This window comes from Strongylocentrotus purpuratus, unplaced genomic scaffold (assembly GCF_000002235.5).
Source record: "Strongylocentrotus purpuratus isolate Spur 01 unplaced genomic scaffold, Spur_5.0 spur5_contig_832, whole genome shotgun sequence".
NCBI lineage: Eukaryota > Metazoa > Echinodermata > Echinoidea > Camarodonta > Strongylocentrotidae > Strongylocentrotus > Strongylocentrotus purpuratus.
The window spans coordinates 262,235-321,633 of NW_022145538.1; the positions used below are offsets into that span (position 1 = coordinate 262,235).

General features: G+C 37.1%; 2 protein-coding genes across 3 annotated transcripts; both read right to left on the bottom strand.

Moving 5' to 3' along the window:
- Nucleotides 1–18,040: 18,040 nt before the first annotated feature.
- Nucleotides 18,041–19,682, bottom strand: LOC581064 (carbohydrate sulfotransferase 11). The gene is made up of 3 exons (XM_011670678.2): nucleotides 19,654–19,682; nucleotides 19,458–19,569; nucleotides 18,041–19,174 (listed from the first exon to the last, which is right to left on the bottom strand). Exons 1-3 carry the CDS (start codon nucleotides 19,680–19,682, stop codon nucleotides 18,275–18,277), a joined length of 1,041 nt encoding a protein of 346 aa, XP_011668980.2. The 3' UTR covers nucleotides 18,041–18,274.
- A 4,757-nt stretch (nucleotides 19,683–24,439) lies between these two features.
- LOC587683 (glutamyl aminopeptidase) lies at nucleotides 24,440–57,429 on the bottom strand. Of its 2 annotated transcripts, none has more exons than XM_030983945.1 (22): nucleotides 56,824–57,429; nucleotides 50,956–51,130; nucleotides 50,294–50,390; nucleotides 43,792–43,933; nucleotides 43,122–43,253; nucleotides 42,595–42,715; nucleotides 40,307–40,461; nucleotides 39,092–39,205; nucleotides 38,236–38,370; nucleotides 37,554–37,619; nucleotides 37,188–37,253; nucleotides 36,093–36,286; nucleotides 34,581–34,669; nucleotides 33,399–33,526; nucleotides 32,876–32,931; nucleotides 32,311–32,458; nucleotides 31,807–31,880; nucleotides 31,149–31,250; nucleotides 30,238–30,408; nucleotides 29,123–29,266; nucleotides 26,672–26,753; nucleotides 24,440–26,152 (listed from the first exon to the last, which is right to left on the bottom strand). In XM_030983945.1, exons 1-22 carry the CDS (start codon nucleotides 57,169–57,171, stop codon nucleotides 26,000–26,002), a joined length of 2,892 nt encoding a protein of 963 aa, XP_030839805.1. In that variant the 5' UTR covers nucleotides 57,172–57,429; the 3' UTR covers nucleotides 24,440–25,999. The 2 variants fall into 2 exon arrangements, with proteins under 2 accessions (XP_030839805.1, XP_030839799.1); XM_030983939.1 differs by lacking the exon at nucleotides 40,307–40,461 and adding an exon at nucleotides 41,697–41,851 and having other exon boundaries at nucleotides 56,824–57,428.
- Between the last annotated feature and the right edge of the window lie 1,970 nt (nucleotides 57,430–59,399).

The window sequence follows — 59,399 nt, forward strand, 5'->3', positions numbered from 1 at the left end:
CCACTTTTAATTTCCGTATTTAATGATTTACAGAACATTTTTTCATATTATTGATTACTATGATTCAAGATTATTCATTTTCGTATTACTCAAAGAAATATTAATATTTTTTTTAAAATTATTATGCTTCGTTAATTCTGCGTGGAATATGAACAAAAGCAATTAATCAATCAATCAATTTGTATGTTAGATTAATAGATTTTTAGTGATGTCCTTTAGAAGCGCTTATGTAAGTCCTTTTCGCTATATGTCAATGGTATTAGTGGCAGCTTTTCCCTTCAAACACTGTTTAAAAAATATATATATATATATCGGGGTAATATTCAACTAAAGTCTGAGTTTCATAATGTTGCACCACATGATGTTCCAAATGTGCTGTTACTAATTGAAATTCATAATCAGCTTACATTTGTACATAATTTTCAAAGCACTTTCGAAGCATAAATTATACAGGACATGATGTCATAATATGATGATGTGCGGTAGAGACACAGGATTGTTTCGAATCAATCATTTTGTTTAGGTTTTACGACATATGCTCCAGCCATGTAACTAACACTAACCCTAAATATGAGACAAACCATCATGTTTAACTGACTTGGAACTCTAATCCTGGCCCATACCCTGACGAAATAAAGCCCAGAGCAATAATGTCACCGGGGTAAAAAGGTGCATGGATCAAGATTATTACCCATAATCTACAGGTAGAGGTTTTAATCAGATCAAAGCTTCTTACCTTTGTGCTTCCTTGTCTTGGTCAGGTTAAGCAATGTCCGAGATTCGGGCAGGTGATAATCTTGATTTCTTTTCCCCGCCGAATAACCACGGATCACAGTCAAACCAGGGGAGTTGGTTCTGAAAGAATTCTCCAACCACTCACGCGCTGGCATTTATCTGTAGACTTTTACAGCTCCGAGACACGCGACCCCCTCGCATCGATTCCAACTCAATCTAAAACACAATTTGTGTCAACGGCTCGCTCCTCCATCCATCTATTCGTGATAAAGTACCTTTATTAGATTAGACTGCTCACGATTGGCGGAGAAATCGAACCTGAAATTGACGATCTTCTCGAATTTGCTGCGGAGATCAACTCGATTCTTGTTTTCGAAGTTCAAGCAGAATCTAGATTATTTATAAAAACACGCTTTTATGGTTTCCCACTTCTGACACTAACAAAATCAAACTGATTTATTATAAGCATGATATTTGTTGGCACAAGGCAGTCAGATATTCAGCTTCACCTTCTAAAAATAAAGCTTTAGCTTGACGTGAATGTAGAGCCAAAGAAGCAGGAGGGATGTTTTAGCCACAGTAAACCACCCTGGCTTTGAAGCTCAACACTCGAGATGCTTAATTCGCTTTCTCTGCGTGTCTCAGGAGGAGGAAGTGATGTTGATCTAGGGAAGCTCAAGAGAGAAGTGAGAGTGTTCGACATTGCATCTTCAATTAAAAGCTCTCCAAACCAACCCGCACTTTTGATACTCTCGCGGTTTGTCCATCCTCAGAATAGTGATGCCTCTATCTACAATGAGCCTTCCTTGAAAGCAAAAATCAGTATTATGTCGGTTAGTATTTTTATTAGTTTGTTGAACTCTTTCCCACAGTACCCTGATGCTCATAGTGCAGGGGGATAAGGGCTAGGACAATGAAGGAACAATTTTACTTCTTGCTACCATACCGGGATACCAGATCTAACAGAAAACGAGTCTTTTCATTCTTTATTGGACATTTCATTTCTTTTCATTTTATTTTATTTCAACACGGATCACTTGCTTCATCCAATGGATGTTCTTCAGCAAGTCCGTGCATACATAATAAAAATCACTTACAATATATAAACAATTCAAAGTTTTAGACGCAATACAAATTAAACAATTAAACAGTAAAAGAAGAGCGGATTTAAAATCAATTGAATAAAATATAAAGAAAATAATTGTAACGAGCGTGATGAACAACATAATATAATAATTAATAAATACATACATTGATGGATGGGTGTAAATATCAAAATTCAGAATGGGTGAATTTGTAAACAACCCGAAACAAGCTCAGTTTACGTCATCCTTTCACTCGAACAGCACTTTCATACCTATAATAATACGGCAATGATTTCAATTACGCAAAGAGTTAGAATACTGGTAATAATCCATTTCTGTATATGCTTTAACACATTAAGGCAATAAAATGGGTTTTAAACTGTAAAAGTACCCCTGGACTTTAACAAAGGAGCTGGTTAAGTCAAGTTATGTGATCTGGTTAGGTGAAAACACCCCCATGCAACTCCCCCCCCCCCCCTTCTACTGAAAATATCAACGTTACAATCGATACAAATAGAAAGGCCTTATAATAAATTCATCAATAAAACATTGCTGAGAGCTGATTCCCTGATACCATATAAAAACATGTTTCATTGTATAATCAATGCATCAAATAATATCAGTTAAAGAAAAAGTTAAGAACAATCGTCAGATAATTCAGTAAAAACGATCTTTAAGATTAATAGCCCAAAGAAAAATCATTTATTATCGACATCCATTATCGGGGAGAAGTCTATCCCTGCCCAGATCGCAGACCAAGAAAGCACTGTGGTCCTTACTTTACTAATTCATACCCTGGGTCTAATATCACTTTTAGCCTGTTTCCAAAACAAAACTTAGACCTTGGATTTATTTTATATTGTCATATTTATTAAAACCCGATTTTAAAAAAGGGCTTTAAATTGAAGTAGAAAACGAGTGTTTTGATTTAGGGTTCTGTTTGTCGTGAACATGATTACCCCCCCCCCCCCCGCCCACTTCCCTCCTTACATCGCTTTGATTGCCATGTGATCAATAAATAACTTTAATCATGCAGTGCTAATTGGTACTTGAAAATACAAAATAGTCTACAATTTTTAAAAGCATAATGTGACAGAAATACTTCCCCGGCCCACGTCATAATGACCATATAAGAACACCCATGCGCATGTTGATTATTAACATTCGCAGCCTTAGAAGCTTAGGCAAACGTATATGATATTTGGTACGACTAGTTTTGAAAGAGAAAAAAGTAGTTCCGGCTTGGTGCTGGTAATTTTACCAAGACTGTGCCAAATTTCTTATCATTTTCATGATTCCAGAACCTTGCAGTACACACCAATACTTATATGCTAGATGACCAACCTTTTCTGATCGATTCCACGACGTTTGTTTCACAATGCAATCGCATGACTAGAACTGGTCTATACCTTTAACTTTCGCATTTCTTTATTTTTTTGTAACTACCTGTCCAAATATAAATAATGGCTTTCAAAAAAATATTTCATAAGATGTTCATGCTGAATTTTGATGAGCCTACCTGTATTACATATCGGGCATCAAACCTAACCTCGTTACCTGCTCGTGCAAGATTATTTACCGGTTTACTCCTACAAAATCTAAAGATAGACAGAAAACCTTGATTTTTATGATGTCTGTTCAACAACAAAATGATTAATGATTAATTACGAGTATACTGAAGGTTGGCAATACATTTTATCTTCTCTTTATGATAATGCTAATCCCAAGCATTTACGGAGTATTTGATATTTGAGAAAATGACCAGGGAAAATGACCTCGTTTAGAGAATCAGGAGAGCTGAGGTATTTGTTTCCCGTTCACTGTGACTGTGTCATGGACCAGTGACGGCCTGGTGGTAGAGTCGCTGCCCGGCAAGCAGTAGATGGCAGGTTCAAATCCCGCTGGTTCCAAGGTTTCAGACTTGTTTTGAATTACAAGATCGAGCCCACGTTCTTTTTCTTTACAACACTGACAATTTCTCCCAGGAATCATTTTGCTAATAACATAATTAAAAATCTTAGTGGCAAATACGGGACGTGACTGTTTTGTTATCAAGGATATCCTTGATTTCTTTAATTACATGGCTTACTCTATCGATACATTAAATGCATCACTAGAGCACGATGGTACTATCATTGCCTGCCAAAATTTCAAGATTGATTGAAGCCTAAATTACATGTTACGAGTATGTAATTTGGCATGGCTTCATCCATGCATATGATACCTCATAAACACATCGACTGGTATCAATCAAGTATGAAGATACGTTAACTATAATATACATTACACGAAAATATAAGCTAGAATGATGTCAGTGATAAAAAATTCAGGACGAATTACCAGAGGTTAAAAAGGTAAATGAGAATAAAGGTGAATCTTAAATTAAAAGGTTATAGCCTTAAATAAAAGAAGACGATCGCCAAATTTCAACCACTTCAGCCTAGTGACTCTTCAAGTGGCTTACAAAATGGACTCGCAACGACCCCCCCCCCCCACCCTCCCTCCAAAAAGACACATTTAACTGTACTACGCACCTAAGATCATTCATTACAAACGGAGCCCGTTGCAATAAGGCTCATGAATGCTAACACAATTCGAAGATAATTGTTAAGTAGCATGAGAGATACCTATAACTCTTTAAAACTCTTTGTATATAGTGGTTGTGTTTTTCGAAGTACAAATTACTTTATCAACATGAACCAGAATTTCGGCGAATCTCACAACCAAATTTATTTTTCTCCTATCCCGTATAACGGTTTGTCGTTAACTTACTTCCACGATGGAAAGTACAACATGCGGTTGTGGCATTGCTTAGAAATAAATGGCCCACTTTTAATACCAACGTCCTCTAGGCCAAAAAAAAGTCATTTGGTTGTCCTCGCTTGCTTTTCTGGAGTAGGGGCGGGCGGGCAGAAAATATTCTTGGCTTTAAAATACAGCACCTTTTAAAATGAGTTTAAGAATTCTCAGAAGCTGATTTGAATGAACCTCATTTTGACATAGAACAATAAAAATGGCAAGTTAATAAATAAAGAATTGCGTACTGAAAAGACCAAACTGGCAACGGGACGCATTTTGATCCTTGCAAAATGCATAAAGTATTATGTCGATGAACTTTTAGTAAATGTCTGGCCCCTCATGTGGTTTAAACGGCTCTTTTTAATTGTTAACAGGCTTAGTCGTTCGTAACTTTTGTATACCTTTCGAGTTTCGAGCATTGTGCAGTTATAACTATTAGTTTGTAATGTAATGGTGCAGGTTATGGTTTAATACTAAAATTCAGTTTGACCAAAACTGTACTCCCTATACCAAAGCTCAACAATCCCTTTAAGTTTAAGTAGACAATACTTGATGGTAATTATAACAACATAATTCACTAGTGGACCATTACTATACATCGACTATTAAATAATGGAACAGTACCAAGCCCTAAATCAATTGTACATGTTACGTATAAATGGGAGCCATCGTAACAACCATTCTTCGCTCTTTAAAGGGATCCGGTAACATTGTCTCAGATCCTTTAAAATCATCCTTGATTTAGGTCATGCTGCAATCATAATTAAAAACCTTTAAGCATGGGCATACATGAATCCCATGACATTTACAAGCCGATCACCTGTCTGATTATCAAGATATTTATGATTGAAAATCGAAATCAAATTTTGCGTTTTCCTAACGGTTTTCATAACACTACAATCTATTGTGGAAAATGAGTGTGGTAAAACCGATCACTCAAAGGCTTTTGCTTTTTTGAGGAAATTCATGTTCATTTTGGAGCGAATTTGTTTAGGGCTTCAATATTACACAATTTCACAAACACTGATAGCACGTAGGCCATGCATCTTAAATTTAACATTGTTAAACGATGCCTTTAAATACATGAGTAAAAACATTTTGCATTAGGTCTGTAGAGCAGGTGGCGTCTCGAGGTAAATCTCCTCGCCTAAGGAGGATGATATCTATATGGTGGCCCTGAAGGGACATCGCGAATAGACGAAATCGCGAATTATTCACGACAAAATCCTCGTGTTTGGATTCCCCATTGCTTGAACCCCAAGGAAGTTTCACTCATTACGTGCACTATTGAGCTCTGATTTAGTTATACTTATGGGTTATATTTCAGTCAGTTGACACTTGTCAAGGCAAACAATGCTATCGCTACTAGCGCTTAGGTTTCAGGGAAACAGTATTTTTGGAAAAAGCCCCGAAGTGTCAAAACAGAACAAAATAAGCATTTTTAGCACATCATATAACTTGCGGGAATAAATTTTCCCGAAAATAATTAGCTTTTATTTCCTAGACCACGTATTCAGGTCGTTAATGATATGGAGGTAGGAAAATTCAATTGTTAATTTTAAAAGTACTTTCTGCGGTAAATATCCTTGCTTTTCTTTTCTTCTTAGTCTTTCTTTCTAAAAATTCGTGTAATCGTGTTCATTAATTATTCCTCTTCATATTTATCCTGGCAATGAAAACCGTATACTTTTTGTAATTGTCCTCAAATTACATCATACCCCGAAAGATGTGTCGAATTATTCAAGTCATTATTTATCCAACGAATCTTCCTATAACATTGTACGATGCAATATTGTGGAGGGTTTAATATTTTCATGTGGCATTCAATGCAAGCCAATACACAGCATCAATCATACTGGCATCTATAATTCCACAGGCTAGTAAAAAATAGTTAAATCGAATTTACTGCCATTAATAAGGGTTCGGGAGGGGAAGCAGAGTCCTCTCAACCTTGCCCCCCCCCCTCCCCAAAAATGGCGACCGTTAGACCACCCCCTATGATGACACTGATTTTTTTACAAACCTTATCAAGGTAAAGAAGTTTATTGTGTGTATTATAAATACGTACTTTATTCTATGTTTTCTGTTTGTCTATTTTGCGAAGTTTTACAAGTTCGTCTACGCTCAGACTTAATATTAAGTCGAGCCCACTCTCGGAATATCGGTGACAAGGAAAGAAAAGGGTCATGATCATATTATTGTTTCCTCTAGAATTCTTGGACAAAACAGAATCACCTTTAAAGATAAAGACCAGTTATGGTCATGCGATTGCATTGTGAAAGAAACGTTGTGGAATCGATCAGAAAAGGTTGATCATCTAGCATATAAGTATTGGTGTGTACTGCAAGGGTATGGAATCATGAAAATGATAAGAAATTTGGCCCAGTCTTGGTAAAGTTACAAACACTGTACACAGAAAGATGAATATGGGACTACGCATACGTGCGCGACAGGTGGGGGGGGAGGTAGTGAGCTCTAATTTTTTTTTTTTGCTCCCGAAAATTTGAAAATTGTGCCGGCCGATAATTCGCTCAGGCCCCCCCCCCCCTGGATCCACCACTGGTGTCCGATAATCTTTCACAAAATAACTAATATTTCTATTGTGCAAAATGTATGACTCCGGAGAGTCTTTGCATTTTAGAGTACCTAGATAATAGGCTTTCCATAATACTCTCATTTTCTGGCCGGTTTGTTGAAGATCTAACAAACTGCTACCGTAGTGCCGTAGACGAGTACAGCCAGCGACGTGCATGGGTGGGAGGACTGCAGATATGTTCACTACATTCAACAGTTGCTTCCCCTACTGACAACACGCCTTGCCAGCCCGTCAGTATATGGCAAAAAACCCTCATGACAATAATTATGGAAAGACAACTTAAAGGAGGCCGTAAAGCCCATGGCCGTAACGGGCGCAACACTCAGAGTTGCAAATTGACCAGTAAACGCATCGAAGAGGATTCTTTTGATGAAGTTTTGCAGTCAAAGCCAAATGGAAGCTGTAAGATAGAGGGATGCAATAAAACTGGCCAAAAATCTGAACTAAATATTTGTACATACAATGTTAGAACCTTGAGAACCGAGGAAAGTTTAGAAAGTTTGTTGGATGAACTAGAGGGATTCAAATGGGACGTCATCGGGCTCGCTGAAACGAAGAGACGAGGAGAAGGATTGACAGAACTGAAAGGAGGCACATGGCTCTACAACAGGGGAAAAACAGAGGATGACAAAAATACAAAAGGAATTGGATTTTTAATCCATAACAAATTTAAGGACTATGTGAAAGAAGTTAAAAGCTATTCAAACAGGGTAGCAGCCATGAAAATACAATTGACGGGAAAGGATGAAATGTGCATCATACAAGTTTATGCACCCACAAGTGATTATGATGATATAACAGTGGAGGAATTCTATGAAGATATCAATAAGGCCATTACAGACAATTCGGGTACCTACACAGTACTTATGGGTGACTTCAACGCGAAAATCGGTCAACGTGAAAAAGGGGAAGAAAATATCATGGGATCATTCAGCTACGGAGAAAGAAACAGGAGAGGTGAAAGGATGATAGAATTTGCAATGGAACATAAACTTAAAGTGACCAATACATACTTTAAGAAACACAAGAGTCGTTACTGGACCTGGGAGAGTCCAAATGGAGTTACTAAAAACCAGATAGATTTCATACTTAGTAACCAGCGAGGGATAATCAAGAACTGCGAAGTCATCACCAATGTAGATATTGCAAGTGATCATAGAATGGTAAGAGTCAATATAAGCATCAACAAGAAACTAGCTAGGCTTAGATTCATTCAAAATAAGAGGAAAACACGGATTAACATCATGAAGCTGAAGGGAAAGAAAGAAGAATTCCAACTAAAGCTTCACAACCGCTTTGATGGATTAGAGTTAGAGGATATGGACATTGATGAGCGATGCGATATGATGACATCAGCAATGCTAGAAGAAGCCAAATCTGTAGCCCCAACTGAGAAAAGAAAGATAGTAAGATCGGAAGAAGACAAAGAAATAGAGGAACTAGATCAAAGAAGAAAGGAAATACGACTGAAAGAATCCAAGACAACAACAGAAAAAGTGGAGTATGCAGAAATAGTCAAATTGGTGAAAAAGAAACGACGTCAAAGAAACAGACGAAAAACTTCTAAACTCATTTTGGAAACTCTAGAAAGCGGAAGGGGACCAAAAACAATACAAAAGATGGCAAGCAAAAAGTCCAGAATGAGCAAACTGAAGAAAAAAGATGGAAATATAACTTCTGACAGATCGGAACTGCTAGAAATATGCGCCGATTTCTACCAGGAACTTTATGGTTCAACGAAAAAACAACCGAAGGATCATATAGATATCTCATCCAGAAAATCAGACATACCGCCAATACTACAGAGAGAAGTTGAGGAAGCTGTAAACAGTATGAAGGACAACAAGGTACCGGGAAATGATGAAATAACAAGTGATATCATCAAACAAGGAGGGGAGGAGACAATCACACAGTTAATGGAACTATTCAACCAGATATTGGAAAAGCAACAGATTCCAACCACTTGGAAAGAGGCAAAAATAATTCTTGTATACAAGAAAGGTGACAAAGCTGATGTAAAAAACTATCGCCCTATCAGCCTTCTATCTCATCTGTACAAGATCTTCACCAAAGTAATCCAAAATAGAATCAAAGATAGATTGGACTCAAATCAACCCAGAGAACAAGCAGGGTTTAGAGCTGGATTCTCAACAACAGACCACCTACAAGCTATAAATCAACTAATTGAGAAGGCAAATGAGTACCAACTTCAACTATGCCTCGGATTCGTAGACTACCAGAAGGCGTTTGATTCCATCGAACACACAGACATGTTTGATGCCCTACGAAAGATTAACATTGAAGAAGGGTATGTGCGCATCCTGGAAGATATTTACACCAACGCAGTAGCCAGAATTCACATTGATAATGATGTATCAAAGGAGGTCAAGATCCAGAGGGGAATCCGACAGGGAGACACATTATCTCCAAAGATATTCACAGCCACTATAGAGGAAGTATTTAAAAAGTCGCATTTAAATGGAGGAATAAACATTGATGGGGAAACGCTTACTGATCTAAGATTTGCTGATGATGTGGCCTTGATCTCAACATCAACCAAAGACTTGGAAGACCAGCTGACAGGTCTCAACAGGGAGAGCAAACGTATTGGCCTAACTATGCACAAAGAGAAAACTAAATATATGACTAATTATGACACAGATGAAAACATCGAGATAGAAGGTCGAACGTTAGAGAGAGTGAGCAGTTACAAGTATCTGGGACAAACTTTGAAAATGGAGGACACCACAAAAGAAGAAGTTATGATGAGAGTAAAAGCAGGATGGATGAACTTTGGAAGATACAAAGACATGTTGACCGATAAAAACATACCCATGTCACTAAGAAGAAGAATGTTCAACCAATGCATTCTAACAACTATGACATATGGATCAGAAACATGGTCATTGACAAAGGATCTAGAACAGAAGCTTGTGACTACTCAAAGAGCTATGGAGAGAAAGATGTCGCATTTATCTCTGCGAGACAAAATCAACCACAAAGTCATACGCCAGAAAACAAAGGTTAAAGACATCATGGAGAAAGTAAGAGAATCAAAGTGGAGATGGGCTGGGCATGTAGCAAGACTGCAGGACAATAGATGGACAAATCGTTTAACAGAATGGCAACCAAGGGTGGGAAAGAGAAGAAGAGGAAGGCAGAAGAGAAGATGGAGAGATGACCTAACATCATACATGGGAACGGCCGCTTGGACCAGGACAGCTAGAAACAGAAGAGAATGGAAATTTCATGAGGAGGGCTTTGTCCAACGTCTGGATGAACTATAGCCTGATAGATAGATAGATAGAATACTCTCATTACCTTAGCCTGCTTATTCGCTCTTTCAATTCAATGGACTTGGATTTCTCTGTGCATTAACCTGTACAATTATACTATAATTACTTTTACCTCTTTTATCTCAAATCTTTTTTTTTGAAGAGCACCTAAAAAGATTGTAAAACAAAGGTGTTTGTAGTATTATTATGATCATGAAGTTTGTATCGTTATGCACATAATCAAGAAACTAAGGTTACCTGTTTACGATTCTATTCCATATGGTGTTTTAATTATTATGATAATCAGAAAGGCTTGATTGTCGTGCACTAATTACGAACCTAAGATTACCTGCTTATACAACTCTATACCATATGGTGTTTTAATTATTATGATAATCAGACAGGTTTGATTGTCATGCACATAATCAAGAACCCAATGTAACCTGTTTACAATTCTACTATTCCAAATGGTGTTTTCATTGTAAGTTCTTTTATATGCTAAGGAGTATAATCAATCCATCGGACTCGGAGTGAAAACATGATTGGAATTAGTACATACAATCCATGATTGTGCAAATCGATATCTGGGGCAGGCAACGTTCGGTCAGATTTTGGCTTTATATTCAAACAACGTTTTGCGTAACTTTTTAAAGTTTTGTTAACAAAAAAAAAAAACACCTAAAGACAGGTTTATTTTGCTGAGAGAATATAAACAAATTGTTGCTGAGAGATGTTGAAGAAAAATGATCTAATGGAAAAAGGAATAGATTACACTTTTCCGCTCATCATTGAATACAGGAAGGGGAAGTCCACCCTGATATTAAGTTAGCTTCATTAGAAGCAAAACAATAATTTGGGTTTTCTGTTGTACGCAAAAAATCTAAATTTTGTATTCTTTCATCAATATTCGACTTTAAACGCATTTGTTTTGAAAACCCTTGCAGATAATATGTCTTAAATTAGATCCTCTTTCCCATTATGATACAATTTGAGTCAAATTTTTCCATTAAAATTTTGGGGCTCCCAACGCTTAAGAGGCTATACACCAGGCGCGGATCCAGGATTTCTTAGGGGGGGGCAAATTTAAAATTATGCGAGCCAAATATCGGTACGTAATGGTGACCAGCATTGACGTAGTGGGGGGGGGGGGTGCAGGGAGTGGCGATTTCCCCTCCCTCCTCCGCAAACCGCGGAAGCTTTTACGTTTCATTAAATCATTAGAGAAAGAAGGCGATTTGTTGTACCTTTTTCGGCTCTTAATCCTCGTTTGAATTCAATTTCCCCCTTCGTCTTATTAAATGTTATTGAATTATTAAAGAAAGAAGACGATTCGTTGTACCGTTCTCGACTCTTCTTAATCCTTGTCTGAATTTCAAAAATGTTTTTTGTCTGCTCCTTTTCTTCCTACGTCCTCCTCTTTGAAGCGCGGAAGCTTTGACGTTTCATTAAAATTATTAAAGAAAGAAGACGATTCGTTGTACCGTTCTCGACTCTTAATCCTTGTCTGAATTTCAAAAAAAAAATTGTCTGCTCCTTTTTCTTCCTACGTCCTCTTCTCTCTTTTTTTTTGGCCGGAGGTTTTTTTTGGGGGAGGGGCGCCCCCACCGCCCCCATGGCTACGCGTCTGCGGTCAGATGAACATATTTTGATACCTTGTCCGCTCCCGGAATCTAAGGGGATTGAGGCAATAAAATACGGTCAGATAAGCATTCAGGGGCCCGCCTTAGGGCCCTGGTGGGGTTGAGGGTGCGGAAACCCCGGAAGCTCAGGAACACTTTTTTATCCAAAAAAAAAAAAAATCTTTCCCCCCTTTTTTCCCTTTTTTTCTCCCCACTTCTTGTAATGGCCCAAATTAAACTGATTGAATCTTTGCGCAGCATAAAACGTACGACCATTCGGTACACTGGTCTAAACATCAGACTATTACTTACTGGCTCTAAAGCTCTTAAGTCAATTCGTACTAATAGTCGTTATTTTCCCACTTAATGACATTTTCAAGCCCCTTTTTTTAGGGAATTTCTAAATTAGCATTATCTCTCAAATGCCGTTGGAATTTAACCTTTTTATTTTTGGGCCTGCAAATGGGACATAGTACCTTTAAAGTGCTCTTTACTAATAAAAAAGAAAAAAGTCCTGATTCTGGGAGGGGGTACATTTTTATCCTTTATAAGAACTTAAAAGGTAATACAAAGTTTTGGTATGGGGTCGTGATTTTGGTTCAAATGAACATATTGGAGGCACATGCGATCCGAAGTTGTTCAATGATCGTTGTCGCGGTTGAAATCGAGTCTAAAGTTATGAGATTGTCCACAATAAACTCTTTATGTTGTATAGCTTCCTCTCAAGGTCAAGATATTAATTAAGCTATAAACAATATTTTTTAACTGAAATCGACCGATCAGCTATTACCGTTTGGAAATTATATGTCACAACGACATATTCTAAGATTTTCATGGTCACAGCTACTAATGGACGATCGTAGGCGCTATTTGAAATTTTCCATTTTTCTCAAAAGCAGAAGTGTTTTAAGGGCTAAAATTTGGTGTGCTTATAAAACATCCTCAGGGGCATCCAAATATATCAAAATTGTAAAGAATCAATATCCACCCAATTTCCAAAATTTACCAAAACTTTGTATTACCTTTAAAGGATAAGGATTGCAACATTGTGTTTTGACGAGACCCGGTGTCACACCAGCCCCCCCCCCCCCCCCCCCAAGCCTCCCATGCGCCTTCCCACGATCTGCGATTGATATAGTTTCCATGCCATGTTTTAGTCTTGTTATCTGTATTCAGATACTTCTATCACAATATTGCCTGCACACCTTCGGTTATATACACGATTCTGACTAGCAGGAAAAGTTGTGGGCTCATGGGTGCATGTGCCCCCACCCCCGCCCCATATTGAAAGGCGGAAAAAAAGACGAAAAGACGAAAAGACACATAGGAAAGGGATAAGGGAAAAGGGTGGGAAAAAAAGGAAACGATATATAAGACATCAATTAATTTTCTTTAACAAAGCTCTTGACACATTTTAGAGAGAAAACTTAACTTTACATTTCTGCTTTAGTTTTAAGAACCCCTTTTCTACCTCTACAATGTTCTACAGTTTAAGGAACTGGTTTTCAGCAGGAATTAATACAATGCTTGTCGTATTGTAGAAATTATAAATAAGAAACATTTCCCGACCCCACTTCACAACATAATACAAACAAAAGGCGCATATAAAGAATATACAATGCACCTTCCTTAGAATGGAATAAATGATAACAATGCTGTCGCTACCCGCACTTAAGTTTTCAGGGAAACAACATTAATTAGAAAAAGCCCAAAATTATCAAAACAGAACAAATAGTATCAACATTTTTAGCACACCATATAACTTGTGGGAATACAATTTCCCAAAAGTAAATTAGTTTTTTATTTCCTAAACCACGTATTCAGGTCGTTAATGACATGGAGGTAGGAAAATTCAATTGTTGATTTTTAAAAGTACTTTCTGCGGTAAATATCCTTGCTCCCTTTTCTTCTTAGTTTGTATTTCTTTGAATCGTTGTAGCGTGTTCATTAATTCTTTCACTTCAAATTTATCCTGGCAATGAAAAACGTATACCTTTTGTAAGATAAGGCTATTGTAATTGTCCTCATATTACACCATACCTCGAAATATGTGTCGAATTTATAATCAACTTATTATTTACCAAAACAAATCTTCCTTTATATACGATGCAATACATACATACATATTGATATTTATATAGCGCCTTTACATAAACATGCTCAAAGCGCTTTACATTAGTAAATAAAAACAGAATAATTATTTTGCTCTCCAAGTGCATTACACTGTAAAAATAACAATTACAAAGAAAACAAATAAGTTTTTAGATATTTCTCTTGAATGATGCGACTGAGGTGCAGGAACAAATGCTTAATGGGAGACTATTCCAAATAGTGGGACCAGAAAAAGAAAAAGAAAAAAATTGTTGACCCTTCTTCGAATTGATGCGGGGGATTTGCAGAAGAAGAGGGTCTGACCTTGAGCGTAATGAATATTGTGGAAGGTTTGATATTTTCATGTGGCATTCAATGCAGACCTATATACAGCATCAAGAAATCCAGAGACTGGTCAAAAATTGTAAAATCTTATTAACTGCCATTAATAAGGATATTTGTTAAATCAATTGACCCTTGTCAAGCAATGAAGCTTATTGTGTGTATTATAAACACGTACTATATTTTATGTTTTCTGCTGGGCTATTTTGCGAAGTTTTACAAGTTCGTCTATGCTCACGAGCCCTCTACCGGAATATCGGTGAAATAATAGAAAAGATCATGACAATTGAGGTTTTTATTTTTTTCTCTAGAATTCTTGGACGAAAAAAACAACAACATCTATTTAAGTGCTCTTTTACTTTTTGAAAGGGGGGGGGGGTCTAAAATGGCCACATGGGTACATTTTCATCCTTAGTAAGAACTTAAAGGATAATGATTGCAATATTGTTTTTTGCCGAGGCCCGGTTTCACCCCCCCCCCCCCCTGCTCCTTCCCGTGATCTGCAATTGATATAATTTCCATGCCGTGTTTTAGTTTCTTTAATATCTGTATTCAGATACTTTTAACAAGTTGCCAGCAAACCTATACTATTCCGACTAGCAATTAGTTGTGGGCTCATGGGCCCCTTACCCCGCCTCACATTGAGAGGCGAACAACAAACGGGATGAAAAGACACATAGGAAAGAGATAAGGGAAAAGGGTGGAAAAAACAACGATATAGGACCTCAATTAATTTTCTTTAAACAAAATAAATATATATTATGACTTTTAAAATGATTTTCAGGAATACTTTTACTTTGATTCTGATATCATTCATTGAACCATGCAACAAATTTCTCGACCAATTCAAGCTTTTAATTACGACTATCATGATTATGTCTCTCGGGACATTACCATTTGTTATGACCCGCCATATAGACTCATGCATGCACACAATGTATGCACCATCTCTCTTCCGTTAGGGTGTCTAGGTTTTCTGTCTAGGTGCATAGTAAAGTGTTCAGAATACTGGTATTCCTCTATTATTAGGTTTAAAGGTAAAGGTGAGTTCTGGTTATAAAAAAAATGAATTCTCACAGAATAAAAATGAACGTTACACTGAATGTTCAAGATTACAAATAAATGTCATTTGCCAAACAATTTTGGTAGAAAATGTATACTGGCTCAGTAATGAGCATAGAAAGATTAGGAAATCAAGATTAGTAGCCCCGACATCATTTGTGTAGTCCCATATACATCTTGCTGTGTACAGTGCTTGTTACTTTACCAAGACTGGGCCAAATGTATTATGATTTTGATGACTCCAGAACTTTGCAGTACACACCAATACTTACATGATACATGAGCAACTTTTTCTGATCCAGTCCACACCTTTTCTTTCACAATGCAATCGCATGACCAGAACTCACCTTTATCTTTAACTCTCTGGAAAATTCAACAATTTCGACCTCCCTTCTCCCCCCTCTCTCCTGTTTTTCTCTCTTTCTCTCATTCTTCTTCTCTCTCTATCTGTTGGTCACTTTATCTCCCATCATGCCACACCGCCATCCCTCTCTCTTTCCCCTTTCTCTCCGGCTCTCTCACCGCCTCTCTCCATTCCTATCTCTCTCTCTCTCTCTCTCTCTCTCTCTCTCTTTCTCACTCTCTCACTCTCTCTCTCTTTCTCTCTCTCTCTCTCTCTCTCTGTGTTCTCACTCTCAACTTATATGCACACGTACCAAAACACACTTATACACACACATCATTCATACACTCGCGCGCACACTTGACAATAATTTTCAATTTTTACGTAATCACTTATTATTTTCATTTTTTTTAAAACCCGTTAGTTGGATCATATATAGTTAATAGAACGATACTGTCTTAACGTGTTCATGTTTATCAAAGATATCTAGATTGTATGGCATGAAAATGAATCATAGCAATCAAATGGCAAGATGAGAAAATCTAATAATTGCATCATTGTCTCAAGCTTACTTTACGGCTCACAACTTTGATGGCGCTGTTGAAAATCATTACAAAAATAGGTAAAGAGTCTGCTCACCTATTACCATCACAATGAGTAAAATTAAGATATTCTTGAAATAGGATAATGGTCGTTTCACTGTAAGTTTGCATGGATTGGAGGGCTCAATCCCGCCCCCATACATTTATTCAAGTTCTCGACCGGCCCCCCCCCCTAAAAAAAGACCCCAAAAGCACCGGCCGAAAAAAATCCCAAAATGTCTGTTTTTACTCGCCGTATGGGCCCCGGAGTGTATACATGTATATGAAAGCCCTATTACCATGCCCTGATCATACGAACAAAAATTACCTTTTTTCTTCAATACTTGCTTTCCATTGTGTTTGCTTTTTATCTTCTATTTAATCTCCTTTTTATTTTGTACTTCTAGTTTTATTTAATGAAATGTATGCGATGTTTAAACCGCCATATCATTACTGTTTCTGAATGAATAGTTCTACATTCGTATTCAATTATAATCATATTAAAAACAGGACACTCACCATTAGAATATACATGTATCTTAAGATTCAGCGTTACACCTGTCAAGAAACCTACAACAGATTGCACAGTAAAAGAAGGAACTTCATGAATTTCACCTTCTTTTTTATCGCAATTTTGCGATAAATAAATAAGCTCGAAAAAGCATAATGCTAATCAAGAAGTGCTTCCATAATACACCTATCAAAATATCTATGGCATGTATGCACAGCTTGTGCTACCCCATTTGTTTTCATTATTGATTCTCAAATATTTGTATATCATCCATTTACACTTGTTCCAATGCCAACATTAAAACAGTCAACATATGAAAATGATTTTGATTCCTGTATTATTTAGTTTTTCTTTTCACTTAAAGAGAAGGTTGAGTTCTGGGAGTCTTACCATTGTGTCATGCAAGTGTGGACGAACATCAGATAGAAAATGTTTCCTGAAAAGCATAGCTCTTCAAATGCTTTAATGTTCTAAATATGGCATGTAACATCGTACAAATACGGATTTTTGAGCCACATGTTCGTGTAGTCCCATATACATCTTTCTGTGTACAGTGCTTGTAACTTTACCAAGACTAGGCCAATTTTTTTAAAATCATTTTGAAGATTCTAGAACCATGCAGTACACACCAATACCGGTACTTATATGCTAGATGATCAACCTTTTTCTGATCGATTCCACAACGTTTCTTTCACAATGCAATCGCATGACCATAACTCAACCTTACCTTTAAAGATAAAGTTGAGTTCTGGCCATGCAATTGCATTGTAAAAGATACGGCGTGGAGTCGATTAGAAATAAGTTTCTTATTTTTCATATTATTTTGATGACAAGTAATGGCTGAAACATTTTATTACGTACCGGTAATACTACATGTACATGTACATATACATTATTTTCTGAGTTCAGTGCATATGACTTTTAGCAAGACTTAGTCAATTTCTAATCTTTTGGTAATTCCAAAACCTCACAGTAAGCAAACATTTTCAAGAGCTACACACTTAACCTTTTTAATGTTTATTCTAGACGGTGTCTTTATATTATTATCGCAAAGCCAGTTCAGAGCTCATTTAAAAAAAAAAGATACATGTATAAAAGACATGCTAACATTATTCCCTCATTTCCATGACAATGTATCATGTTACGGCAGTTGGCCTGGTAATACTGTATATTATATCCCCAAGTTTATGTTATACAATGGCATATATAACCAAATCAAATGAATCATTTTAGTGTCAGTGAATAAGTTCCTGGATAAATCCTGGGACATCATAACTAAAGAGTTTAGAATCAATGGTAAATCCACTATACATGGATACCCTACGCAGGAGATCTTTGGGGACACGAGAGTAGAAATCCATCAAACTGGCATTGTTGGAGCTGTTAGTGACTCGATTGGACTTTGAGAGACCCACCGAAGAGTTCCCGCGGAACAGGGTGTCAAGGATATACCTGGAGTCTTCTGCCATCGTCTCGAACTTCCCGATGAAGTCGTAACTGACAAGGCATGGTAGACAGAGACGGTAGTACTCTCTCCAATGCGGGTTGTTGTTGATTGGAGACAGGTAGAACCTGAGGAACTCCTCGAACGTGAAGTTGCGTCTTCCAAGAAAGACATCAGCAGCAGCCTGAGGATCTTCAGTGACCATCCATTCCAGCATCTCATCTCTCCACTTGGAGTGTTTGTCTAGGATGAGCTTGTCCCGGTAAGCAGAAAGCACACGAGTGTAAGGGTTCCGAACAAACATAAACTTCTTATAGCTCTTGAGGACCTCCCTGGCTTCACCAGGGTCCATTTTGGACAGTGGTTGGAAAATACGCTGCATTGTCTCGTGTACTGAAAGAGCACCCTTCTCCTTCTCCAGCTCCGCAAGGGCGTCAGCGTAACCGGTTATATTCAGTATCAACCGCTTCCAGCTGGTACAACCCACTTTGGGGATAGAGCAGTAAAGAAGCTTGAACTCTGGTATGGCATAGATGTAACTGAGACCCGAAAGCTGACCATCGGTGAGGTTTCTTGATATGAAAGTGTTCGTGTCTCCACCACCGTATGCGGCACAAGTTTCTCTTACAGCCTTCTGTCTCTGTTCTTGTGTCTCTGTGATGTTGTACGAAGGTGACGAATTGGTTTGTATCTGTCAATAAATCAAGAACTAGGATTTCATATTTTCTCATTCATCTGGATAAAAGTATAAAGGGAGAATAGTGTTGTAAATCTAGAAAGAGTATATTACGGTATATTTGACATATCATGACAACTCCAAACAATGGCAATTAATCCCCTTATATCTACACATGTTCAACCTGTGGAGGAGTATATATGGACATTCTGTATGTCTGTGATTTAACCGATAGTAGTCCTAAGGGGTTAATGAACACCTGTAAATGATGATGGTAATTTCTCTCTTGCTTTCTTACCTCATGTACATTGTGTCCCCTGTGTACAAGTGTGACGTCATTCGCCTGAACCTCTCTCTGCAGAGGGCGCTGCAGGTGTTCTTGGTAGAAATATGAACAGTTAGAAACAAGACTATTAATAAAATATCCCCTCTATCTATTTACGCTCTTGACTCTCAAAGATAATTAAGGATTACGTATGTAGTGTGTAGTTTACCGAGAAGATTGTAGTCCTACATTTATCATCGTACTTAAAAACGAAAGTCACAATGTTGTGACTGGGCTTGATATCATTATTTGCAATTCAATATTTATTCAAATCATATAACAGCATGACAATGTAATATGAGTGACGATGCAAAGTATTAAGACAGGTATTTGAGCCTCTATTGGTGTTGTTACCAGATAATAATAATTAATTGATTGTAACTATAAGAACGAAGTATTCAAATAAACCGTATATTTCATTAGCAAATATATATAATACGAAATCATGGACAGATAATAGAAAGAAAAGGGGTATAATGCCGAGAAGCAAGGAACTTGTGTTTGGAACGCCTAAGTTATGAACATGATACCTGTACAGCCGAATAGTAAGTAAAACAGAGGCAAGAAGAAAGTGTGTGTGTGTGTGTGTGGTTAAAATAATGATTATTAGACCTTGTGGATGGTAGACGAAATGGGCATAAGAAAAACTAAGAATTAGACTAACTGTTTATTAGACTAAATGAATAATAGACCAAAAGAGTAGTATACTCACATGAGATTAGACCAAATGAAAGTAGACCAAATGACTACAAGCATTTGGTCATTTGGTCATCATACCAAATGACCAGTAGACGAAATTATTATGAGACCATGTGGGTCGTATCCGGACACCTACCGCCCCGGACATCCGCCCCCGGATAACAACCCCAGTCAACTACCCCCTAGGACAACTACCCCCTATGACGACTCCCCCCGGGACAACTACCCCCTGGTCAACTACCCCCAGACAACTACCCCCTACGACAACTACCCCCGGACAACTAGCCCTAGGATAGTTGTCCGGGAGGTAGTTGTCCTAGAGGATGGTTGTCGTAGGGGGTAGTTGTCTGGGGGGTAGTTATCCGGGGGTAGTTGTCCAAGGAGGTAGTTGTCCGGGAGGCGTTTTCCGGGGGTAGTTGTCCTAGGAGTTGTTGCCCTAGGGGTAGTTGACTGGGAGTGGTTATCCGGGGGGATGTCCAGGGGGTAGGTGTCCGGATACGACCCACATGGTCTCATAATAATTTCGTCTACTGGTCATTTGGTAAAATGACCATTTAGGCTTATAGTCATTTGGTCTAATTTCCATATGGTCTATCTCCAATTAAGTGTCCTAGAACACATGTGGGTAGTATAGACGGGCTAGGTGTAGACCATATTGCAATATAGACTAATTGGGTAGTATATGAACTGGTTGCAAGACCAAACGGCAATTCACCTGTGGAGGGACGGGGGGGGGGGGGGTCGGTGAAGGATGGGAAGGGGTAGGGTACGAGATAAATCGACAAGGGGCTAAGATTAAACATGAAAGAACTTAGTATTGATTGACGGGGTATCCTCTTACCCTTCTTTTCACTCCAGGCTGCATCATGTGTCATGGTACCGTAATGATGTTTTATCATCATCAGCACAATGCTGACAAGAAAGAAGAGAAATGCCACGCCCTTTCGACTCTTCATCATCATCTTCCCCATCTTCGAACGGGATATGATGGTAAGACGCTGGTCAAAGGAAAAAAAGATACCGAACTATATAATATGTCAAAATCATTATTCTTTAAATCCATCTAACATTTTATATTTGTCGCTATGAAGAGTTGTTCTTGGGCAAGACTTCTGATCATCACAAACAAAATTCGTTGAAGAATAATATTCAGCAATGTTAGGTCTTTAGTAAAAAAATCGCCCATTATGTGCATCGTATCGAAACGTCCAAAGAAGAAATGCACATTACCAATACAACCTAGTTACGTGGCTGGTAGAGCGAAAACACGCAGTTGAAAAAAGAAATAGTAAAGAAAAAAGACTTACCATTTATCTATTCTTTAAAGTGTTAGCCTAGCTACAGTACAAGATACAAACGATGAACGTAGTCTGTCGTCATCGAATTCATATATTTCCATATTCCTCAAAAACAGGCGAACATTTCCACTCACTATGCCGCGATTATACGTTGTCCACAATAACTGCAATGATTTGACAAATTGATTTTTTTTCTTCGGCAAGCACTCAAACAAGCCACTCGATTACACGATTTATTGTTTGTCATTCAGGGTCAGACATGAGAGCTTTTTTTAGTATTTGCTGAATACAAAAAGTAATAACATGTAATCCAATGGTTTTCTTTTATTATATTTATGTGTTCTTTGATTGTTCATTTATTTTATTTTGTGTTGTATGTGTGAATAATGAAATTTGAGAATAAAAAACACTGTCCATACGATGTCCATTCGTGATCCTTGTAAATTTCATTTCATTTCATTTCATTTATTTAAACACGGTAACTCTCTCAGCCTAAGCGGTTGTTTTGAATTCGAGATAGCTCATGTGATTCAAATTAATTTGAATTAAGGTTAATTAGAGGTTTAGAAAATTTATTTGATATCATGAAAACTAAGTAGTCTGTGTTGTAAAGGTTTGGTTTTAATAGAAACTCCGAATCAACCATGATATTAAGTTGTCTATATACTCAAAAGCCCAAAGCATGCAATGAGGGAGTTTCTTTCTTATCTTACTTAATATCTTACTTATCATTTACCCTAAGTCTCTGTAATTCTGAAGGGTTGATATGAGTGTCATAATCATAGGCAATAGAATTTAACCGACTGATTTTCTATAAATATGCAATTTCAAATTAAGATACTTAAAATGGCTAAAATGTATCCAAAATGAATTTGAGACGATTTGGAGCATTTTGAAATATGGACCTACCACAAAGGAGTCCATGGTTACGGAAAGTTTATTTTCAGGCTAGCGTTGAACTGGCCCATTTATCGATTATCCAGATTAATGACGAAATGGACTCTTCAAGAGTAAAATGATAAACAATGAAATGTGAAATCCAGCCTGAGCGACAGCTGATCCTTATTGGTCGAATAAAACAAATAGATGTTGTTTGTATAATGACAGTATTTGCACTCTACGTGCTTTGATTTCAATATGGAGATGAGGAAAATAATAGAGCGAAACAACGGTTATCCTCTTCCACTTGTTTTTAAAGATTGTGAAGTGAAAATATGTTTCATATAGTTGTGAAATAGTCCATTTAATGTCATGCTTAGGCTATATGTTTTTAATTGGACATTTATTGAAACCAAACATCCGCCCCTCCCCCACCCCCACGAAACGTATAGAAGTCATCACTTCTATATATGCCTACTCTTTAGCAGTCAGATATAGTGTGCTTCGTCAGCTCCGGGATCCTGTCACTCTTCAGTATTTTTGGAGCCAGTTTATTTGGACAATCTGCCATAAGTGTGACTAATCAAAGATCGCTTAGCCAAATTCAACAAATCGCTGCACTACAAATAGGAAATCAAACATTACACGCAAGAACACGTCGTCATTGCTTTGGGATGAACACTTTTGGTATATCAGAATAATAATGCAATGGTACGGAATATACGAGACAAAAGAAAAGAAGATAAGAGCAAGGAAAAGCGGACGTTCGTAAATAATTAATTTAAAAAAGGTGAATGTTAGCCATGGAGAGATTACCAAATAATTGGAAAAACTTGTGTTTGTTTATAATCGTATGTTTATAACCATATCATTAATTCATGGTCCACAAGCCGTAACGGCTTGATGGGCCATGAATTAAAGGGATAGTTGAGTTCTGTTTTCAGACCGCAAATGCCTTCAAAGTGCATGGTTATTGCTCTTATTCTTATCTATGACATATTTTATAGTGCCCTTTTAGAACCTAAAACTGCTATAAAGGTAATTTTAGAACTACAACTTCCTACTTTGGCTTACAGAAGACAAAGAGCAGATCAGATACAGATATTCAAAATCCTGAGAGGCTTTGACAGAGTGAATCCTTCAAAATTCTTTCAACTAGCCACTGGCTCAACAACAAGAGGCCATGATTTCAAGATTGTCAAACAACGTTTCAACACAAGACTTAGGCAGTATAGTTTCTCAATAAGGAGTGTAAATAATTAGAATGCTCTGCCTAAGGAAGTAGTCAATGCTACCACCATTAACCAATTCAAGTCATACCTAGAAAGGTATTAGAGAAATAATCCAATTAAGTATGAACCATACTTGAGACGGGATGCAACAGTAAAGAGGGACAAATAAGCTAAGCTTCCAGTCTCTACACCCAAGTATACCTAAGTAAGTAATATAAGAAACACGAAAATGCCCACAAAAAGCCAACATCGGCATTGGCTGATATATATGACGTAAAAGGCGTTATTTCGTGTTTTTTTTCAACGGTTTTTTCAAATTTTTCAAAATATCTAATATTTGTGGTGGTACAAAAGTATTAGAAATCGTTATATTTCAGCCGTCTCTGAACCGATTTTGATCAAACAAAGATGATTTTGTCATTTAAATAGTATGTTCTTTCAAATTTGACACTTAGTTTTTCATCATCTCACAAATTATTTTGTGTAGCGCCTTCTGCAACAGAACTATCCCTTTAATGATATGAATTACCATGAATTTTTAAACCAATGGATAAAAAGGGCTAGCCTATGTGAATTTTTCTCTCCCTCTTTCTCCTTCCCTCTCTCTTTCTTTCTCCCACTCTCTCTTTCTACTCCCTGTATCCCCCTCTCACTTTCTCTCACCCTTTCTCCCCCTCTTAATTCCTAAAAATTGTCTATCTATTTAAAAACATATCCATCACATCTCATCATCTCCTATCACTCATTAATTTAGAAAAATTGTTTAATGTGAGAATGTTATGATGTTAGCTCAAGTTAACTTCATCCATGAAGCACACAAATAGGACTCTACATACACAGCTAAAAGTATTGATTAGAAATCTTCTTTTTTTAATTATTATAATCAATTCTTTAACAATTACATAACATGTTTTCATCATTGTTCTTTGGTTCGGCATATAATCACAGACAGCATCGTTGTTTTTTTTATACACGTGTAATATATGTTTCAATTCGGGCATTATCAAAGATAAAAATTTGAAGAAGAAAAAAAAATGTCAAAATTTGTTCTGAATGATCTACTCCTTGCTTCTACTTCTTTAAGAAGAAGAGACCCTATGTAAATCTTACCATGGACACTACTTTCAATTTGATTATATTATATTGTATTAAAATGCACATACCTACCAGATATAAATTCAGAATAAGAATAAAAGTTTGAGCGCAAGATATACAAACAAAATCACCAAAAGAGAACAAGCAGCTCACAAATTGTATTCAATATTTTATGCATGCCCTTAACAAAATTATTGCTAGTGACGACCCTAAAGAATGGGGATTTCCCGACATATCACCAACAAATGTGAAGAGACATTAAATCATAATTGGTGAATGAAATTGTTTATCGCTCGCTGCTGATGTAAAAAGCTCTATCAATTTGTATACGTTTCCGAAATGTCCTTCATTTAAAAAGCATTGCAATATACAGCATCGTGCTTATAGATTGACTGGAATTATTCATAATGCCCATGTAACGTAAATCTAACAATAATACATGAATACATCTAGTCTGGCAAGGGACATCAACCCGAAATTTGTGCCAGTACGCCCATATCATAGGTCGTGTTTACATTAGCCCGACTTTGATAAACCCCATGGTTATTCGCTGTTCATACATAATAAAGCGATAATCAAGCCAAATTTCTTAGCATAACGAGATGTTTGCGAGACATTGCAGCACGCTCAGGACTAAGTTAAAACACCGTATGGACAGCAAGTATCATAATAATAATAATAATTTAGAAAATGGTGCATATAAAGCACTTATCACCAAAGTGTTCACATAACACATAATAGAATCAGGATGGGCAGCTGTTTCAATGCATTCGTAGGGGTCGGTCATTATACATGTTGAAATAACAATGCGAGTTCTTTCATTAACCAGATTGAATTCGCTATTCAAAATGAAGAGGAACTTTTCTTAAGTATACTTAATATTTTGCTTACTATAATACAGCCGTGTAAGAAAACATTTGTACATGTTCATTAGTTTATATATTTACTATCTTTATCAATTGCTTGGAATCCTGCAAGGATCATTCGGTTATTAAAAATTAGACAATAATGGAATTTTTTATCAGTAATGTTGAACTGGTTGTTTTATTCATGTCAACAATGAGCTCTATACTTTGCCGTCTCAGTTCCAGATGATACAGGACCTGAATTTAAATAATTGTTTCAGGTCCCAAAAGGGCATTGAATCAATTGTAACTGCAGCAAACCTAGGATTGCTTAGAACCAGAAGGGAGTTAATGCAATTTAAATGGATATACACTCTTTTGGTTTTAAACACACATCACAGTCTAGCGCATGTTATGATCTGTGATATTCAATGTTGATTATGTGTCTGTTTTGAAATCTCATTATATTATGATGCGATCCTGTTTTCTTGGAGCCACTCATACACTATATCAGCGTTACGTTCCACCCAGTTGATGTTCCCTTGTACAGTTTCAATGGCCTGCAGTCTGGCACGTGAACCGGCCCCTGCATCAGGATACTCTTCGAAGAAGTCCATCATCTGTAGAGGAACAATGGTTTCATATGATATGATATTAAATTATGATGGGGCTTTATTTCGGTTCAGCCAGAAATCTAAAATCTTCGTCTCCACAACACAAATTTTACTGAGGAATGCAAGCATTATGTGATACCACTGAATAATTCAAACATATTTTGTTTAACTGACTGTTTGGAGCGAGGTCTTCAAAGTGTAGTGCCCCTTTGATTAAATGTAGGTTTCAAATACTGTTTATAACAGGGAAGAGAAATTTGTATACATTTTTGTACTTTTGCACCATTAAAGTCTACATGTTAGAATTTCATGTCTTTCTTACTCAAGACACATGACTTTACGACTGCCTTATTGTGTGAGATTTGAAGACTAATTACAGTTTAAAATACAATTTAAAAACAAACTTTACTGAAAGCAATTGTGATTTTATAAATAAACGATGAGGATTATACTACAGCTAGGATGCTCATTGGAATCAGGGAAATCCCCCCCCCCTGTTTAAATAAAGAAATTACGATTGCATACCTCTTGAAGTCCAAGCTCTGTGGAGTAAAATTCAGTCAGACCTGGGATCATACGCCCAAGATAACGATTTCCAGTGCCGAATCTGAGAGTGAAAATCGAATGATTGGTAGATCAATTTGATTGCTTTATCAATGGGTTTAATTATAAATTGATTAACTAATTGAACTGTTGACTGAATGATTGACTGATTGCATTGATTGGTTAATCAATTTGATTGATTGAGTGATTGATTGGTTAATCAATTTGATTGATTGATTGGTTAATTAATTTGGTTGATTGATTGATTGATGGATGGATGGATGCATGCATGTAGATGAATTGCTTAATACATTTGATTGATTGACTGATTGATTGACTGATTTGATTGATCGGTTAATCAATTTGATTGATTGACTGATTGATTGACTGAATTGATTGATTGATTGACTGATTGATTGACTGATTTGATTGATCGGTTAATCAATTTGATTGATTGACTGATTGATTGACTGAAATGATTGATTGATTAATCAATTTGATTGATTGACTGATTGATTGACTGATTTGATTGATTGATTAATCAATTTGATTGATTGACTGATTGATTGACTGATTTGATTGATTGATTGACTGATTGATTGACTGATTTGATTGATCGGTTAATCAATTTGATTGATTGACTGATTGATTGACTGATTTGATTGACTGATTAATCAATTTGATTGATTGACTGATTGATTGACTGAAATGATTGATTGATTAATCAATTTGATTGATTGACTGATTGATTGACTGATTTGATTGACTGATTAATCAATTTGATTGATTGACTGATTGATTGACTGAAATGATTGATTGATTAATCAATTTGATTGATTGACTGATTGATTGACTGATTTGATTGATCGGTTAATCAATTTGATTGATTGACTGATTGATTGACTGATTTGATTGATTGATTGACTGATTGATTGACTGATTTGATTGATTGATTAATCAATTTGATTGATCGACTGATTGATTGACTGATTTGATTGACTGATTAATCAATATGATTGATTGACTGATTGATTGACTAATTTGATTGATTGATTAATCAATTTGATTGATTGACTGATTGATTGACTGATTTGATTGATTGATTGACTGATTGATTGACTAATTTGATTGATTGATTAATCAATTTGATTGATTGACTGATTGATTGACTGATTAATCAATATGATTGATTGACTGATTGATTGACTAATTTGATTGATTGATTAATCAATATGATTGATTGACTGATTGATTGACTGATTTGATTGACTGATTAATCAATATGATTGATTGACTGATTGATTGACTAATTTGATTGATTGATTAATCAATTTGATTGATTGACTGATTGATTGACTGATTTGATTGATCGGTTAATCAATTTGATTGATCGACAAATGGATTTGATTGATTGACTGATTGATTGACTAATTTGATTGATTGATTAATCAATTTGATTGATTGACTGATTGATTGACTGATTTGATTGACTGATTAATCAATATGATTGATTGACTGATTGATTGACTAATTTGATTGATTGATTAATCAATTTGATTGATTGACTGATTGATTGACTAATTTGATTGATTGATTAATCAATTTGATTGATTGACTGATTGATTGACTGATTTGATTGATCGGTTAATCAATTTGATTGATTGACTGATTGATTGACTGATTTGATTGATCGATTAATCAATTTGATTGATTGACTGATTGATTGACTGATTTGATTGATCGGTTAGTCAATTTGATTGATCGACAAATGGATTTGATTGATTGACTGATTGAACTGTTGACTGATTGATTGACTTATTTGATTGATTGGTTAATCGATGTGATTGATTGCTTGATTAATGGATAGATGGATACATGTAGATTGATTGATGGATCAATCGATCTGGGCCCTGTATTACAAAGAGTTGATATCAATCACTACTTATTTGCGATTGATATATCGCAACGATGTACATAAGAGATAGGAGATTGCAAACTTGCGATTGATTGGAGGACTTTCGATTGATTTGAATCAATCGCAACTCTTTGTAAGACGGGGCCCTGATTGACTGACTGATTGATCGACTGATTTTATTTAAAAAAAAATTTTTTTTGGTGTGGATTGACTGATTGAGAGAGCATATAGCTCTCATTTATTTCTTCCAATATGTACAATTAAAAAAAAAATAGTTAACAGTATGTCATGCATAGGTTAATCAATTTACTTGATGGATAGATGGATGGATACAACTGTCATGTAAATAGACTGATGGATCAATCGATTTTATTGATTGACTGATTGATTGATTAATTTGATTTATAAATGCATTTAAATATTCAATAATTGATGATCACATAATTGATAGTGTGTTTAAAAAATATATTTAATGATTTGAAATTGAAGTTAATAAATGACTAAATCTTACTACTTACTTGTCTACAATTTCAGTCCACCGTACTCTAGTCCAGTCCCACGCGATTGGATTACCCACAGGGTTATCGCCTACATAGCCTACAACACTAAAGAAGTCCTGTGATCTGATTGGGCTGTCATCCATCAACAGCATGTCCAGGTAACTATGGTTTAAAAAAAAAAACAGCGTTTATATTCTTATTAAGAAGTAAGTAAAAGTTTTCCTCTCTATTTGAAGGATTCTGGATGCAGTTTGCATTACTCTTTGCAATATAGGAGAGTTTATAAACTTTATGCATGAATCAAGATTGTAGTATGTAAAGCAATGAGCTCCGTATGAAGTAACATTCAAATTGAACGGCACACAATAATGTTCAAACAAAACTACTAGACTGTTACGAAAAACACTAAAAATAATAACAGCAACAGCAGTATCACTGCTTCATTCAACATGACTGTGTATTTATTTAAAATGTAAAGCTTAGACGACAACAAAAAAAGAAGAAAACAAGGCAATAAAATTTGTTTCAGCACGCTAACATATTCCCTGAATAGATGGCGCTGTACTAACAGTGATATGCCTCTGGCTTTATCAATTGCCCGAGCAGACGTTAAAACTTAATAAAATTGGAGAGGTGAAGTTCTCTATCAATATGCAGGATGATTGGCATTTTTCCCCCGAAATCATCTGTTTATTAGAATCAAATTTACCCTTACATCAATAACCCTTTCATTAATATTTAAAAGGTGAAAAGGTGGGCAAGAGCGCCCCCCCCCCCCCCCCCCCCGCCGTAAATGGGGATGTTGAACCAAAAAAATTGTACCGTCATTTTCCAACAAAGAAGCAACAACACAAACTTGGCAAACTAAAATAGCACTATATATTATAAAAAGCGATTCTAAATGGGGGTGCGCCCCGCCCTCTTTCCTCGCGTAAACGAAGCCCCAAGTCCTAAAAAAAAATGTTGTTTTGTCCAAACAAGGTGCCAAAACATGGGTCGGTCGGTCGGAATTTTTTTTGTTTTTTGTATATACTTTTTTTTGTAATACTCCCTCTTATATTTTTCAGTTTTGAATGCTTTAATACATTTTTTCTTCTAAAAAAACGGTTGTTGGCCTAATTGCGGATACTCACTTGGCGAGGATCCAGGGGATTCTAGTCTGTGCCATGCCATAGAGAAGTCTAGTTCTCTCCTGAGAGACATCAGTTGACTGGTAGTTCTCAAAGAGTATCTTCCACTCCTCCTGACCTCCGACCTCCTGCATGCCGAACTGGTACATATCCGACGCCAGGTTAGGAGAAACGCTACGGTGGACGTAAACAAACAAAGCGAAATTGGGATTACAATAATTTTTCACTCACTTTTAAAGGCATTGTTTAACAATATTAAATCTGAGATGCATGGTCCTACGTCTTATCAGTATCTGTGATATGGTGTAATATTGAAGCTCTAAAAAAATGATCAAAATGATCAAGAAGTGCCCCCCAAAAATAAAAATCTTTGAGTGACCGGTTTTACCATACTCTTTTTCCCAATAGACTGTAGTGTTATGACAACTGTTATGAAAACGCAAAATTTGATTTCGATTTCCAATCATAAATATCTTGATAATCAGACAGGCGATCGGTTTGTAAAAGTCATGGGGTTCCTGACTGAAAGGTTTATAATTATGATTGCAGCATGAGCTAAATCCAGGATTTTTTTTTCAGAATCTTACACAAAGTTACCCAATCCCTTTAACTTAACTTATTGGCCTAACTAAGAGTTTGTAAAACTTGAACCAACGAGTACAAAATAATCAGACACTCGAGCGTTATGGCTCCTGATTAGAACGAACCTGGTAATGTTTATAATATATTGTGGAAAACAAATTATCTACGCCAGTTATTTCTAAGTATCAGTGTTTACAAGAGTGTGTACTTGTTAAAACATAATTTGTGCAGAAAAAGCTAGAGCAAGAACAACAACACATAAGGGTTCAAATGCCATTGACACGACTAAAATGAATGCATGAATATATTATTTTAAAAGCATATTATCTTACGTTGTTCCATTGAGGAAGTCATAAAATAGGTTGACTGCTTCTTCCAAACACATCGCGTTACCATGACGACAGGCAAGGTCAATGATGTCGGACCGGATAAACCTGTAAAGGAGGTTGAATAATGATGATGAGAACATGAGTTATATTTGATAATTAGCATGGTTACTAAATGAGATAGATCACATCAAGTAATTGTTGTTGTTGTTGCTATGTACTGCAATGTTTTAATTAATTAATAAGTGAATGAGTTTTATATGATTTTGTATGGAAACACATATTTATTTATTTGTTTATTTATTTATTGTGGTATAGAAACAAAAATTGTACATGGCAGCCTAGCGGCTGAATTGAGTGCACTTTACATAAGTAATAACACAAGGATGCTGCACAAAAGACAATAGTATTAAAAAGTCATTACAAATAGTATATTCATTACAAAACAGTAGGTACACCTTAGATCAAAGAATATTGATCGTGACGTAACGGTAGTGGGTACTGGATGTGAAAAATAACGGTTTTATAATATAACTTATGCAAATTGTTGAATAAAATATGATCAGTGCTAAAAGATAGAATCTATTTTGCATGCTTCAAAGTAGGCCTATTGTCATATTTCAAGACGTTGTAGAAAGTTGAAAGTGTTGAGGATCGAGCTTACTTATCAAGATGGGAACCGTCGTCTGTCCAGCCAAGCTCGTTGTATTTAGCATTTGTCAAATCTCGAATATATGTCTGCAGAGAAAAGAATACAAATTAATGTTGATCAAAAGATAACGATGATAGACAATAATCCCTGTAGGAATCAATCAGTCGGTTGTACAGTGGTAGAATATTCAAGTACAGAACATCAGAGTAAATGTAGTATAAGGCAAAGTCGTCGTCGTCGTAGTATTAGTAATAGACTAATAGTAGTCGTACAAATAACTATAAAAGTAATCATAGTAGCGATAGTTATAGCAGCTGTAGTACTCATAATCATGGTCAGTATTACATCAATGACCATGTTTAGATTTAGAGGAGGAAATATATGAAAAGAAAAGTCGTCCAAAGTAATATTATTCCTTTATTAAGCAAATAATCTAATCTTGTTCTGTAAACATTTCATATGAGAAATAAATGGTCATTATTGATGTTCATACCTGTACAAATATATAAACCTTACCCTATAAAGACCATATCCAGGTTGGAACCTCATGATTTCACCCAACCATAGCAAGTTATCTCTGGCAGTATCCCAAGGCACAAACTCCGTCTCTAATGTCAGATATTTCGTCATATTAAGAGCCACGCTGTAATGAACCCGACTCGCCCTGGGATTCAGAAAGAAAAAAAAACACTTCAAAATCAATTTGTTTTTTTATCGTTTATTTGTTGTGTTTCAATTAAATATATTCAACCGTTCTCCGTAATACATTTAACTCATGGTTGATGATTTTTTTTAAAAAACATGCATCGAATAAAATTTACGTTTATGTTAAATCGTTTACTTTTCTTCCTTTTTTTTTTCTTTTTTTTCTTCGTTTGTTTCAAATTATTTATTCAGATAAATATTGACAAGTCATCCTTTTGGAGCACGTATGCACGCTGGAAGGAAATAAGCACGAATTATTTACGTAATGTTTTTGTTTTAACGGTATGCATTTTGTTAGCATTGCAGACAGTGAGAGTGTACTACTTAGACAAAGCTTCATCGCGCCTAATATGTTTTACTGTCTGCTGCCACCTACCGTGCTAAGTTGAAAGAATCGTCGATGATTCCTGCACGTTCACCCTCGCCAATTTCCTGCGGACAAAAATACACCAAACATTAACTCATCAAAATGACAATGCACAAAGTTCATCGCACACTATATGTAGGCTTCTAAATAATTGGGGGGGGGGGGGGATTTGTCATTATTCAATAAACGCATACAAAATGGTAAGTCTTTTGAATGTGGATCACAATGGTTCGCAATTCAAATCATCATACACTAATCTACATTCGATACTCTCCAACCATCCAGTTGCAGTAAATGTGTACCTGGTAGGAAACAATTCCTTGTATGCTTTTAGCGCCTTATATATGCCAGGCAGCGGGGGCTTAAGCCAGGGTAATTATTGTACTTCACATAAAGCATCACTGGGATAGATATGTGCGCAATATAAATATAGTTATTACTGTTATTATCATACGATACAAGTATACTAATGATCATTTGGTAATACAACTGTTTCAACTAATCAATATCTGATGATATCCTTGCATCTTACCGTATAATTATCCTGAAGCTGTTGTCCCAATGCCTCCCATGTCTCCTCATCATAATTGATCCGATAATAACCCATACGATCGCTGTTTGCCACGTAGAAATCGTCGTTCCCTACCCACGGAGTCATGACTGTTATAGAATACAAGAAAAAGTGTTTAAGTGTTTTAATTCAATTCAATACTCGATTACAAAGAATTTTAAAAATATACACGAAAGGGCAATTCTATTGCCATAGCAACATCTATTTAAATGTACATGACAATGACACAATACGTATCCGAACACGCAAAGACCTGTTTACCAATGTATTTCAATTCATGCAAGTTTCTCTTCCTAACTCCTGGTTGCCAGTGATTTCAATCACCTACTATGAATAATGACATCTCTATGAATGAATCCACTCTGAAAACATTAGTTGTTGCTGTGTCGGGCAAAAAAGAAGTATGCATCAAACAAGATGGATAGCTATCGTGTTTAAATTTCATATTGTCCCTTTTCTCTTATCTTCCTTCCCCCCCCCCCCCCATCCCCCACTCCGGCAACAGAGGGACCGCATTCATGTTCCCAAAATCTCCGGTAAAGGGGTACTTTTTACACAACAAGGTCCGGCTCGTAATACATAAAAAGAATCGGCCCGTATTGACTTTACACACTGGACTTAGGGGTGCTTTCAAAGGGAGGGAACGTGCATAAATAACACTGAGTGGGGGGGGGGGGGGAATCTTCCTTAATTTCTCTATATGCCCCATAAGTGGGATCTTTTGACAAATACTATAATAGATCTATCAACAACCGTTTTACTTCCGGCCACCACATTCTGTTTAATACCAAAGGTGTCAATCATAACCCCAATAGAAACCTACAGGAAACAAAGAAATTTAAATCAGGATAATGACCATCTCATGCACCTGGCAGGTTTACATTTCCTAAATTGTGGTAACGGAATTAACAGAAGTCGGTATATACAGACTACTGCAACTTCTGATATTATTTTGACCTTTTTAAATTTCAGGTAATTAAATTTTGAAAAGGTTGTAGACTTCTTTCGTCATAGCAAAAATATCTTGTTGCTCAAAATCTAAGTTTCCTGGAGGATAAATCAAACAAAAGGGAGGAAAGTGTGGACATTTTTACACGATGAGAAATTGAAGAGTACATTTTGTAACGGTTCCTCATGACTTACATTCGCTCTCGTTCCTCCACATCCATTCTCGACTCTCATTCTCCTGACTCTGGAACCGATAATGAAAAGGAATTTCCCACTCGTAGTCACTATGAAGAAGAAGAAAAGGAAGGAAAAAAGAACGAGTTAATGATGTCGCTTTCAATATTAAACTTCATCATTAAAATGCAAAAATAACAAATACATAAAATACATGCATCGTGCAGTTTCAATACATTCCTACACAGAGTGGGACAAACACATAACATTTGTAACCTTTACTCGTAAGATTTATATACATGTCACATGGGTATATGATTTAAACTTTGTAAATATCTTTATTAGAATGGAATTTTCGTTATTTTATTCACATCTTTCTCCAGCTTCTGCTTTAAGGCTTGTTAAGAAAGGGCGCGGTAAACCGCCCCTAGTTCTTTTGGTTTTTTTAAGTGTAAATGAATGGCAACTACGTGTTCACTGACCTCGGTGTAACAAGAAACAGGAATGAGAAAGGTATTATATTTTGCGTCATCATATATTTTTTTTAAATGCAGCAGTTTTGCTGCATCTTCTTCATCATCATCATCGCCATCACCATCATCACCATCACCATCATCATCATCATCATCACTATCATCATCGCCATCATCATCATCATCATCACCACCATCATCATCACCATCATCATCATCATCATCACCATCATCATCATCATCATACCCATCATCATCATAACCATCAACATCCCCATCATCACCATCATCATCGCCATCATCATCACCACCATCAACACATCACCATCATTACCACCATCCTCATCATCACCATCATCATCACCACCATCATCATCACCATCATCATCATCACCATCATCACCACTATCATCATCACCATCATCATCATCATCATCACCATCATCATCATCATACCCATCATCATCATAACCAAAATCACCATCATCATCATCATCATCATCATAACCATCATCACCATCAACATCCCCATCATCATCATCCCGATCATCATCATAACCATCAATATCCCCATCATAACCATCATCACCATCAACATCATCATCATCATCATCATCATCATCATCATCATCATCATCATCATCCCCATCATCGTAACCATCATAACCATCAACATCCCCATCATCATCATCATCACCATCATCATCGCCATCATCATCACCACCATCAACACATCACCATCATTACCACCATCCTCATCACCATCATCATCATCATCACCATCATCATCACCACCATCATCATCACCATCATCATCATCACCATCATCATCACCATCATCATCATCACCATCATCACCACCATCATCATCACCATCATCATCACCATCATCATCATCACCATCGTCACCACCATCATCATCACCATCATAATCATCACCAACATCATCATCATCATACCCATCATCATCATAACCAAAATCACCATCATCATCATCATCACCATCATCATCTGTCCACTATCATCATCACTATACTTTCAATCCCTACCAGCAACCTACCCAAAAGGTGTTCCATACTGGTCCGCACTCTTATTTGCGTTAGGATCTACCAAGAACCAGTCCTGTGTTCCTTTGAGATAATCAACACCCCCCTCGTTCACCTTCTCCATGGTAACAACAGGGAATCCCATCTGCAGTGTCCAGGTGTCCATCACTCTCTTCACATTCACGTCCCTACCTTGGGCTGCTGCTGCCTATGGGTAATTTTAATGAGCAAGAAAAGTCTCCGATTTGTTTAATTTATTTTTTATTTTGTTGGCAAGTGGATCCCCAACTCCCATGGGATCAGCATTTGATTTATTCTTCTCGACGATGTCAGCCCGTGAGAGGCCAAAAGAACGACATTCCATGAGACCGACAATGTCCAAAGGTGGTCAGAAGTTCCATGAGACTGTAATCTCGAGCCAATCTTGACAACCATTTTTAAAGTTCACTATATAGACCGATATTGTCGGTTACTGGGATATCTCGATTCTGCCGGACATCCTGCAAACAAAATGCCGTGAAATATTGACGACATAAAGATTTCTACGCCATTCTCTATCTATTAATGATAATATTTGCAATATAAGTTACGAAACCGTAGAATATCAACCAATTCATACATACATACTAAGGCTGGCATGCGGAAGCTCGTCTTGCACCCATCGGAGTGAATTGCAAGAATAAACTCAAAGCCAAAATCGGACATATCGGACATTTCAGCTTTCAGTTGATTATTGCGATTTACCCTGATGATGAGTTCAAGACGAAAAGCTTTGATGTGTCTGTTTTTGATGCTAGGCTGTTCAAATATTTGAAATATTCGTATTCTGGGGTTTGCGATCCAATTGTATCGTGTTAGGTATTGATATGAGCCTTGGGTTTTAAGTAGTAGTTTCCATGTATACATGTATGTACCTACGTGAAACATGGACCCGATAAGTATTTTGTCCTTAGTTGTACTCCCTGACTTGTTTTCTAACTGGCAAAAAAGAAGACGTTAGCATCATGAGATGTAAATTATTCCGCGTTGACGATAATGATAAATTTTATAAAAGGAAATTGGGAGTTCTATAATAATGAGAATTCAAATAAGAGTTGTGTATTACATACCTCGGTTAATTTCTCCCATAAATCGTCAGTCACTGCTGTTCCATACTGGTAGAATTTCAAGAAGTTCTGCATTTCAAAAATAATTACATATCAATACAAAAAGGTTTATACATTTTACTCTGAATGGACAGTTGTGTACAGAAAAGGTATCTCTCACAAATAATATCATCATAATACCATACCGTCAGTCACAAAAAAAGAAGAAGATATTAGTACACGGTTGAATATCATATTCGCTTCATGAAAGAAAAAATATTAATGAAACTATTTTATAGAATTATATGAGATAATGCAATTAAATAATCAAACACAATGACAGACGGTTACACAGCAGTAGGAAGAAGAGGGGACCATATCATCACTCACCGAGACCCCAGCTCTGAAGACATCTTCTCCCAAAAAGTTGTCGAGCATTCGAATAACAGAGGCACCCTACAAAGAGTTACATAATAGGTAAAAGATGATGAAGGTGTTATTATTTTCATGATTTCGGCAAGGTTATTTGGTTGGGTGTGAGGTAAGGCGTGTGAATGTGTGCATGACACATTGTCGGCGTCAATTTCTATTTTATCTTCAATCTAACCTAAATGTCAATCACAACCATATTTTTTTCTCACATAAATCGAGCTCGGAGCAACTCGTCACAAGAGGAAATTTTTCATCCCCATCAAGATTTATATTTTCAACGATCAAAACAATTTTCATAAACTAGAAGTCATGATTCACAAAGTAACGTAACGAAATAAGATTGAATTAGATATTGAATAGTTGACAGAGTTTAAATACTGGTTCGACAGTGTTCTCAAATTGGCCATACTGTATTTAAATTCTGAACAGATTGTTGCCAACTGTGTCCATACTGTTGTCACTTTGTTGCACCACTGTGTCCATACCGTTTTCAAATTAAGTCCACGTTGTTTCTACCCATACAGTGTCCACACTGTCTCCATTCTAAGGCCACACTCTGGTGACACTGTTCCACACTGTACTCATACTGGGAAACAGTGTGCTTTTTCGGCAGTGTTGACTACCTTTGAACAGTTCTTACCTTACTGTATGGAATGGAGTCAAAGATTTCGTTGATTTCGTCGGGGTGGTTGACCTCGACGATGATTGGATGAGAAGACACTATCTGATCAAGACCCATGACGTAATGGAAGTCACTGCTCACGAAAACCTCCAACTGCCATGAGAAATATAAATATATTAAAATGAAGACGAAATGTTGTCACATAGAGGGACGCAACCTAAATTTCGTCCCGTCAAAAGTAGAAAATCAGTGATAGTACTGCTACATAATAAGTAATACAGTCTCCAGTTTGGTGTGTCAGTAAATTGGTTTCCATCAAGGTTTCGTATTTTGAATAGTATTTATATAATTGTTTGTCTTATCGTCATATATCCTGCCGCTTAGATATTCTGATTCAGAGAACGAAAGATCATGAGATAATACGTCGATGTTGCTTGATTCTATGTTCATTTTGAAAGTTATGATTGCCCCTTTCATCATTATCATGTATCCCGTTATTGACCCTTGAACCAAACGTATCCGATTAACCGTATCCGGACACCTACTCCCTGGACATCCACCCCCAGGATAACCACCCCCAGTCAACTACCCCCTAGGACGACTCCCCCCCCCCCAGACAACTACCCCCGGACAAATACCCCCTAGGACAACTACCCCCGGACAACTACCCCCGGACAACTACCCCCAGGACAACTGCCCCCAAGGACAACCACCCCTAGGATAGTTGTCCGGGGGTAGTCGTCTTAGAGGATGGTTGTCGTAGGGGGTAGTTGACTGGGGGTGGTTATCCAGGGGAGGATGTCCAGGGGGTAGGTGTCCTTGAACCCCGATTAACATATGACTGTAAAGGAGGAGACACATATTATATACGCACCATTTTCCAGTCCGGCTCTACACTGTTGACTCCGAGATACTCGAGATAACTCGCGAAACCTTCATTTAGCCACAGGTCATCCCACCAGTCACACGTCACGATGTTTCCAAACCACTATAATTTATTTTAGAGATGGCAGATAAACTGTAATTACATTCATTTCAAAGTATTTGCAGTGTCAATGATTTCATTGTTAGATTACAAAGCGAAAAGAAAACTAAACAAATTATCTATCTTTTATAATTGAACATGATTTATTAAAATATTAGTAATAGCAGGAGTATTTCAGTAAGATTACGTACTTTTGGATATGACAAATAATATTGTTTTCTCGAAAATACTGGTTCTATATCATCGACTATCGGTCCACATAGGTTTTCATTGAGAGATTCGAGAATTCAAATTCCGTTTTTTAAGGCAACAGCTCACATTTGTCATTATAAGGAAAATTATGTAAACATGTAAATGTATTACCAACTCAAGTTCAAGACGTATCCAATATAATTACCTTTCCTCTATTGCGTAAAAGAAAAATATAAATATAAATGATTACCATCGACTAAGATTCATGAAAACATATGAGCAAGTAAGTCAGCATGGTTAGGGTGCAAGAAGGATGTTTATTTTATGGGAATGGTATATGAATGAATACATATGGGAATATGATTTGGGTTAGATAATGTAATGCGTGAATGATTATTAATGCTATCTGATTAAAGGTAATGGAATTATGTTAGAGAGAGGCAATTGTATCAACACGTTGAATCCAATGATGTCCTCATTTTGGATACCGCTACGAGGCTGTATAAAAAAAACTTAAACCCAGAACACCTCCATTTTCGACAAATCACATATTCACTTATTTTTGAGAAGACATATTATATGTCGCCAATATACTTGAGTAAATTCTGTACAAAATTTCCGATCCAAAGAGTTTTTTTCAGAACATAAAATTTAAGATACAATTCTCTTTATTTTGATAAATCTCAACCTAGGCTCTTTTGGACCATTTTCGGTGAGCTGGACGCTCATGTAGGATGATATGAAACAAAATATATGAGGACATCACAATGACTGAGGGATGGGCGCACTGTTTACGAAATTCGTACATCAGTATAGTGTATTTTTATCGGCAAACAACTGTCTTTTATCACGGCCATGCAGTTTACCGGGAGTAAGCTCACACATGAAACAATAGAGGTGGTAATAGTGTACCATGTGGGCAATCTCATGAGCAACCATCATAGCAACTCGCTCCTTATTTCCTTCTGAAGACTTGACGTCATCGAAGAGGAGGTTCTCTTCGCGATACGTGATCAAGCCCCAGTGCTCGGTCGCACCGCTTACGTAATCAGGAATCCCTATCATGTCTAGTACAGATTAGAGAAGAACAGAATAAAATCAGAAGATATTAATTATCCATTCAGACCAACAAGGCAAAACAAAAACGATATACGGTCACTTTTTAGGGGAACCGATGCACACCGAATTGTCCACGAATTGACAGCTGTGTCTGAACATCGGCCGATCCTCGACAAGCCCCTTAAAGGGATTGGGTAATTTTGTCTCAGATTCTAAAATTCTAATCTTGGATTAAGCTCATGCTGCAATGATAATTATAAACATTTAGGTCAGTAAGGAACCCCATGACTTTTACAAGCCGAACGCCTGTCTGATATCAAGATATTTATGACTGGGAAACGAAATTTCAAAAATCGTTTTCCTAACGGTTTTTATATCACTGCAGTCTATTGGGGAAGACGAGTATGGTAAAAACCTGTCACTCAAAGATTTCTACTATTTGAGGCACTCAATGATCATTTTGAAGGGCAAGTTTGTTAGGGCTTCAATATTACACCATATCAAAGACACTGATAACAAGTAGGGCCATGCATCTCGGATTTAACATTGTTAAACGATGCCTTTACGACATTATAGCTCAAAAAGTCTGGAACTGCCTCAAAACCGCCAAAGACGGCAATAACATGCAAGAAGAAAGCTGAGATATTGCAAAGGCAGCAGCCAGGACCGGAGCAGAATCTTCATAAACAAAAACTTGAAAAGAATACGATCGAATCTGTTTCGGAAAATAAAGAAAGCTCAACATGACTTTGTAGATAAGTTTCGATCCAATACGGTGAAATCATGGTGAAAGGCAAGGCTGACTCTAATAAGAAAATCTAAACTCCACGAGCTCCAGTCTCTGAAAAGAATAATGTGGTAGATGGAACGGTGAATGTAGGGTTGGAGTTTGAAAAGAAACAGTGTATGACATAACCTTCAATTTGATCCTTCGAAACATTTAATAGAGGGTGATGTGTATAATTGAAAGTGGTGGTGATTCACATTAACAGTTGTGACGAAAGAGATGCGAAGATATTGTGAAAACTAATTTGAAAATACAAGATTGACACGACAAATGTGGAGAGTAACTAAGACTTGAGTATTTACGAATGAAGATGCTATGACTATGATCAATATAGAGGGCGCTATCACAAACAAAGAAACACATACAGATCACTACTTCTACAGACGAACAACATCGGACTACGCTATAACAAGACAGTATAGATAAGAGTTGCAGGTGAATGTTGTTGTTGTATACCATATGGGCCAACTCGTGTGCTACCACGACAGCAACTCGCTCTTTGTTGCTTTCTGAAGATCCCTGGTCATCAAAAAGAAGATTTACTTCTCTGTAGGTGATGAGACCCCAGTGTTCCATGGCGCCGCTCACGAAGTCGGGGATTGCAATCATGTCTACGGGGAATAACACAGGCCACTTTTAATAATAATATTCATAATAATCATAATAATAATAATAAAAGGCATTTCTATAGCGCCGTTCATCTAGAAATTCTATTCCGAGGCGCAGTATACCCGGCTTTAGCCTAGCTGCCATTACAGCGCTCCAGCATTTCAAGGAATTAATTCCTGCCAGGTACCCATTTACATCACCTGGGTCAAGTTAGGCAAAATTAGTGTAGATCAATGTCTTGCCAAATGAGCAAGTGTAGATCAATGTCTTGCCAAATGACATTAATGCCGCGGCGGGACTCGAACCGCCGACCTTGAGATCGACAGTCCGGCGATGTATCCACTCGACCACGACACCTCTACTATGTTTATGTCATCTATCATATTTCAACTTATTACAATATCAATATAAACACATGTATCATGATAACAAGAACAAATAAACATTATCTTCACGGGGAATAGCAGAAGGTTTCGAAAACAAAGTAAAAAAAACCTTCTATGGACATTCTCATTTATATTTTTAAAAAACATGACTGTTTAAAAATCCTAAAAAAACATTAATAATAATAATAATAATAATAATAGTGAACATTTATAATGCCTCATGTCTGTCAAAATGACAATCCTGGCGCAGTTGTGTGGAAATTCATAGATGTTTCATTAACATGATCAAAACTCAAGGCAAAATAAGAACTGTGTAGCATAATTATTATCTGAACTAATAAGATATAAAAGTGGCCTACCAAGTTTAGGGAGTGGGTAACCGAGATCGAAGTATTCTTCATAATAGTCGGTTATATTGACACCAATCTGCAGGGAATAATCCACTTGGTCGATAACGTCTTCTGGGGCATAAACACGGAACTGGGCCGGGAGTAAAGAGGAACAAGAATGATTAGACGTTAATTTCCAGTATTTAATAAAAATCAGTACTGTAGTAAAAGTACGGTACCCATCGGTCTCTCTCTCTCTCTCTCTCTCTCTCTCTCTTTTTTTTTCTCTCTCTCACTTTCTCTCTTTCTCTCTCTCTCTCTCTCCCTCTCCCTCTCTCTCTCCCTCTCTTTCTCTTTTTTTCTCTCTCTTTCTTTCTCTCTCTTTCTTTCTCTCTCTCTCTCTCTTACTTTCTATCTTTGTCTTTCACCTCTCTCCCGCTCTTAATTAAGATAATATACATAATATATCCTTCTCTTATGCGCTATGACTCAATTTCGCATTTTCTCTCTCCCCCCCCCCCCCCTCTCTCTCTTTCACTAAGTGTTTTTTTACGTACCGGTATGTTGCTCGTTGTATTTAATTGCTTCCATTTGAACTGACACACGATGAAACATGCCAGGTAGGTGCTCATTGGAACAGAAGGGTTAAAATGTGTTATCATCAATTCGTCCTCGTAAGTGTCTGTTATCTGCAAATGAAGAACAATGTAATTATTTAGAAAGCAATATTATATAACATGTCTGGAAATACCCCCCCCCCCCCACCCCCACAAAGAAAAGGTTTGAAAACCTAGGCAAGTCTGCATCCCTGATACGAATTATATATTTTGCTTTTTTTTTTTTTCCCCCTTTCAAATCACCTTTTTTTCAGTCAGTAAGGAGAGTGCAATAAGCCCAAGCCATAAGTTCTTATCAAACAAAGTAGGCGACATAAAATTGATACAATGAACATCAATATAAACTGTACATTACTGCTTCATGATATGTTTATCACAGTGGCAAGGCATAGAGGGGCAAAGTGTATGGGGAAACTCGCCCTCAAAATCAAATAGCGTAAAGGGGGGAACAGCAGAGAGTAGGGAGAGAGAGAGGGGGAAAATCATCATGAAATGAGAAAGATACGACCCCCCCCCCCCCCTCTGTTCCGTTCCCAAATCGGTGGCGTTGTATATTCATAATTCATCCCCCCATGACATTACCACGTTACGCCATTGATTAACCACATACCCTGACATCCATATTAGAGAGTGCGATGTAATCAGCAGGGTGAACCAGGGAGGTTGTGTAATTAGCTTTGAAAGCCGGCTCATCGAAACATGGGAAAGCTCTACGGGCGTCTGTCGGCTGGAACTTACTGGTCGCGATGGCTCTAGAGATCGGAAAAAAATTATCATAGAGGATTTCAAAAATTAAAAAAATTAAGAGGAAAACATATAGGCCTAGGTCATAACTACGACAGAACACCTTTACAAAAGGGATATGACAGGAGTATTACTTCAGAACAAAGTCTACTTTTTATCTCATCTTCACATTAACTCAGTTAGATGAACCTCTGGGTAAACAGAAGAGTCAGCTGAATTAACTGGATGTGTGTGAATTAGGTACAGGGAAAATATTAATATATTCATGTGTTAACCCTCAGCATGCCATGGGCGGCAAATCCTCTCAGAGATGGTAGTGTTTTACATTTTAATTAGAGTCAGATCGGCTGCATTTTCCTCCCTGAATTAAAAAAAATCCTCCATTTTAAAGTTTTTTCATTGCAAAATAATTTATGAACAATTTTCTAACAGAAGAAGCCTGATTGGTGGCTCAGTGGTTAGAGCGCCCGTCTCATGAACGGGAGGTCGTGGGTTCGAACCCCGGCCGAGTCATACCAAAGACTTATAACAATGGGACTTTCTGCCTTCTAGCTAGGTGCTCAGCATATTAGATTGGAGAAGGGTAGTAATAACATATTATGTTATGCAGGGCCCGCTGGAAGAGCAGTTTCATAACTGAAGTGGCTACCCTGGGTAAATAAAACGTTATTATTATTATTATTATTATTATATTATTAAAATCCAGTATCAACTACTGAAATTTAAGAAACGATAATTTATGAACGAACTTGGTGGTACGTAAAGGGTTAACGGAATGACAGACAGAATATGGACACAGGTGAATTATGATTATCATGAAGTAAGTATAAAGGAAGAAAGAGGATAAGGGTGATATATGTAAACAGAAATAAATGAGCGACTGGCAGAATGGAGTAACAAAAAGTTCTTTTAAAGAGGATATAAACTACAAATGCTGTTAGGTGGTAACTTAAGCCGTAAAATATATCTCAAGTCATTCCGGCTTATTTATTTTACAGACCTATTGCTTCAGTTTTCAAATTGGAGGAGAAATCTGTTTTGTATATGAATGGTTTTCATGGGACAGTTTTGTTAGCCGGTTTATAAATGATATGTATGCTGCATATTATAATTAATATTCTAGTACAATGATATTTTTAGTCTATGTTGGTGTCATCGGAATCACCTATTAGTATAGAAGGCTCAATACAATAGTTATAAAAGCAGTATACGTTTTTATTTTAGTTCCACGCTCGTTTGATCTCGTGATGTAATTAGACAATTTAAATGCAGGGTTCGTCGACGATTCTAATTACTTAGCTGAATACGAAGAAGATCATATACATATTGATTTATCCACAAGTCCAAGCGCAGTGGTTGAACAGGAGGTATTGGCTTATCATTGTTCTGTTTGCATGGAGTAATTTTTTTTTTTATATCAGGGGAAAGATATTTGGTTACCAATCAATAACTACAATTGATGACTCTGATCAAAATCTACAAATGGCGGAACTATGGACATGGGGTCCAGAAGGTCCAGCTGAGAATTGTTGTTTTTAAGGAACGATCTGTTTGAAACACTTGTGCTGGCATGATCACGCGATGATATGACAGACCTACAAAAAGGCCATTTCTTCGTGCACTTAAAACCTTTTATACAACTGAAATCTGGTTCTTCTATTCAAATTTACTCAAAGATCGTTCAAATAGCTGTAATCTTCGGGTTCACTCTGAAATGACTGATTCGAGCAAGTAATTTTTTTTAAGGGGGGGGGGGGGGGCTTCATAAAAGTCACGAAATTAAAAGACACGGTGAGATCGGCAAATATACCACTTTTTATTCACTGGGAAGATAAGTAATCGTAGGTACATGAATATCGGAAGAGAAGATTTTAAGCAATTTGATATGAGTTTCAAATTCAAGGTTATTAGAAAAATTTGAGATGTTTGAGGAATATCTTCTACTCTTATCAAGCCAATGATAAAGGTGTATTAAGGAAACACATCATCTCCAACATGACAAACATGTATAATACTTTGTTGTCGCGATACCCTCAAGAGCGTGGTGTCACTTTAAATGGAGATATCGGCAAGACATTGATCTACATTTGCCACTCTCCACCCAGGTGTTAAATGGGTACCGTTAGGATGCGAAAGCTAATGTGCTTAGATTAGCAAGACTAGTGTGCGCTTGTAAAAATGACGCCTGGCTGGAATGCTCCCCAGGGAGTGGAGAATGTGCATACATTGTGTGCGGGAAAGCCTGAATCCAATGACCGGGGTAATAATATATATATATCTGTAAAGCGCTTTAAGAGGACAATCGGTCCTGAAAAGCGCTATACAAGAACTAGCTATTATTATTATTATTATTATTGTTATGAATTCCCGAAAGGTTTGTCGAAAATGTTGTAAAAATAAGTATTTAGACAATTGTGTTTTCAGATTGCCAAATTCGGGACATCCTACCTGTCCGACAGCCTTTGAGACCGACTTAAGTCCGACAGCCTTTGAGACCGAGCGTTTTGAAGACTTGTCGGTGTCGTCGGCCTTTTAACGAATTTTCAAAAAGTTCGACTTCCTTGGTTACATGGGCGATGCCCCAATCATATGAATTTACCTTTTAAACAAACTATCTTCATCATAATCGCTTGGAAATAGCATCAGAATTTTGAAGAAGGTAATCACTATTAATATCTTCTTATATATTTGGGGATTTCAAAATAAGAAATAAAGGGTGTAACACAAATGTGATTAATGTTGTCTAGTGTCACATGATAAGTGTTCTTGAACTGGTCGTCTGAAGTGGTGCTAGAGTCATAAGACCACGAAGTAGCGTATCCAATGAGCAAATAGACACTTAAGATACTATTGTCAGCCCTCTCTTCGCTATCAGTTTATTTGTTGGGCTTATCTCTCGTGGGTAACCATTAAACGTATGCCATCAAAGTTAATCACCTATCTTTATCGAAGAGGCCTTAAATCACGAGTATGAAGCAGGATTATATATTCTTGTTATTGCTCCCAAAAAAATATGATAGAATTAGAATGCTTCCGATTATATCATAAATTTCCAACGTGACTCCAGGTCATTGAAGAGGCCTACCATTATACAAAGAGTGAAAATCCGCGCTAAAAGCCGTGTAATGTACCCTCAAAAGAGTAATTTAACCTCCCCTTCTATTCGGAGTGGGTTTCAATTCCAAAACGAAGCGATCCATATGTAAATCCCCTTAAACGATTTTTTGTTTAAGAGTGTAAATCGACTCCTTTGCACTAGTAAATTAATACAGAAGCGCATATTCAACTCTTTTCTTTATACTTATGTATACATTTATTTCATATCCGATTTGTTTTCCTTTCTTTAATTCTGGGATTTAATTATTACTATTTTATATTTTAGAGTTTTTCATTATGGTCAGAAAGCCAAAAGCACTCGAAAAAACTTTGTTAAATAGGCACGAGTACCTTTAACTTTATCTATGATTAACTGAATCTTAAGTTATATTGACTCACGGATACTTTATGCCTAATTGCTGATAGGGGTACCTGGCACAGCTATTTTCTACACATTATAACACAAATATACTCCGAGCGAGAAGAGGGAGATATGTAATAACAATGCATTTTGAGGTCTTGACTTGGGAATCTAATGGATAATAATAATGATGAAACTTCATAACAATATGCAAGTCTGATAGAGTCAAAAGCTATACGAGTTACAAAAGCCCTTCTGGTTTTTAACAGATTTTGGAAAGGGATTACGTTGTACCTAATTACTCATTATTTATATAATGTATTTCTCAGCAATCAGTGGTTTGATGGTGTTGTGTTTACCTGGCTGCTATAAGAAAGCGTGTGTATGCATCTAAGTTTAGTAACCAGGGGACCGATGGCTTTAAGTCCTCTCCGAGGGACTTGGTACTAAGAATTAATGCCTTACCAACGGCACCGGCATACCAACTTGTTTACTCAATAATTGTATCTGAGTAAAGAACTAGAGATGGTCGTGTGGGTATGTCACAGGACAGTGGATTACAAGGTTCGGAGATCAAAGCCCACACATCATGACTGTGGCAAGGTTTCATTACTTTCCTGCATTATGCAATTCGTAATTCGTAATGAAGACTGCAGTATAAAAAATTCAATTCGTGGGTCTATGTATAGATCACTTACTACATTTTGAAGGTCATATGTCCCTTTTGCAGCCAACATCAAAGTATGTAGAACTTTGCAGGAATTATGAATATGTCACGTATGTTCTATCTGTGAAATTTAAACGTTAGCATTGTCCTACTATTCAAATTATGCAAGGAAACCCGTTTACGTTCTAGACTTCACGGTCATACACTTTTGAGTGACTGGCTGACTTCTTTTTTATTTGGTGATAACATACATACAATGAGCTGTAAAGGGTACATGATCAATTTTGTCTCCATCAATAACCCACTTCTTGTAATGGCCAAAATCAAAATGATTGAATCTTTGCGCGGCACAAAGCGTACGACCATTCGGTACAAGGGTCTGCAAATCAGACTATTTAATAAAAGGACAGCAATCCCTAAAGTCGATTCGACAACTAACGTTGTTATGTTCCCTCAAAAAGACATTTACAAGCCCTTCCGTTTAGAGGGAAGTTCTAAATTAGTATTATCTTAAGGCCGGTACTACATGTATATCCCATTTGCAGGCCCACTAAATGAAAAGGTTAAATTCCAACGGCATTAATTTTAACATTTTCATTTTTTGGGCCTGCAAATATGGGATATAGTACCTTCAAATGGGGCCATTTAGAGGCGCTTTATTCACTTCGTATTTTAGGCTCTGTATAATATGATGTCCATATTGACTGGATAAAGGACGCTCGGAAATAGATGGACCTCTAGTCGGCTATGATTCCTTCTACATGGATACCCATTGGGGTGGAACTTTATACAATATTATGTAACAGCTTTGCCCGATTGGCGACATGCCACCTTAACCTAATATAACCTTTGGAATTTACTTGGGTCATCTTCCTTATAAAACACTAAACTTGATGCTCCTCATACACGTTCTAGCAAAGAATAACTGGACAAATTTGTCCACCTGACTATACAGATCAAAGTGCAAAGTTACAGAAAATGAAGTCAAGATAAAAGTTCCTACATTTGCTTCGTTCACACCTCTATTAACAAATAATATGAGCAGATTTATCGACCTGACTGTACAGATCAGATTGTGGAGTGAAAGAAAATGAAGTTAGAACTAATAGTTCCTAGATTTCCTTTCCGAAATTTACGCTAACAAATATTAAAGGATCAAATTCGATAGCAGCATCCCCGAGGTCGCTTATTAAACCCTTTAATTGAGCTCTAACATCCCCTCCCCCTCCCTCTTAAAGGTCCAGATTTGCACCTATTTAGTTTTAGCTGCACCCTTCATGGTTAGGCTTTTTTCCTAGTGTGCACATTTGTATTTTGATGGTAAGAGGAGGTGCTGCTATTGCAACGTTTGAGGTACAAATTTTGACCTTTTTAAACTTCTTGGGAAATTACAACTAATATTACCTCTTGAACTTCCACACAACAAGTAAACCCAAACGTAAAGTGATGCAATAGCGTGTATTATAATATATAATAATAATTAATAATAATAATAATAATTCTCAGTTTTTATATAGCGCTTATTTCAATCACTAAGCGGTTCCAAACTTGGAGATTATTACCCCGGCTTTATAGCTGTGCTGCCATTACGGCACTCTAGCATTTCAAGGAATTAATTCCTGCCAGGTACCCATTTACATCACCTGGGTTGAGTGTGGCAAATGTAGATCAATGCTTGCCAAAGGAGATTAGTGCCGTGTCGGGTCTCGGACCGCGGACCTTGTGATCATAACACTACAGTCTATTGGGGAAAACGAGTAGGGTAAAACCGGTTACTCAAAGATTTTTTTACTTTTTTGAGGCACTTCTTGATCATTTTGAAGCGCGATTTTTTTTTAGGGCTTCAATATTACATCATATTACAGACACTGACAACACGTAGGGCCATGCATATCAGATTTAACAATGTTATAATAATCACGTTTTATTTACCCAGGGTAGCCACTTCAGTTATGAAACTGCTCTTTCAGCGGGCCCTGCATAACATAATATGTTATTACTACCCTTCTTCAATCTAAAATGCTGAGCGCCTAGCTAGAAGGCAGAAGGTCCCATTGTTATACGTCTTTGGTATGACTCGGCCGGGGTTCGAACCCACGACCTCCCTTTCATGAGGCGGGCGCTCTAACCACTGAGCCACCATGCCCACTTAAACGATATCTTTAACGACTATTATCAACTGTATACAGTATTTGCGTCAATGAGCAGGAGAAAGACGAAGGCGGGTTAAAAGGAGATTATTACCTGTCGTTTCCATGTGCGTCCTGGTACACACTCTTGTAGAAGCCAACAATGGTTTCATTTAGCCATCCACCAAACCCAATGTTGAGCATATAGTCACCTATAAAAGAAAAGATGGTACATTTTAAGCCATAAATGTACAAATGAAAGGAAGAAATCAGGTCAGATGTCGGACCATATTTGCCCACAGGTGAACACAACAAACAAAAACATTTCTAATTGGCGGACAAGGGTTATAACTCCTATGCCCTCATGTGTCCTCCTCTGTCTTTTTCTCCCTCCTCCTCCTCCCCTCGTCCCCCTCGTCAAAATATATTCCGTTTACCTTGTCAGCATGTTATACCCCATTTTTCATCCGATATCTTTCTACATTTTTTTCTTCTTCTAATATTCATTTATTTCATATGACTTTTCCCTCTCACACAACCACAAACAAACACAAACTCTCGCTCTCTCTCTCTCTCTCTCTCTCTCTCTCTCTCTCTCTCTCTTCCTTTTCTACCTTTCACTGTCCCCCCTCTCTTTCTTTTTCACTCTTTCACTCGTTTTCTGTACCTCTCCCTCTCCCTCTCTCTCTCTTCCTCTTTGTATTTGTAAAAATTATTCATTTTTTTGCAACAAATTCTTCTCTCCTATGATGATGGACTCCAATATGAATGAATTACCTGGCTGTAGCTCGTTCACCATCTCCATAACAAGGAACTCGTTTGGGACGTATTGAAAGATTTCCTTGATTGGTTGAGTATTGTTATCCATGTCTGTGATACTAACTGAACCATTCATGATGTCCATAGCTTTGATGTGAAGACGAGGATACATTACGGCGGCGGTTACTGTGATCTAAAGGTAGGATGAGGACATATATATTAATATTTTGGAGCTACAATGTATGAGTAATTTAGCGTAACTGGGTTTTTACAGATGTGTATCAAGCAGATGTGATTTCCCATTTTTAACAAAAATATCCCTTAACATGGGCCGTTTTTCAAAATTTCCAAAATTGTGAAAAATTGGCTTTACTTCGAGAAAAATCCTCCCAAATGACCCTTACAAATGGGTAGGGGTATCGAGGCTTCAGCGGCACATCCCCGTCCAAACCAAATATGTCTACCCCCCCCCCCCCCCGGCACTAGTCCAATTAGCATCTTCCGCATAGAACCATGTACATGCTTCACCTTTTTTTTTTTTACAATTTTTGCATAATGTTTGTTTGTTTCCCTTAGTTATTTTGCAAACAAATTTAGATCTATTTTGCTTCATAGCTCCAATAATCAGTTTATACCATTTGCAGGATTGCTATCACAATCTTAAGAACTTTCTTAGATGCAAATTCCTGACAACAAACCAAATACCTCACTCACACTGCCAAAGCGACACCAAACCGTAACTGTAAACAAACCGCTGATTTGCCATTCGGTGCAATGTCAGTTTGGTCTGTTGACGGTCTCGTGGCAATCTCGTTAGATTAAGAAAAAAATTGTCATGACTCCTGGCTTTTGTTTCATAAAACTTGTTATAAATAGCAAGATAACATAATTTATATAAGCTACTGAAATGTTTACATCAATTTTGATCGGCTATGCTTTGTCATAGATCTGCGGCAGTTGTTTCTGATGTTATGAAACAGGTCCATAGTTGACATCGACTGCCCAACTCAAACACTGCGAGTTTTCAGGTGAATTCTTCCCTCAGAAACCTCTTTTATGACTCTTCCTAACATTCCTAAAACCGACCTTTAACTATAAAATATTTGCCCTAAAGACAATATTTGCGACGTTTATCATTGTTTTTGGCAGATTATTTATACTTCACGGGGGTCAGTGGTCGCGGGCTAGTATTTTATCATACCAGGGGCGTAACTAAATCATTTCTTTTCTAGTGTCACTGACAGATTTGCCACCACGCGGAATAAAGATACCCAAAGTATCTGAAATTAAAATGCCGCAGTCTGATCGCATGTGATCGCAGTAATTTAGAAGATATCGTTACATGATGTTACCCAAACAAAGTTCTAAAAACTAAGACTCTGCCTTCCTCGGTCATGCCAGATGTTCCCCTTAGATTGAAACACAAATATGAAATGACAGAATCACCCCCAACCGACTCAAATTTTTAGATTTGGCATTCGCTCATCTTGACCCCATATCAAATGAAAGTACTCACGGCAGGAGATGAAAAAGTTTAGAAACAATATTTGTTGCCCTCAAACGGGGTCAAATATAGTCTAAGATGAAGCAATTTTGCTCTCGGATCATTTTCTACTGAGTTAATTATGTTCATGCATGGGGTATGAGCTATTTCATGATCATGATATATCGTCATTATCAACCAGTCTGAAGCAGTGTAGGTTTATTTGTATGGTTTAAGTACTACAGTTGCTCTTAAAGCCCGTCTGTACTAGGAATTAGACCACCCAGCAAGGTAACTGACAGGTGGCTATCTCATCAACTCAGCTCTCAATTAACATAAGAAAAAGAGGATCATGGGGGACCAACGGGCACCGCTTAGGCATTGTTTTCTATACACAGTTAAAATTTTTGTGAACAAGTTGTTTAAAAGTTTAAACAACTCTTGATTAACGGGTGACCTGATCTAAGAGTTGTTTAAAATGTTAAGCAACTCGAGTTGTTTAAAGTTTAAACACTAAGTTGATCAACATTTTGAACAACTTGTTTAAAATCACAATTTAAACAACCGGTGTTGTTTAAAGACGGTTGTTTAAAACGGAGCTGTTGTTCAGTGGAGGTTGTTTACACCAACTGGGTTGTTTGAAGAAAGTTGTTTAAAAAGGAGCTGTTGTTCAGTGGGGGTTGTTTACACCAACTGGGTTGTTTAAAGGAAGTTGGTTAAAAAGGAGCTGTTGTTCAGTGGGGGTTGTTTACACCAACTGGGTTGCTTAAAGAAAGTTGTTTAAAATGGAGCTGTTGTTCAGTTGGGGTTGTTTAAACCAACTGGGTTGTTTAAAGAAAGTTGTTTAAAAAGGAGCTGTTGTTCAGTGGGGGTTGTTTACAACAAAAGGGTTGTATAATGGGGTATAATTTGGGTTTGATACTCTGAATAAGTGCACCACTACTTCTGGGTCTCTATATAGGTATATGAAGACTAGGGTCATTCTGCAATTCATGAATTAGCGCCAAAACAGTGCCCATTTTGCATGAGCGCGAATGCACGCACGTATAAACTGCATATATAGGGATGCATGCAATCTCTATGGCAAGGAATTTAGCACACGTTATAACCGAGTGCGCGATCAGTGCCGCACTGCATGACGCGACGATTTTAAGTCTACCAATATTCTGACATTTGCGTACAGATACCGAAAATTTTAACTGTGAACTTACGCTATAAGTTAAAAACTTCAAAGTGGTTAATAGAAAAGTGATTTCAATTAAGCCATTGAATCCCCAGTCACTTAGAAGCGCGTCGGTAGCTTGGTCGGCCATGATGTTGTGTTGTGGGTTGGAAAGTAATAACTATTAAGCTAAATAAATGTAAGTATAGAGACAAACAAGATGGAGCCTGCAGAAACACGTGTGGTTGCTTTGGTAGTTTGATCCAGACTCAATGTCCATGTGCTTTTACATATGTATCAATCTGTGTAGTCAACAAAAGGCCCTTGCATACACTTGCATTGTGTGTATGCATCTAATATGAATAACAATGAGCTGTGCCTTAACAGCTGCACTGCATTTCTAAGTGGCATGTCAATTTCAATTGCATGTTAGTTTCAAGGAACCTGTTTCTAAACATAACAATGTGAAATAAAGCCTTTAGCCAACACGCACTTAACTGGCACGAGACACATGACGTCATATGTAAACAACACTGTCTAAAAGCTCTCGTATAGTAAATATAGCAGTCATTAAATTTTAAACAACGAATGTTTAACAAAATTACTTCTGTTTCGAGCAACATTGTTTACAATTTGATCAACTGTTGTTTAAGATAGTGTACAACTGTAAGTGAACATCACTTTTTTAAACAGCGTTTTTACTGTGTATAGAGGGAGCAATATAGCTACAAGTAGGACAGTGTGGATTTACACGATGAAGATTAGCATCATCTACGTACTAATGTGTCAAGTCGTCCATTTTATGCATGTTATGATTTTTTCCTTGTATTATACGCATAATAATGTTGCCTGCAAGAACGTGGTAAACACAACTGTATTTACATAATCTACATGCATTTGATTGTAACACCGGGAATTCAACTAGATTAACAAACATCCTGCTCTATTATGTGCACACTTTTAGTGAGTGAGAATGTGAGTTTAGGTAATATATTCAAGGTTTCATCATCGCTATGATTCATATACCTATAACCCACACACGTCTGAATCACTCCAGTGATAAGCCTTTAATGCATACAGAGTTCTACACACTGGTTCACTGTAACTACGGGCCTAGATTCGTAGGAAATTCATTAATTTCAATAAATTAGGACATTATGGAGGCTCGTAAAGGGAAATTAGGAAATAACGTTAGGGAAACATAAACATTTATTGGTCTTCAGGTGGGATTTTAAGGGATAAAGGACATAGCCGTGCTGGAAAGTTATTTTGTTTTTTAAAGTTTAGAGTAAAATAATAATTATTGTCATACTGTTCGTGATCTCTTTCTCTCTCTCCCTCTCTTGGCCCCTGTCTTTTGATCTGAATATGCGGACATGACACGTCTTCAACTGGAGAATTACTCGACAGACTATCTTGGCAGTTCTCAAGATGAATTGTAAATTGTCTTGGGGGCCAGTTAAATTAATGGAAGTGGCATGAATAAGAATCAATTGTTCTTCATCCAAACTCAATAATTCGAAGGAAATTAACATTAGACATCCACCAAAGAAATCATTTTATTCAATTCAGTTCAAAGTAACATTTTTTGTCTTCTTCCATAGTTCGTACTACGCAAGTAAAATAAAGTGTATAATATGACATAAATGATTTGAAGAGCATTATTAAAGAAGGAAGAAGGTGAAAATCAAATTATGCACATACAAATGTAGGCTTGAGAAGGAAGGAAAGGGGAAGGCGAAGAGGGGGTAGACAGTGAAACAAAGGGGAAGAAGGGGAAAAGAACATTTAAGTAAAGAGTTTGTTACCTACTTACTGCAACAGGCTACACAAAGGAGTATAATCCAAATTTCACTCTTAATAATACCTAAGAAAGTGCGTATGGAATCTCCTGAGGATGCAATGCTGAAGCGCTGAACACTAAACATGTAAAGAGCTCGGTTTTGCAAAGGTAATTTCGTATAGGAAAAGAATGCAAAATTTGAATTATTTATTTTCTTTGTATGCAGTTGTTGTTGTTTCGTTTTTGTTTGTTTCAGAGTAACAATTCTACCATTGTATCAAGTCAAAAGCCCTCATATTGTGAGCAATTGGCCGTCAATGAGCTTCCTATTTTCCCCAAATTATAATGACAAACGGGAACCATTTTTGACAAATCTTCTCCTCCCCTTCTCAGTATGTAAGTGGAAGGGGGTTCCACCGTAGTAATTTACACCCCCCCTCCCCCCTCCCCCCTCCCCCACCCCCCCCCCAAAAAAAAAACTCGCGATGGATGTACATGTATATATACTACCAGTAGGAGTAGAAGTCCACGATTGCGTGTTAATTTGAGAATGAGCAAACAATGATGATTCGTAAGGAGAAGGAACACGTTTAATTATTTCTTCCTTTTCAAATTTCCTTTCAGGGGAGACAATGAATAAGGATCTATCTGGTATGCTTAAGACATGAATGTACGGTTCCAGTTCGTCAAGTGTTTAGGGTACGTGTGTTGTTGTAATTCACTTTTACTAAGTTACTTTAAAAACATCAAAACGTTTCGAATTGAAGACATCAGGGCTCATATTTATAAAATCTTATTTAACCTACTTTAGCTACAACTACCATGAAACGGGGCTTAATATTGCCATTTCATGTAAAAAAAAGTACACTTAAAATGATAAAAAATAAAAAGGCCTAATGAGAATGATAATTTCTTATAATAATAATAATGATATGTCTTTTTTACCCATGATAGCCTCATCAGTATTAATACTGGTCTTCATGATGGCCCTAAATCATAATACCTGGTTTTTGGCTGGCTACCGAAATAAACGTTGATGAATTTCTTACTTCCGTGTACGCATTTACCACACCTGGGGGGAGTTTCACAAAGATCCTAAGTTGAACTTATCTGTAAGTTGGACTTAACAATCATGGAAAACCGTTAGCATCTATGTAATTATAATTTAAACGTTTTTTTAACGCATAAATGTTGATTCAAATTATTCAGATGTTCTATTATCAAGGAAGTTTCATGTTCTTGATGTAGAATTTATAAAAAGTCTAAAATACTTCAATTTTCACTTATAAATATATTACATTTTAAGGCTACAAATGTCTCTCCATAATTTGTAAGTCCAACTTAGAGTTAAGTTCAACTTAGGATCTTTGTGAAACACCCCCTGGGTAAGGAGTGGCAAATGTAAATGAATGGCCTGCCCATATAAGATACTACTACTAAATTCATTAAAAGACGCACCTCGATCTGGACTTCACCGGTGAAGTAATTCGTCGTCAGATTGGGATGAAGCCGAAGACGATAATGAGTCGGTTTGACGGTGGTCGGTAGTCGTAACTCGTACCATTCGGGATCAACGGTCACGCCAGGTCCGACATCGTCTTTGGGTGTGTCACCAGCGACTCCTGTATCACTCGCCGGCCCTGCTGCCGCTGCCCCTTCTACGGGAGGTGCCTCACAGATCTCACTCTGAGGTAGGAGTCCGCACATCAGCCCGACCATCAGGCAGAGACATCCTGCCAAAACACCCCCAGCAATCAACTGACTTTTCCGTAGATAATAACCACCTTTAGGTTCTTGGTCATCCATTTTGTCTCCTACCTGAGGTTACAAAAAACAACAAATGTAGTCGACGACGATCTCCCCTAATTCCTCCTGTGCGCCCTGCTCGTCCTAGCACAATGACTACACAGATAATATGTACATCTATCAGGAGCAGACAGTAGCAGACAGTTGCCGTCCGGTGTAACGATCATTACCTATTATCGGTTAACCCTGGAGGATTAGCAACACTGCCCTTACGACATCAACCTGGGTACTCAAACAACGAACTAGTGACTTAGATAATGTATTTACCCAGTAGCAAGGGTTACGAGGGTTAAAGTTATGACCTCCATAATAGTTTGTATGTAGCGAGCAAATCAAATAGTATTATGAGTGAATGAAGCGATATCGGTATTATTAGTCCGAACAAAGTTCACTCTTCGGTAATTGAACAGGAACGCCCATTATAGTTAATAAACAACCTGTTTAATACTGGTTGAAGTTGAAAACCTGCTTGAGGGATTTTGTATGTAGAATAATAATTAGGGCGCTACAAAAAACAAACATTTATCGTCATTTTTTATACACATTCAGAATGTGCAGTATGTGTGTTTCAATTTTGCGGTCCGAACAAAGTTCACTCTTCGGTAATTGAACAGGAACGCCCATTATAGTTAATAAACAACCTGTTTAATACTGGTTGAAGTTGAAAACCTGCTTGAGGGATTTTGTATGTAGAATAATAATTAGGGCGCTACAAAAAACAAACATTTATCGTCATTTTTTATACACATTCAGAATGTGCAGTATGTGTGTTTCAATTTTGCGGTAAACTTGTTTGTTCAAGCACACTCTTACATTGTAAGATAAAAATAATTGTATGAGTTCAAGAATTTATTTCACCAATTTACAGATTTGCAATCATTATATCGTTAATAAAATTTTATGTATGTTATCACCAATTCTTTGAAAGAAAAAAATATCAGTCAGTCACTTAATAGTGTCTGACAGAGAAGTGTAGAAAGTTTCCTTGCATAATTTGAATACCAGGACACTGCTAACGTTTAAATTTCACAGATAGGACATACATGACATATTCATAATTCCTACAAAGTTCTACAGAATTTGATGTTAGCTGCAAAGGGGACAGTATCTTTAACCCAGTTCTTACTGTAGCCGCTTAGTTCTCGTATTTAAAACACTCACCAAACATGTTTTGTTCATGATGCAAGGGGTTCCATTATACTGAAATCAAATTATGAGCTTCAAATAATTATTTTATAAAGAGAAATTTCAAAACGTACGACCATTCGGTAAAATGGGTCTGTGATTGCAATCACTTATTTCAATTCGACAACCAATGGTCATTATTTTCCGAAAAAGGGTCATTTTCAAACCCTTTCGGTAAAACGTCGACAGCACCGTAAAGCTGAAAAAGACACCATTTCGACGTCTTTTCTGGACGCGGGTGCGTAGCCAGTCGTGCTGGAAGTGACTCCCCCCCCCCCCCCGTCCCCCCTGACGCGCATATTTTTTTTACACAACTATTTAGCCACTTCAGTCAAGTATACTGTGCAAACGACTAGAGACAGATTCTAGCATTACCCTTCGCAGTTTTGTTGGATAATTGCTGGAGCTTTACATGTGTAGGGTCTACATAGTTTTACTCGTTATTTGTTTCGGGTTAAATCTATCCTCTCTTCTCTTTCATTATGTATTTCTGTGTTCTCCTTCAATCTATCCTTTTCTCTTTTGTCATGCATTTCTTTTATTTTCTTCAATCTATCCTTTTTCTCCTTCGTTACATATATCTTTGTTTTTCCTTCAACCTATCCCCCAGTTCTCCTTCGTTATGTATTTCTTTTGTGCGCCTTCATTCTAACCTCTTCTCTTTTGTTTTTTTGTATTTCTTTGTTTCTCCTTCAATATATCCTCTTCTCCTTCGTTATCTATTTCTTCATCTGATGTATTTCCCTGGTTTTCCATAGTCTAGATCTATGATCCTCTTAGCTCTTCAATTATGTATTTCTATGTTCTTCCTTTGACTTATCCTCTTCTCTTTCCAATATGTATTTCCTTTTTTTCCCCTTCTCCATATCCTCTCCACTATCCTTGTTTTCCCCTTTCTATCATCTTCCCTTCCCTGGGTGTACGTGCTTGCACATAATATAGTACAGTGTAAGTGCGCTGACGACTTAGACTCTTTCACCAGAGCACTTCTTGGAATTTTTTCGCGAAAATGGCTAAACAGTGGTGTAAAAAAAAATAGGCGC

What these genes read in the sequence shown, in the direction of transcription:
- LOC581064 (XM_011670678.2), bottom strand. Translation starts at nt 19,682, where the DNA reads ATGATAAATGTAGGACTACAATCTTCTCG. An exon ending in GTAGGACTACAATCTTCTCG is followed by an intron (nt 19,570 to 19,653) that starts GTAAACTACACA and finishes TTTTATTAATAG; the next exon opens with TCTTGTTTCTAACTGTTCAT. An exon ending in GGGGACACAATGTACATGAG is followed by an intron (nt 19,175 to 19,457) that starts GTAAGAAAGCAA and finishes ATTTATTGACAG; the next exon opens with ATACAAACCAATTCGTCACC.
- LOC587683 (XM_030983945.1), bottom strand. Translation starts at nt 57,171, where the DNA reads ATGGATGACCAAGAACCTAAAGGTGGTTATTATCTACGGAAAAGTCAG. An exon ending in TAGAGCCGGACTGGAAAATG is followed by an intron (nt 38,371 to 39,091) that starts GTGCGTATATAA and finishes TTCTCATGGCAG; the next exon opens with TTGGAGGTTTTCGTGAGCAG. An exon ending in ACTCCATTCCATACAGTAAG is followed by an intron (nt 37,620 to 38,235) that starts GTAAGAACTGTT and finishes AACTCTTTGTAG; the next exon opens with GGTGCCTCTGTTATTCGAAT.